The 58,956-nt window shown below is 39.8% G+C and overlaps 2 long non-coding RNA genes across 3 annotated transcripts; both read right to left on the bottom strand.

Annotated features, from left to right (window-relative positions):
• Positions 1–18,256: 18,256 nt before the first annotated feature.
• On the bottom strand, positions 18,257–40,475 carry LOC112842762 (uncharacterized). The gene is made up of 2 exons (XR_003214780.1): positions 40,210–40,475; positions 18,257–19,247 (listed from the first exon to the last, which is right to left on the bottom strand). It is a non-coding gene; the product is annotated as an uncharacterized LOC112842762 (long non-coding RNA).
• A 794-nt stretch (positions 40,476–41,269) lies between these two features.
• LOC109196358 (uncharacterized) lies at positions 41,270–42,865 on the bottom strand. 2 transcript variants are annotated; one of them, XR_002057864.2, is made up of 4 exons: positions 42,757–42,865; positions 41,840–42,039; positions 41,579–41,728; positions 41,270–41,410 (listed from the first exon to the last, which is right to left on the bottom strand). It is a non-coding gene; the product is annotated as an uncharacterized LOC109196358 (long non-coding RNA). The 2 variants fall into 2 exon arrangements; XR_003214770.1 differs by lacking the exon at positions 42,757–42,865 and adding an exon at positions 42,268–42,395.
• Between the last annotated feature and the right edge of the window lie 16,091 nt (positions 42,866–58,956).

Below are 58,956 nucleotides of genomic sequence, written 5' to 3'. Positions count from 1 at the left end.
CCTACCACGATCAATAATTAATTAGCTTGGAAAAGCTATTAAAAGGATGAATAGTTTAAAGGGAACAGAAACAGTTTTCAGCAGAACAGAATACAGAAGCCTGAGTTTTGCACAAAAAGTTCAAACATAAAAATTCACATGTTCTTCTCATGTGATCCTCTGCATGTTTCCGAACTGTGTCTGAATGACAGCAGCAACTAGTGATCATGATGTTATGACTGTTTGATTTCATTGAAGTTAAAGACAGTAGAATACACATTGATTTACCTGTAATTTATCCAACGTGTTGCCCTTTTCCTCCTCCTGGACTTTTCTGGAGGTGTTTCGCACATCACATCCTTCTATATCTTCTGTGCTCTATAATAAATGAAAACACTTTACCATTTAAATATTGTTTAATATGTGTGGTGTGCTAGTATATTATAATTCACTGTTTTAAAGTGTAATTTTTGCCTTGCATTCCATATTTTCCTATTGATATCAATCAAAACTAAATTACCATAATTCAAACATTAATATGACAAAAACAATGATCAGCTGACTTATGGAAGTTGGATCCTCATTCTGATTTCCTCGTCCTTCACTGTTTGGAAATGGGTCCCTCAACAGTTCTTTGCATTTTTTTCCTCCTTGTCCACAAGATTTATTGTAAATAAAAACCTTTAAATAACAAAATAAATATAGAATTCATAACATTATAAAAAATGTAAGAAAGATAAATACAGTGATTGTAATATACATATTATTCAAGGTCCAGCATAGCTCAACAACAATATGTTTAAAATTAGATTAGGCTAAACTACTACAGATGCCATCTCTTCTTTGTATTAGCTGCTGTATTACAAAGCATGAACTAGTGCTATTAGATCCAAATTTTCATTGTTCTCACATAATAACATTAAAATTTAAAAACACACACTCACATATTTATCTCTCTCTCTCTCTCTCTATGTATATCTATCAATCTATCGATCGATAGATATTAAAATGTCTTTTTTTTAAACAGTATTGAGCAATCACTCCAACAGTTTAAATGCCTTTCATGACCGGACTTTTTCACTCATTTTTACTCGAATACTACCGACTGACATTATTCTGAGGAAATGAAGTGACTTCTTGACGACCCAATTAACTCGAACTTTTTAGTTGCTCTAAGAACAAAGGAACCTACGAACATAAGTCCTGATATGAACCAGTATGATGGCCGGCCTTCAAGATTATCGGATCAAAAATAGGAACGACTGCCAAGAAGTAATAATCAATGAAGCGAAATATGGCTCACTGACTGTGATATGCAAAATTAAAAACATCAGTGGCCACAGTTTTTAATGGGTGATGAATCGTAAAATTACATTTTTTCATTCATATCATCATCTGTAGGTTATGAGAATATGAGTACAGAGATACAATATTAATATCTACAGCTAATGATTAAAAACAAAATATATTGTCACTGTTCAGGGATGTAATTTGGCCATTGGTGGTGTTGTTCTCAAGGCTTCTTCGAGGAGCATCCGGGAGAACTACTTTCAAAGTATTTAAATAAAAAGAAAGCTTGTTTTTCTTTTAGAAGGTTCCCTTAATAAATATTTACTAGCAACCTCTTTAAAATGATAATTAAGGGTTTGTGTATGTATGTATATCTCAAACCTGTGTAGTGACAGCTTCAGTCGGCTCTGTGGGAACATCTGAGTGTGGTGGTTCTTCTTGATGAGCCTTATAAAAATAATAAAATTACAACTTTACATGGAAGAACACAGAATACTTACAGAACACACATGAACATGTTTGTCTTTAGCAGAACTTAAATTATTCTCCATCTATAATACAAACATAGGTTTAGACAATATACAGTCTGTGTTTATATGTTACTGCATTTACAGAACAAAATGTTAAGTGATATAAATGGTCTTCTACAACAGCAATAACTAACAATAATGCTCATTATTTCACTAACATCAAGTATTTTATGGGCAGCTGTTGCCATGTGTGGAGTGTACAATATCATGATTTTCATGACCAAAGTTTTCCTAAAAGCTGTGAAAGACTAATGATGTTTTAATTCTAAAATGTATTATGGCACATAACATGGTTATCTGATGTATACAACACAGTTTTAACACATAGATGAGTTATAATTACTGTACAGTTATGTATAGTTAACATCGTTATTTACTTTCATAAACATGCATAAAATGAATTAAATCACAGGAGCATAAAGAGAATTACAGTAAGATTACAGTATTTTTTACATGCCTAATTGAACAATTGTAAAAAAAGCAAAGTATACATTTAAATTTGATTACAACACACAAGCTTTCAAATAGAAAATGTTTGAGCTGCTGAAGCTGGACTTCCTCCAACTCTTCAGCCTCCTTGGTCAGTTGCAGGTGAGTGCTTTTATCTCCGGGCCCACCCCCACCTGCGGCAGAGGGATAGGCCGTTTCAGCCGGCTGCTCAGCCTTAACACCTGGCTCTCCTCCGCCTGTGTCTCCCACAGTGTGGGTTTTATTAACAATTTTGATGCCTTCTGGGAGAGGAGACATCTTTTTGGGGCAGATGGACTCCACCTCAACGCCTGGGGACGCCGTTTGCTGTCCGCCAATTTGGTATTTGGCATACAGCACTCCCGCACACGGCCCTGTCATTACCCCAAACCGACACTACCCGCTGATCTGTCCGCCACTGACTGATGTCCCCGTGGTCCCAGCTCCTACATTTGTTCCACTTTTAACAGTAATACACAAAACTCTGGACTCGGACCTCTCTCTCCCACAGTCAACACAATACCCGTCATAATCACAAACAGAGAGCAACACAATTATCATAAATCCAGTAACTCCAAAAACATTAATAACCTCCGGCCTCTTCAAAAATCTCAGACTTCATTGAACTCTACTGTCAAAAATCCACCAGTCTCAATTAGTATGGCACTTTTAAATGTCCGCTCTCTGTTGAACAAGTCTTTTATTATTAATGATTTAATTTTAGATAATAAACTTGACTGTTTATTTTTAACTGAAACATGGCTGGGTTCGGATGCACCAGTTGTTCTCACTGAGGCCTCCCCACCAAATTTTAATTTCTCTTTTTCTATTAGAAGTGGTAAGAGAGGTGGTGGGACTGCATCTTTAACCAACAACACACTCACCACCAAACAAATTTTATTTGATCATTTTACCACTTTCGAATTCCACGCTATTGTTTTTAGCAGCCCTCCAGTTTTATCTGTCACAATTTATAGACCACCTAAAGACAGTGCTGCTTTTATCAAGGAATTCTCAGAATTTTTAACAAACATACATTCAAAATGTATGTTTGGAGGTCATTGGAGGTTTGGAGGTTTGGAGGTCAGCCTGGAGGTCATTGCAAACTCTCGGTACCTCAGCAGAGCTGGCAATATCATCAAGGACCATTCTCACCCCAGCAATCAACTGTTTGAACTATTACCGTCAGGCAGACGGTACAGGTCACATAAAACCAGAACAAACAGATTCAGGGATAGCTTCTTTCCCAGAGCTGTCACCATTGCAAATAAGCACAAAAACAATTGAACCTGCTTAGCCATACCATACTGTCACTGTCATTATATTATGCTGCTATTCATACTGTCATTATATTAATGCTGCTATCCTGTAAATATCATACTTACTTTTGTTTGAGTACTTATGTTTGTTTTATTGTACCTTTTATATCTTACTATTTTTTATTTATTATATTTATTATTGCATTTGCACCAAGGGAGTAACACTCCAATTTCGTTGTACCCTGTACAATGACAATAAAGGCTATTCTATTCTATTCTAATATAACATGATAATTCTAACCGGTGATTTTAACCTGCACATAGATAATCCTTCTGACTGCATCAAAAGAATTCTTAAACATTCTTCACTGTATGGATTTTACCCAGCACGTCACGCAGCCGACTCACAACAGAGGACACACTCTGGACCTGGTCATCACCCATGGGCTGTCCACCAGTGTGTCCTCTGTTGTTGACTTAGCTGTCTCTGACCACTACTGTGTGTTTTTTAACATCACCGGTTTTATTCAGCGGGAGACCTCGGTGCGAACTGTGAGGAGGCGCTATCTAACCTCTGAAGTGGCTGCAAATTTTACCAGGGTTTTAGACCAATGCCCCCCTGTGATTCTACCTGCACCCTGTGATTTTATTTTTAATCATTTTAACCTCAAACTGAAGAAAAGCCTTGACTCCGTTGCTCCACTCACCACCAAAAAGATTAACGTAAAACGTGTATCACCCTGGAGAAACGAAGAAGTCAAAAAACTCAAAAGAAATTGCAGGGCAGCAGAAAGGAGATGGAGGAAAAATAAAAATGAAATCAACTATCAAATACTTTGCGAGCAACTTAAAATTTACAATAATACACTCAGGAATTCAAGAAATTCATACTTCGCCAAAATAATCAGTAATAACAAAAATAATCCCAAGGTCCTCTTCTCCACCATAGATCACTTATTTAACCCTGATTTTAACAGCTCCCAAAGAACCCCACAGACTCACTCTGTGAGCAGTTTGCAGACCACTTCAGGGCAAAAATCAACACCATCAGATGTGATATTTTATCTTCTCGTGATATGATTTTAAACACATCTGAGGGCTCGATTGTACCTGAGGAGACACTGGACAGCTTTGTCCTGGTTAATGCTGAGAACCTTAAGAAAGTTTTCTCCACAGTGAGACCCACCACATGTCTTTTAGATCCAATCCCCTCTCCACTTTTTAAAACACTTTATGGATGTTTTGAAGCTGAGCTTTTATACATGATGAATTGCTCTCTTCAGTTGGGTGTGTTAGAGTGAATTGTTAATGTTTGTCATTTTTATGCTTACCATCCATTCCTACATTGTTTAACTGTGGGATGAAAGCAGTTCCACAGTCCCCCTCCCCAGATTCTTGAGTTTTTGGGTGAGGGGCTGTAGTCTTTTATTGTAGATACATCCTATCTGAAAGATCTGTTTGATGTAAGCTTCCTGCCCAGCAGGAGGTCTCTCTGACACACACACACACACACACACACACACACACACACACACACATATACATACAGTGCCTCGTCTTTGTAACCAAGGGGGGTTAAGAGGGGAGGTACGTGTTGTAAACGATTGTGTGAACTGTAACAGTTTGTCAATAAATAGCTGCGAGGGAAGCTGCTGTTTGAAGGACTTTGGGCTGGAGACAGGTTAGGAGCGTGAGCTCCAAGAGCTGGTTCTTGACCAAAGGCCTCCCTTGCGCAAGTAATCGATCGAACACTGTTGCCTTGTTTTTCTTTCATGGGAATAAGTCCTGGATACAGCGGGGTCTGAGTTTAGACCCAACAGGGTGTCTTCCCTGCTGCCTTTAAAACGGCGGTGGTGAGGCCCCTTCTGAAGAAGAGCAATTTGGATTGCAATAATTTTAATAACTACAGACTTGTATCCAACTTACCATTTTTAAGTAACATTTTAGAAAAACTTGTTTTTATTCAGATTAATGATTTTCTGAATGATAGACAGATCCTGGAAATATTTCAGTCTGGATTTCGGGTGAACCACAGCACAGAGACCGCTCTCCTAAAGGTTTTAAATGATATTAGATGTAACTGGGACTCCCAAAAGCTCTCAGTCCTGGTGCTACTGGATCTAAGCGCAGCCTTTGATACAGTAGACCACGCTATACTTTTAAACAGACTGAAACACATGGTGGGCCTCTCTGGTGCTGTACACAACTGGTTCACTTCCTATCTCTCAGACAGAACTTTTATGGTGAGTATGGATACATGCTCCTCTAAGATCCATAAAATGACATGTGGTGTGCCTCAAGGGTCGGTTTTAGGCCCTGTACTTTTTAATTTGTATATGCTCCCTCTTGGCGGCGTCATCAGGAGGCATGGAGTGAACTTCCACAGTTACGCTGATGACACTCAGCTGTATATCTCCGTGTCTCCTGATGACACCAGACCAATGGATGCCCTTTTTAACTGTATTCTAGATATAAAATCTTGGATGGCAGAAAACTTTTTACAGCTTAACCAGGACAAAACTGAAGTTTTAATCATCGGTCCTGAGGCTCAGAGAGAGAAACTCTTGTCTAAATTACAGGCATTTTCACTATGTCCTTCACTACAAGTGAAAAACTTGGGTGTTATTTTTGACACTGAGCTTGGTTTTATCCCACATATTAAACACGTAACCAAAATTGGATTTTATCATCTAAAAAATATAGCCAGAGTCCGCCCTATTCTCTCTCGGGCCAACACGGAGATGCTGATGCATGCTTTTATTACCAGTCGCATTGATTACTGTAATGCCCTGCTCTCTGGTCTCCACAAAAAGAATATTTCACCTTTGCAACTTTTGCAAAACTCTGCAGCTCGTGTGCTGACGAAGACCAGAGGGCGGGCCCACATTACACCGGTGTTAGAATCGCTGCATTGGCTCCCCGTGTGTTTCAGGATCGATTTTAAAGTTCTTTTATTGGTTTTTAAATGTCTTAATGGTCTTGGGCCTTCTTATCTCTCAGATTTGCTTTTACCATATGAACCCTCGCGGACCCTGAGGTCCTCTGGTACTGGCCTTTTGATTGTCCCTAAAGTCAGGACACATACTCATGGAGAGGCAGCTTTTCAGTGGTTCGGATGTGTGTATCCATGACCGTTTCTGTTAATGACAGTGCGGAGAATGAGTGGGAGGGTGGGGTGGGCTGCTTTTAACCATGTAAAGCACTTTGTGCTACAGTTTTTGTATGAAAAGTGCTTTATAAATAAAGATTGATTGATTGATTGATTGAGGTGTGATCATCACAGCAGAGGCCTTTGTGTCAAAGTCACTGAGGATCAAACAGAAACACATGAAGCAGCATGTTTCCGAACTGTGTCTGAATGACAGCAGCAACTAGTGATCATGATGTTATGACTGTTTGATTTCATTGAAGTTAAAGACAGTAGAATACACATTGATTTACCTGTAATTTATCCAACGTGTTGCCCTTTTCCTCCTCCTGGACTTTTCTGGAGGTGTTTCGCACATCACATCCTTCTATATCTTCTGTGCTCTATAATAAATGAAAACACTTTACCATTTAAATATTGTTTAATATGTGTGGTGTGCTAGTATATTATAATTCACTGTTTTAAAGTGTAATTTTTGCCTTGCATTCCATATTTTCCTATTGATATCAATCAAAACTAAATTACCATAATTCAAACATTAATATGACAAAAACAATGATCAGCTGACTTATGGAAGTTGGATCCTCATTCTGATTTCCTCGTCCTTCACTGTTTGGAAATGGGTCCCTCAACAGTTCTTTGCATTTTTTTCCTCCTTGTCCACAAGATTTATTGTAAATAAAAACCTTTAAATAACAAAATAAATATAGAATTCATAACATTATAAAAAATGTAAGAAAGATAAATACAGTGATTGTAATATACATATTATTCAAGGTCCAGCATAGCTCAACAACAATATGTTTAAAATTAGATTAGGCTAAACTACTACAGATGCCATCTCTTCTTTGTATTAGCTGCTGTATTACAAAGCATGAACTAGTGCTATTAGATCCAAATTTTCATTGTTCTCACATAATAACATTAAAATTTAAAAACACACACTCACATATTTATCTCTCTCTCTCTCTCTCTATGTATATCTATCAATCTATCGATCGATAGATATTAAAATGTCTTTTTTTTAAACAGTATTGAGCAATCACTCCAACAGTTTAAATGCCTTTCATGACCGGACTTTTTCACTCATTTTTACTCGAATACTACCGACTGACATTATTCTGAGGAAATGAAGTGACTTCTTGACGACCCAATTAACTCGAACTTTTTAGTTGCTCTAAGAACAAAGGAACCTACGAACATAAGTCCTGATATGAACCAGTATGATGGCCGGCCTTCAAGATTATCGGATCAAAAATAGGAACGACTGCCAAGAAGTAATAATCAATGAAGCGAAATATGGCTCACTGACTGTGATATGCAAAATTAAAAACATCAGTGGCCACAGTTTTTAATGGGTGATGAATCGTAAAATTACATTTTTTCATTCATATCATCATCTGTAGGTTATGAGAATATGAGTACAGAGATACAATATTAATATCTACAGCTAATGATTAAAAACAAAATATATTGTCACTGTTCAGGGATGTAATTTGGCCATTGGTGGTGTTGTTCTCAAGGCTTCTTCGAGGAGCATCCGGGAGAACTACTTTCAAAGTATTTAAATAAAAAGAAAGCTTGTTTTTCTTTTAGAAGGTTCCCTTAATAAATATTTACTAGCAACCTCTTTAAAATGATAATTAAGGGTTTGTGTATGTATGTATATCTCAAACCTGTGTAGTGACAGCTTCAGTCGGCTCTGTGGGAACATCTGAGTGTGGTGGTTCTTCTTGATGAGCCTTATAAAAATAATAAAATTACAACTTTACATGGAAGAACACAGAATACTTACAGAACACACATGAACATGTTTGTCTTTAGCAGAACTTAAATTATTCTCCATCTATAATACAAACATAGGTTTAGACAATATACAGTCTGTGTTTATATGTTACTGCATTTACAGAACAAAATGTTAAGTGATATAAATGGTCTTCTACAACAGCAATAACTAACAATAATGCTCATTATTTCACTAACATCAAGTATTTTATGGGCAGCTGTTGCCATGTGTGGAGTGTACAATATCATGATTTTCATGACCAAAGTTTTCCTAAAAGCTGTGAAAGACTAATGATGTTTTAATTCTAAAATGTATTATGGCACATAACATGGTTATCTGATGTATACAACACAGTTTTAACACATAGATGAGTTATAATTACTGTACAGTTATGTATAGTTAACATCGTTATTTACTTTCATAAACATGCATAAAATGAATTAAATCACAGGAGCATAAAGAGAATTACAGTAAGATTACAGTATTTTTTACATGCCTAATTGAACAATTGTAAAAAAAGCAAAGTATACATTTAAATTTGATTACAACACACAAGCTTTCAAATAGAAAATGTTTGAGCTGCTGAAGCTGGACTTCCTCCAACTCTTCAGCCTCCTTGGTCAGTTGCAGGTGAGTGCTTTTATCTCCGGGCCCACCCCCACCTGCGGCAGAGGGATAGGCCGTTTCAGCCGGCTGCTCAGCCTTAACACCTGGCTCTCCTCCGCCTGTGTCTCCCACAGTGTGGGTTTTATTAACAATTTTGATGCCTTCTGGGAGAGGAGACATCTTTTTGGGGCAGATGGACTCCACCTCAACGCCTGGGGACGCCGTTTGCTGTCCGCCAATTTGGTATTTGGCATACAGCACTCCCGCACACGGCCCTGTCATTACCCCAAACCGACACTACCCGCTGATCTGTCCGCCACTGACTGATGTCCCCGTGGTCCCAGCTCCTACATTTGTTCCACTTTTAACAGTAATACACAAAACTCTGGACTCGGACCTCTCTCTCCCACAGTCAACACAATACCCGTCATAATCACAAACAGAGAGCAACACAATTATCATAAATCCAGTAACTCCAAAAACATTAATAACCTCCGGCCTCTTCAAAAATCTCAGACTTCATTGAACTCTACTGTCAAAAATCCACCAGTCTCAATTAGTATGGCACTTTTAAATGTCCGCTCTCTGTTGAACAAGTCTTTTATTATTAATGATTTAATTTTAGATAATAAACTTGACTGTTTATTTTTAACTGAAACATGGCTGGGTTCGGATGCACCAGTTGTTCTCACTGAGGCCTCCCCACCAAATTTTAATTTCTCTTTTTCTATTAGAAGTGGTAAGAGAGGTGGTGGGACTGCATCTTTAACCAACAACACACTCACCACCAAACAAATTTTATTTGATCATTTTACCACTTTCGAATTCCACGCTATTGTTTTTAGCAGCCCTCCAGTTTTATCTGTCACAATTTATAGACCACCTAAAGACAGTGCTGCTTTTATCAAGGAATTCTCAGAATTTTTAACAAACATACATTCAAAATGTATGTTTGGAGGTCATTGGAGGTTTGGAGGTTTGGAGGTCAGCCTGGAGGTCATTGCAAACTCTCGGTACCTCAGCAGAGCTGGCAATATCATCAAGGACCATTCTCACCCCAGCAATCAACTGTTTGAACTATTACCGTCAGGCAGACGGTACAGGTCACATAAAACCAGAACAAACAGATTCAGGGATAGCTTCTTTCCCAGAGCTGTCACCATTGCAAATAAGCACAAAAACAATTGAACCTGCTTAGCCATACCATACTGTCACTGTCATTATATTATGCTGCTATTCATACTGTCATTATATTAATGCTGCTATCCTGTAAATATCATACTTACTTTTGTTTGAGTACTTATGTTTGTTTTATTGTACCTTTTATATCTTACTATTTTTTATTTATTATATTTATTATTGCATTTTGCACCAAGGGAGTAACACTCCAATTTCGTTGTACCCTGTACAATGACAATAAAGGCTATTCTATTCTATTCTAATATAACATGATAATTCTAACCGGTGATTTTAACCTGCACATAGATAATCCTTCTGACTGCATCAAAAGAATTCTTAAACATTCTTCACTGTATGGATTTTACCCAGCACGTCACGCAGCCGACTCACAACAGAGGACACACTCTGGACCTGGTCATCACCCATGGGCTGTCCACCAGTGTGTCCTCTGTTGTTGACTTAGCTGTCTCTGACCACTACTGTGTGTTTTTTAACATCACCGGTTTTATTCAGCGGGAGACCTCGGTGCGAACTGTGAGGAGGCGCTATCTAACCTCTGAAGTGGCTGCAAATTTTACCAGGGTTTTAGACCAATGCCCCCCTGTGATTCTACCTGCACCCTGTGATTTTATTTTTAATCATTTTAACCTCAAACTGAAGAAAAGCCTTGACTCCGTTGCTCCACTCACCACCAAAAAGATTAACGTAAAACGTGTATCACCCTGGAGAAACGAAGAAGTCAAAAAACTCAAAAGAAATTGCAGGGCAGCAGAAAGGAGATGGAGGAAAAATAAAAATGAAATCAACTATCAAATACTTTGCGAGCAACTTAAAATTTACAATAATACACTCAGGAATTCAAGAAATTCATACTTCGCCAAAATAATCAGTAATAACAAAAATAATCCCAAGGTCCTCTTCTCCACCATAGATCACTTATTTAACCCTGATTTTAACAGCTCCCAAAGAACCCCACAGACTCACTCTGTGAGCAGTTTGCAGACCACTTCAGGGCAAAAATCAACACCATCAGATGTGATATTTTATCTTCTCGTGATATGATTTTAAACACATCTGAGGGCTCGATTGTACCTGAGGAGACACTGGACAGCTTTGTCCTGGTTAATGCTGAGAACCTTAAGAAAGTTTTCTCCACAGTGAGACCCACCACATGTCTTTTAGATCCAATCCCCTCTCCACTTTTTAAAACACTTTATGGATGTTTTGAAGCTGAGCTTTTATACATGATGAATTGCTCTCTTCAGTTGGGTGTGTTAGAGTGAATTGTTAATGTTTGTCATTTTTATGCTTACCATCCATTCCTACATTGTTTAACTGTGGGATGAAAGCAGTTCCACAGTCCCCCTCCCCAGATTCTTGAGTTTTTGGGTGAGGGGCTGTAGTCTTTTATTGTAGATACATCCTATCTGAAAGATCTGTTTGATGTAAGCTTCCTGCCCAGCAGGAGGTCTCTCTGACACACACACACACACACACACACACACACACACACACACACACATATACATACAGTGCCTCGTCTTTGTAACCAAGGGGGGTTAAGAGGGGAGGTACGTGTTGTAAACGATTGTGTGAACTGTAACAGTTTGTCAATAAATAGCTGCGAGGGAAGCTGCTGTTTGAAGGACTTTGGGCTGGAGACAGGTTAGGAGCGTGAGCTCCAAGAGCTGGTTCTTGACCAAAGGCCTCCCTTGCGCAAGTAATCGATCGAACACTGTTGCCTTGTTTTTCTTTCATGGGAATAAGTCCTGGATACAGCGGGGTCTGAGTTTAGACCCAACAGGGTGTCTTCCCTGCTGCCTTTAAAACGGCGGTGGTGAGGCCCCTTCTGAAGAAGAGCAATTTGGATTGCAATAATTTTAATAACTACAGACTTGTATCCAACTTACCATTTTTAAGTAACATTTTAGAAAAACTTGTTTTTATTCAGATTAATGATTTTCTGAATGATAGACAGATCCTGGAAATATTTCAGTCTGGATTTCGGGTGAACCACAGCACAGAGACCGCTCTCCTAAAGGTTTTAAATGATATTAGATGTAACTGGGACTCCCAAAAGCTCTCAGTCCTGGTGCTACTGGATCTAAGCGCAGCCTTTGATACAGTAGACCACGCTATACTTTTAAACAGACTGAAACACATGGTGGGCCTCTCTGGTGCTGTACACAACTGGTTCACTTCCTATCTCTCAGACAGAACTTTTATGGTGAGTATGGATACATGCTCCTCTAAGATCCATAAAATGACATGTGGTGTGCCTCAAGGGTCGGTTTTAGGCCCTGTACTTTTTAATTTGTATATGCTCCCTCTTGGCGGCGTCATCAGGAGGCATGGAGTGAACTTCCACAGTTACGCTGATGACACTCAGCTGTATATCTCCGTGTCTCCTGATGACACCAGACCAATGGATGCCCTTTTTAACTGTATTCTAGATATAAAATCTTGGATGGCAGAAAACTTTTTACAGCTTAACCAGGACAAAACTGAAGTTTTAATCATCGGTCCTGAGGCTCAGAGAGAGAAACTCTTGTCTAAATTACAGGCATTTTCACTATGTCCTTCACTACAAGTGAAAAACTTGGGTGTTATTTTTGACACTGAGCTTGGTTTTATCCCACATATTAAACACGTAACCAAAATTGGATTTTATCATCTAAAAAATATAGCCAGAGTCCGCCCTATTCTCTCTCGGGCCAACACGGAGATGCTGATGCATGCTTTTATTACCAGTCGCATTGATTACTGTAATGCCCTGCTCTCTGGTCTCCACAAAAAGAATATTTCACCTTTGCAACTTTTGCAAAACTCTGCAGCTCGTGTGCTGACGAAGACCAGAGGGCGGGCCCACATTACACCGGTGTTAGAATCGCTGCATTGGCTCCCCGTGTGTTTCAGGATCGATTTTAAAGTTCTTTTATTGGTTTTTAAATGTCTTAATGGTCTTGGGCCTTCTTATCTCTCAGATTTGCTTTTACCATATGAACCCTCGCGGACCCTGAGGTCCTCTGGTACTGGCCTTTTGATTGTCCCTAAAGTCAGGACACATACTCATGGAGAGGCAGCTTTTCAGTGGTTCGGTCCTCGACTGTGGAAGAGCCTGCCGGAGGAGCTCAGGGCCGCAGAGAACGTTCATGTTTTTAAGAACAGGCTCAAGACCCACCTTTTTAATTTAGCTTTTACCTAACGTTTATTTATTTTATGCTTATTTATTCTATCCTGTTATTCTATTTATATTATTAATTTAGGTTTTATCTAATATTTATTGATTGTATTCTTATTCATTTTTTATCTTCTTACTCTGTTTATACTTATATTTATATTATATCCCACTCTTATTTATTTTATCTCTTTATCCTGTTTATATTCTTATTGGGTCATATCTCCAGTGTTTCCTCGGAGGGGGCTCTCTGCACCGGGGCTGTGATCGACCGTGGCTGCTGGGGCCCTGTGGGTCCTCTGAGCCTGGCTGGGGGGCTTCTCTGCCTCCCTCCTGCTGTGTGCCCAGCCTGGAGGCTGTGGTCTGTGACCGGCTCCCTGTGCAGACGGCTCCCTGTGATAGTGTTTCCTCACTTGGCTAATACGTACCCAGCCCAATTTTACTCTTAGAGTGCGTGTGTGTGTGTGTGTGTGTGTGGGGGGGGGGGGGGGGGGGGGGGGGGGGGGGGGGATGTGTGTATCCATGACCGTTTCTGTTAATGACAGTGCGGAGAATGAGTGGGAGGGTGGGGTGGGCTGCTTTTAACCATGTAAAGCACTTTGTGCTACAGTTTTTGTATGAAAAGTGCTTTATAAATAAAGATTGATTGATTGATTGATTGAGGTGTGATCATCACAGCAGAGGCCTTTGTGTCAAAGTCACTGAGGATCAAACAGAAACACATGAAGCAGATTTTCCTCTTCTGGCTTTTTATAGCAGATAACCTTCAAAATATTCTGCAGTCGATCAAAAACTGAAGCAAACCATGAATCAACATGTGAACATGAGCTGATGCTGCTGAAGTGAAGCAAAGTTACAGAGGTTTGATTACAGACACAGCTGAGAGTTTGTAATCTGTCATCATTTTAAAAGGTTTCAATTTCTTCAGTATTGAACAGCAGAAATGAGGCTTTGTTTTCGGAGGCCGACAGCAGTGAACACAACAGCAGACTGGTGCGTAATAAGCAGTGAATAATGCAGAAAACAGATTTTTGAAGGTAAACTGTTCTTGAAGTACACTGAGAGAGAGAGAGCTGTGCAGGAAGTAAAGGTCAAAGTCAGAGAGAATTCATGACCATGTTCATCAAACGTAAAGCGTAGTTTGGATCTTCTTTTGCTGCTGGTTCACTCAGTTTTGGTTGGAGACAGATGAAACCTGCAGCTTCAGGATCTGTGAGCTGTCCACTTTCAGCCCCGACGGCGTGTCCGTGTACGTGCCGTCGAGTGAACGATCCACGCTCTGTGTTTCCATCTTTGTGTGTTTAGCTGCTCTCATTTACTGTTTTATCTGTTTGCTCGTTGTTGAAATACTTTTGGGAGCTTTAACCTGAGATTCTGGCAAAATACATTTATATTAAAAATGCATTCAGGATTGAATGAATCAACATCGCTTTATTCAAATTAAAACCATTTAAATAGGAAAATCCATTTTTTTTACAGCCGCCTCTAATGCTGGGTAATGTCAGCTGGTCCATGTGCAGCTGGCTGTGAGGCTCAGGGAGCGTCTACAAAGTGCAACACTGAAAGAACATCATCCATAAATATTGAGTAATAACTGGACTCTCATACAGCGAGACTCAAATGCCTTTAAACATCAGCTTATCCTGCTGATCCAAGTCCAACACTGAGTTTGTAAAAACATGTTTGTCAATCATTTTGTTTGGTTTCTGAGGAAAATGATTCAATAACTTGCTGCTAATACACAACATTTCATCATATTTCCTCATAACCCTCTTTTGTCTGACCATTTGATCCCATTTGAATTTGCAATAAAGGATCCACAGAGTTTGGTGACAATAATGACAGTAGATGTTTGTGTGAAAGTGCTGGAAGCAAATGAGTGTGTGATGTTCTTTCAGTGTTGCACTTTGTAGACGCTCCCTGAGCACTGGTCTCACAGCCAGCTGCACATAGAGACCAGTGTTGTTAGTCCAGGTCAGAAGATGACTTGTTGGAATGAAAATGAGCTTGTAGTTTGTCTGCTTTAATCATGTGACTGGAAAAAGGTGTTGGATTTCAAATATGTCCATTTCTTTCACACTTCACCTTTAAAAGTGAAGCCTTGTGGTTCCTGGAAGGAAAAACACGACTTTTTCAAGTCTCTGTCCTCTTTTTATGATAAATGTACGACTTTAATGTGAAACATTCAGAGTTTTTTCTCTTGTTGTGTTTGTTTGAAGCTGCTTCCTGTTGGCTTCAGCTGTTTGGAGTTTTCATTTTCTAAACTTCTACATTCTGAACCTTCTTCAGCTCTGAACAGATGATGAAACACTGAATGATTTCAAGCTCACACTTTGTCTAATAAACTTACATCTTTCATTCTTTATACAGATTGAGGAGCTGTGATTTGTCGAAGATCAGCTGTGATTATCTGGCAGCAGCACTGAAGTCCAACCCCTCCCATCTGAGAGAGCTGGTCCATTGGGGAAACAACCTAAAGGATCTAGATGTGAAGCAGCTGTCTGATATTTAGCAGAGTCCAGACTACAGACTGGAGACTCTGAGGTCAGTAGAGTGATGGAGTGAGTGGGTGGTGCTGTCAGCAGTATTGTACTAAACACAGTCAGTATGAAACAAAGATCCAGTGTTTCCTGTAAAGCTGCAGCTTCTCAGTGAAGCTGTGAGAGGAGAATGGTGACAGGCTTCAGGATTGGACACAAACACTTCCTGTTTCTGACCTTTATGGTCACCATAGTAACGGCTGACACGCTCTGATCAAACACTGTCAACAGCCAATCAGCTCTCTGAACAAAGCAGCACGCAGACCAATGACTGCATTCATTTCCAAGTTTAAAGCAGTGAAGAACACAGTCTGTAGGTGAGGAAGACTTTAGTGAGAGCAGATGTTTGGATGGAATTCCTCCAGTTAACAGCTGGAACATCTGGATTGTTGGGCTTGTTGTTGGGGTTCCTACAGAGCTCAGAGTGGACACACCAAGGTTCTTCTAATGAATGAAAGTCCAAACTCAAACTAGGAGGGAAAAACATTTTCATCAACTTCAATAAAAATCCAAAGATTAGAAAAAGTGAAGCAACAATGAGTCCTAGTACAGTCCCAGCACTGAAGTCCCTGCTGCTCTTTATACTGGATGTGCTGCATCACTGACTGACAGCTGATGAAGAGTCTCTGGAAACACTCGTTTATCTCCTCTGCTCTTCCTTCTTCTCTCTGCAGGTGGTGATGATGGTAAACAGGATGGTGTGTGTGCTGAGAGAGGAGCAGCTGTGTCCTGATGATCCAGAGAGGGTGAAGCAGCAGCAGCTTGTGTGTAGAGACGCTCTGACTGGGCCATGTTACTGGGAGGTGGAGAGGAGAGCTTCATCCAGCAGTGACTGACAGAGGAATGAAGTGCAGATGACTGTCAGTGCTGCAGAGTGAACTGCTCTGAGAACAGCTCCACTGTCAGACACAATGTAGAGTCCAGCATCATCCCTGTGTGTCCCTCTGGATCTGACAGAGGATCATCAGTGTATCTGGACTGCTCTGCTGCTGCTCTGTCCTTCTACAGTCTCTGCACAGTCTCTGTCTGACTCTGGCTTCAGACCCTCCTGGATCAAACTCACCTGGAAAGACTTTCAAACATCACTCAATAGATTTGAATACAGAATAGATTTGATATATACTGTAGATGTACTGTAGAGTTGCAGTTTGTCACTTGTAAATACAGTCTGTGAGCAGCTATGAGCTGAAAGATCTTTCTAGAAACACCAAATGTTTTCACTCTTCTGTTGCTTTTTCATATATTTCCACAACATTAATATTGATCCCACCTGTCTCACCTGTTTCATGCTTTTATACATAAGAACAGGACACGTGTGATCTGAGCGCTGCTGTGGTTGCTGTGCTGCACGTCTTCATTTAGATAACAGAGACATCTAGTGGTTCAGAGGGAGAACTGCAGGAGGTGGAGCTGTGTTTTAGCATGGAAAACTTTTTATCTTTTAGGCGCAGATACAAATATGACAAGTATCAGTGTGAGATACAAAAGGTCACATCAGTCAGCAGAGGGAACAGTGATCACACAGCAATGTAAGAATAGAACATAACAGTGAATCTGGACATGTGTACAGATGGAAGCAAACAAACAGGATGTAACACTACATTAAAGCCACAAATGGGAAGAAAACAAAGCCAAAGGAAAATATATTTGATCTCAGGAATCCAAATCAGATGCTTTAGAGCAGGGGTCGGCAACCCTGGAGGAGCAGAGACCCGAGGCGGCCGCCGGTCCGAGTGTCAGGTGAACTGAACTTCAGGTGAGAAGTTATGACCTGCAGTCTATCTGGGTCAGATATAAACCAAGTTTAGGTGGAGTTTATTTTCCTTGTGCTGACTTTTTACAGTCAGTTACAATAACTCGTACTGCGTACTAGCTAGCATGACGGAGTTTCTATACAGCTGGGTGGTGCTGTGATGTTACTGATAGTGAACTTTACAGTGGCTGCAAAAGTATTCGACCCCTTGAACTTTCCCACATTTTGTCACATTACAGCCACAAACATGAATCAATTTTATTGGAATTCCAGGTGAAAGACCAACACAAAGTGGTGAACACGTGAGAAGTGGAACGAAAATCATACATGATTCCAACATTTTTTACAAATAAATAACTGCAAAGTGGGGTGTGCGTAATTATTCTGTCATGGAAAAACACACTGCCATCAACTTCTGTTTTGTTTTTGTCAAAATCACTGTAATATAATCTCTGTACCTTTATATACATGTGACTTATATTAATGCTGCTGCCCTCTTGTGGCTAAAGTGTAATTATGTTATTGTTATTAGGGAAAACATTTGAGAGTAACATGCCAAATGAGTCAGCACTTTGGCTTTAGCTTAAGAAATCCTCATTTTTATGTCATCAGTTATAGTTGCATGTATTCATTATCATAATTTAACCTTTAATATTGATGTCTTAAATTTATTTTGAATAAATTTGCTATTTTATGGTATTTTATGGTTGTCTTAAATAAAGACATCACTAATGAATTAATTATTTCAGTAATTAATTTAAAAATGTTCATAATCAATTAAAGAAATATATTAATAATGAATTATCCATTAATTTCATTTAAAATGTTTCATTATTTGTTTATGTACAATTCAAATTAGTTAATTACATATTTAATCAATTATTGGTTTGTTTTCTATTTTAATTATTTTACTGACACATTTAATGAATTATTTAATGATGTATTTATTTCATTCACGTTGCTACTCCTGGCCCTGCATCGATGTTCATAAATACATTTTATTTGTCAGCTTCACCCATCAAAGTCAGGGGGCGGGGTTAATGCTGATCAAGTCAAAACCATTGCTTTGGTCTGGTGGGCGTTCTTTTAGTGGGCTTTTCTGTCACGGCCTGTGTGGCAGACTATGATGAGGGGAAGGAGGACCCAAATGCTGGACTCTGTGATGAGGTCAGTGCATTTATTTACAGTGATGCAAAATAATCCAAACAACAATAAATCCCCAGTGCGTTCCCGACTCTGACGTGTCCTCTTGCCAGTGTTAGTGTTCTTTGTCTCCTCAGTGTCTGAGCACCCCGTGCTCGCTGCCCTCTCGTCTCCACACTCCTCCTGGGGAATAACAAAGAGGCAGCCGTCAGCAGCACCACAATGCGGCAGACTAACCTTAACTAACTCGCCAAGAGACTAACGTGAAGTTACGCAATGATCCAGCATCGGAGAGAGCTCCACCACACTCCTAAGTAGCTCCTCTGACGAGGCTTGATCAGCTGCAGGTGTGAGTAATTCTCCTCCGCAGGTGTGGTCAGGCTCCTGACTGACACCCCCCCCCCACACACACACACGCACACACACACCTAGATATACAAACATGGAAACAGGAGACAGCAGCACCAACAACACACATGTCCATAACTTCTTACAGGCCCTGGGTCACCCAGACCCCGGTCCCATGACAATTTCTCAAAACTAAGTAGGCCCACACACCAGGGTTTGGACATGTGTGGACCCAGACTATACTTAAACTATTTTTTTGTGTGTCAACAAATACACTTTAATATATTCTAGACAAGAATGTAGTGGCATCATCTTTAAATATCTGCTCACTTTGTCAAAATGAACCTAATCATCTCTGATGAATTCAGTGATGTCTGCCAGCTCACCTTGCAAGTGGTCGAGTTTATACCGCCAACAACGCGGCACACAACTTGTAAACCCCCTGCTGACTATCACCTCTCGAGTTATTTATGTTAGTTTCAACTGTTCCTGCAAAAAGTGAGCACGTGTTACTGATAAAAAGTCTAAACTTTGAAAACAAAAAACAAAAACCTGTCTGATTCAGATCTGATGTTTGGGGGGTTTCAATAAGCAGTGTGACCCGTGTATATGCATCAGGGGTGGGTTTTGATTATCAATTTATCGATTAAAATCAATTCTCACTTGGATAACGTGATATCGATTCATTTAAATCCTGAATCGATTTTTTAATATAAATTTATTTTGCCTGAAACGCCAGAATCTCAGGTTAAACCTCCCAAAGTTTCAACAACCACCAAACAGCTAAAATGAGAGCAGGAACACGGATTCTGCACAAAGACGTAAACACAAAGCGCGGAGCCGCTGACGCATCAGAATCACTGAGATGTGACTTTCTCACCCGACGGCGCGGACACGAGCTGAAAGCCGACAGCTCGCAGCAGAGTGAAGCTGACCCCCACCCACTTGAAACGTAAAGGAAACAGGCGGAGCGGTTGGTGCTACGTTTGTGGAGATTTGTGCAGGTAAAAGTAGCGTTTGTGCTGCTATGGTTTTTGAGATATAAAACTTTATTTTATAGACTTGTTTATATACACTTGTTCAATAAAGTTCTGTTAAAAAAACTCTTATTGTATTTAATCAGCTAAATTTGTAATGAGTGTATTTTTTTAACTTCAATTTCTTTACTTCAATCACTTTTCGTTGATAAAACTACGATGCAAATGCTTGAGTATTTATTTTTTTGGAGTGGATTAAAAACTTTATTGAAAACTACATTTGAACATTTTACACTCCCATGAACACTTTTGAGAAACCAACAAGCTAGCAGTCTTTTGCATCAAATACACATTTTCTATTTGTCATAAAGTGTCTGAAGGATTCTTAGAACAGCTGTTACATCTGGTTTCTGAACAAGGTCAGCTTACATTTAAAATACTGCGCTTTTAGTTACTGAGTTAATACATGCTATAGCTAACTGTCTGGATCAAAGGGATTTTGTTTCAATGTTAAACATTTTCAAAAATACAACAATTGCAAATTTGCAAATCCAGGAAAAAGTTTCTAAAGCACTTTAAAAACATTTAGTACACTGGACTAAAGTGCTGTACAGTACATGTTAGTGGGTTAAACACTCAGACTCAATTTAATAAACTCACAAATTCAATAGCTCCATCTTAAAAACAATAAGTCCACAAAATATGAAAGTGTAGATTGGTGGAGAACTTGGGGGAGGGGTTGCTCCTGGCTGAATATATAGGGCAGAAATCATGTTTTGCTCCATTATAATCATAGTGTGGTTTTTTATTTAGATGCCTCGAAAGCCATCTGTAGACAAGGTTTCCCTTTTTGCAATTCTTTGCAATTCAAAAGAGGCCATAGTCCAAAATGGCAAAATAGCCCCTCCAGCTGCACCAGTCTGGAAAGAGCTGAGTCAGCAGCTAGAAGACATGATGTCAGCAAAGGCCCTGTACACCTTTGTGAAGCTAAATAGACACAACATCTGGTCAGCTTTGGAAATCAGTGATCAGGAAAGTAACATTGAAGGAGAGTTAGAGTCAGGTTGCATTTCTCCTGGACAAGAAAACCTTAGAGGACTGGGTTAAATTTATTCCTGAAAAGGTTGAATACAATGACAAGTTTTCTCCTTCTTAAAAAAGGGAATACACAATTTTGAAGCCTGGCACTTGGACTCATATCATCAACAATCTTATCTGGAAGAAGATCAAAAATACATGTACACTTGTGTTCTGAAGAGCAAAGGTCCATCCAACTGTCACCAATAATTATCTGGACATCAGAGGCGACTGTAAGGAGTGTCATGTGACAGACAGCCAGCAATCAATAGTCCAGTGGTGCTCCAGTGTTTCATGAGAAATACAGATCTCTCCCTGCACACTGGCCACTCCAAGTGGTTCATGTCTGGAAACCTGCGTGAACAGATGGCTAAAGAGCTGTGTGAGGGCAGAATGGAACCGGCTGTATGGAGCTCAGCGAAGGAAGCAGATCTGATGGATGTTGGAGATCCTGAGCCAAGCCACCTTCCAAATTTGGCCACTCTGCGAAAAGCCAAACAAGAGAGAAAAGACTTGGAATTAGGAGATAAGGACCCCATTGCATCCCTGCAATTGTTAAAATATAGTGTTCCTCACAGTGGTAGCATCGAGATATTGGCCTGGACAGGTTTTTCTGTCACTGCTGGAGTCAAACACAGATGCATGTTTACAAGACATTGTCAAAAAAATCTCCCCCAACTGTGTGTTTTGATGCAACCGGTTCAGTTGGGAAAAAACTGCTGAGTCCAAATCTGGCAAATTTGGCCATATCTTCCTTTATCAAGGTACTCTGACAGAAAACAATTGCCCCAGTGTCCCAGTGGTGCAAATGCTGTCAGAGAAACATGATTGTTTCTGTTTGTTTGACATGATTGTTTGATGCATTAAAATATGCTACAGCTTTTCCCCAGAACATAAGAATATAATGTTTAGATCCCCTGAGTATTCATTTGCACCACCAGCAGTTTAAAGCTTTTATGAAGCATCAACTGAAAGCATCCAACTGATATGCCAGTGGGACTAATATTCACTTTCTCCCTGAGATTATTCCTCATATAATAAGACTCACAAGTTACTTGCCCCTCTGGACAGGAATAATGGTCCCTCTCTTCCAAAGCACCAGCATCACAGCAAGTTCAGCCACTGTTGAAGCCGAGTTCAAAAACATAAAACACGGCCTTTTCAAACATGAAAACTTGCCTGTTCGAGTCGATCGCTTCATTGCTCGTCATCTTTCCTTCATCGAGGGAAATATGCGGATTTGTTCTGCCAAAGAAAAGATCAAAGATGAGGCAACAGTGGGATCACTGAAAGTCACAGATGCCAATTCTGGATCCATGACGACTCACAGTGCAGAAGACAAAATAAAAATGGATGCTCACCCGTTTGTGGGATCTGATGCTGCCACAAAAATTCCTCCGGCTGATGAAGATGCAGTTGAGAACTGGAGGGGCCTGGCTGTTCCACCCAAAAAGAGGAAGAGGACTTCCTCCCTCTCTCCATGTACCGAATGGCTCCATGCAGATGAATCTTTTGAGGCCAAAAGAGTGAAGGTGGGATTATTAAAAAATGGAAACCTCCATCAGCCTATTAGATTAGGGGAATCAACAATCTCTGTGCTCAATACCTGTGCATTTGATGCATTTTTTCAGTGCTTATGTTGTGCCTTCTGTGACAGCGTTTCCACGCAAACGACATGTCAAAGATCCATATTTAGAATAGATGAACCTGAATAACCCAGACACACTAATACAGCAACCTGAGGGTGACCTTTTTTCAAAACAATGCATGTTTAACATTTTGAGTCTGTCAGTGTGCATGTGTGTATCTGCTGGATTATAACATATACCCGGCCGTAAGCATATTAGGTGATGTGCATCTCTGTAATGAGAAGGGGTGTGGTCTAATGACATCAACACCCTATATCAGGTGTGCATAATTATTAGGCAACTTCCTTTCCTTTGGCAAAATGGGTCAAAAGAAGGACTTGACAGGCTCAGAAAAGTCAAAAATAGTGAGATATCTTGCAGAGGGATGCAGCAGTCTTAAAATTGCAAAGCTTCTGAAGCGTGATCATCGAACAATCAAGCGTTTCATTCAAAATAGTCAACAGGGTCGCAAGAAGCGTGTGGAAAAACCAAGGTGCAAAATAACTGCCCATGAACTGAGAAAAGTCAAGCGTGCAGCTGCCACGATGCCACTTGCCACCAGTTTGGCCATATTTCAGAGCTGCAACATCACTGGAGTGCCCAAAAGCACAAGGTGTGCAATACTCAGAGACATGGCCAAGGTAAGAAAGGCTGAAAGACGACCACCACTGAACAAGACACACAAGCTGAAACGTCAAGACTGGGCCAAGAAATATCTCAAGACTGATTTTTCTAAGGTTTTATGGACTGATGAAATGAGAGTGAGTCTTGATGGGCCAGATGGATGGGCCCACCTTTTCGGGTTGAGGATGGAGTCAAGCTCAACTCCCAGTCCTACTGCCAGTTTCTGGAAGACACCTTCTTCAAGCAGTGGTACAGGAAGAAGTCTGCATCCTTCAAGAAAAACATGATTTTCATGCAGGACAATGCTCCATCACACGCGTCCAAGTACTCCACAGCGTGGCTGGCAAGAAAGGGTATAAAAGAAGAAAAACTAATGACATGGCCTCCTTGTTCACCTGATCTGAACCCCATTGAGAACCTGTGGTCCATCATCAAATGTGAGATTTACAAGGAGGGAAAACAGTACACCTCTCTGAACAGTGTCTGGGAGGCTGTGGTTGCTGCTGCACGCAATGTTGATGGTGAACAGATCAAAACACTGACAGAATCCATGGATGGCAGGCTTTTGAGTGTCCTTGCAAAGAAAGGTGGCTATATTGGTCGCTGATTTTTTTTTGTTTTGTTTTTGAATGTCAGAAATGTATATTTGTGAATGTGGAGATGTTATATTGGTTTCACTGGTGAAAATAAATAATTGAAATGGGTATATATTTGTTTTTTGTTAAGTTGCCTAATAATTATGCACAGTAATAGTCACCTGCACACACAGATATCCCCCTAAAATAGCTAAAACTAAAAACAAACTAAAAACTACATCCAAAAACATTCAGCTTTGATATTAATGAGTTTTTTGGGTTCATTGAGAACATGGTTGTTGTTCAATAATAAAATTATTCCTCAAAAATACAACTTGCCTAATAATTCTGCACTCCCTGTACAGTAATTAAACTTGTGTATGTGTAAGTGCTGGCTAATGTTTTTGATACAACACAGTATGAATCAGGGGCGATTTTAGCCCATTTTGGGGGTGATGAAGCATTTTGGGGGAAGCACCCCCAAAATGCTTCAGCACCCCCAAAGATTTCTTACTTTTTTTGACAATATTTGCTGTTTGTGGGACACACTACTAAAAATATAAAAAGCATACAGTACGTAATTGAGATGGAACATTTTAACAACAAAAGTATAGATAACCCCTCCCCCCTCCCAAAATGGTTTGTTCCAGCTTGCCTCTCTCTCAGGTGCCCTTTGTGCCAGAGCGATGGGGTTTTTTGTTGTTTTTTTTATTAGTAAAATTAACATACAACCAAAATGCACCATATATTACACATTCAGAGAATAAACATTCCTTACATATTAGCAACTTTCATACATAGGAAAAAGAAAATATAAAGGCGGGCTCACATACATTAATAGATTATTAACTCACTAAATCAAACTCTAAATCAAAAGCAGCCTTTTTCTTTTTAACTAAAGTCAAAGATTTAACCAACAGGTTTAATTCGTTTTTCCAGTAAGCTAGTGTTGGTTTGGTCTTAAAAAAACGACATTTATGTATAAATTGCTTGCACAAGATTAGCCAGAGCGATGGTGTCTGAGACGCAGCGGAGCGGAGGTGGAAGCGCCTGCCTTAAAACAGGACATATTAGCTGCATTTAACCTTCAGTCTTTATATAGTTAGGTAGGAGTCAGGCCATGTTTCCTTTTAGCTGAAAAACATTACACCAGGTAACCTGCTGTGTTGAAAACATGTTTTCCGACGATGTTTGCTACCCTACAATCCGTCCTGCTCTGTAGTAAATTCAGCGACATTTGACCGTCCTGTTGCTCCCATTGAAATGTATACAGCCTATTTAAAGTCTAAAACTTAACATTGTCCATAGCTTCTGTTGTTACCACTGTCCTGTTTGAAATGGAATGAGAGAAGCTGGTTATTTTGCGATATGTGCTGATATTAAACCCAAAGTACTCACTAGCTAACTGACTGGATGCCCATTAACCTTATAACTCCTGTTGTGTGTGTGTGTGTGTGTGTGTGTGTGTGTGTGTGTGTGTGTGTGCAGAGAGACAGCCAGGTTCATATAAGATCAGATCAAATGATCCATCAATAAAGGATAATGTTGGATCAGTGTTTCAATATTTATATCTTTTATTAGATGTACATGTGGTTTGGTTATTTGCCTTTTGGTTGAAAGTACACTGAGAGAGGACTTTTTTTATTAGTGATCTTAATAGTATTTTTTTAACCTCCTAGGACCTGCCGTCCACATATGTGGACATCACATTTTGGGTTATTTAGACCAAAATACTGAATTTTGCTTTACAAGGGCCTGATACCCACTTACGGGGACATTATCCTGCTACTGTTCTATCAAAATTTTAAATGAATATCCTCATATGTGGCTCTTATTTTTCTTAAAATCAAAAATAAGGTAAAAAAAAAAAAAATCTGGTAATTCTTTGTTTTTACATTCATCAGGCCCCAATGTGACCAAATATCAAAGAGAAATTAAAATTGCATGCTGTGGAAGAGTTCGGGTCTTAGGAGGTGTCAAGGGATTTCAGGATTTTGGGATTTTTATTATGTTATGCTTAAAAGTACATTTCATTATCTAAATGTGTTTGCTCTTTCAGTATTCAGCTTAAATGGGGAAGTTACACTCTGTGCAGACTCAACAGGAAGCCTGCACGCAGCACAGTTCTATTTTATCTCTTCCTGTACGTGCTATGAATAAAGCTATGAATAAAGGCTTCTTTTATTGCAGGGTGCGAGTCTCCGTGAGTCTCACCCGTGTACACGTTAACCTGTCTGAGCGTTTTTATTCTGACCTGAGTTGCAATACAGGAAAACTCCTGACAGGAGGTTAATCTAATTGAATAAAATCTATTTGTGTATGATTGTCAGTCCAAAGAGGGAGAGAGGAAAGAGGGGAAAGTACAAGTTCAGGAAGAACCAGGTAAGAAAACAGGCAGGAAATACTAACAGGCACAACACAAACTGTTAAACTGGCAAAGAAAAAAAACAACTAATTTTACTCGTACAATCTGGAAGTTGTGTTGTCCCTATATTAAAGCTGCTGTACAGAGTCTGCAAAACAAACTGGGTTGTCGGCCCTGGCACTGCATTACCATACTGAGCTTCAGTCAGAGGAAGTCACGGTTGCCAAAAACTTTTTGGCCATGGGTCAAAGCAGACTCCAGCACCTGGCTGTGATGTCAGCTGAGAAAGAGATGCTTGAGAGACTTAGGTTAGGATATCTTCTTTTTATTCCCTTTTTTAAATTCCTTTTTTTTAAATTCCAATCCATTCTTCTTTGGCAGTAGTAGTCTTTTGCAGCATTGAAATAACCTTTATCAGATTTGATGGAAAGCAAAACACTTTTCAAAAATCCCCACAAATGTGGGATTAAATTGTGTTAAAATGTTCAAAACAGTGATGTCATGTTTTGTGACGAGGACCCAGGCACAGAGAGACTTGATGCATTTAAGAATCTTATGATTTAATAAAGAAATTTGCCGACTTACACAGAGATGGTAAAATTATGATGACTGATAATGGAGATGAAGACAACAGACGATGAGGACAGGGAGGAACAGGGGGAACTGGAGACAACTGGAGACATTTAAGGATGCAGGGACTGACAGAGACGGGAAGAAGTCTCATCGTGACGAGTAAAGTTTACCTTGCCTGGATGGGCAGCTCTCTGGGTGCTCAGCACCCCCAAAGCTCTCATCCTAGAATCGCCCCTGGTATGAATGTTTGATCATTTTTTACATGGAGGAAAGTAAATGTGCTTTATGTGTATGAAATATGAATCTCCAAAAATCTCCCAAAGAATAAACTGTAAACTGTAAAATAAACTGTTTTCTGCAGCACAGGGCTCGTGCATTAACTGGTTATGAGCAGAATAGAAACATTGAATTTATTACAGTGATATAGAAGAAATGCACATAAAACCGAAGACTTGTCTTCGGTTAAAAATAAAGACATTTATTGTTAGCTGAAGGTGAAAATGATTTTGTTATTCAGGTACATTTGTGCCATTATAAAGCATAAAAACTTAAGAAAACTTGATGGTGGAGAGAAAAGGAAGCCAATTTTTTCCTGCTCTTCCATCAGCTGTTGAACCAGAAAGCCAACCATACAAGCAGCATGCAGATACAGATTATGAAGTAAATATCATGTTGCTGTGCGTCAGACTGGCAGCCCGTCCTGGATGTACCCCACCTCTCACACGATGACAGCTGGGAGAGGCTCCAGCCTCCCGGCGACCCTGAATTGAATAAGCAGAAGAAAATGGATGGATATAATATTGGAGCGTATACAATGAACTTGGAACAGAGCGCTCTGGCTCTTGCTGCTGTGGCATTCTGGGATATGACTATCAGATAATCAGCGAAAAGTAAACACAAAGCAATTTCCACAACCTCATCTCCAGCTAGAGGAGTTTTCAGCCTCTGACAAGGACAAGGACTTTTATTTTTGGTCACTGGAAATGACAACTAAAAACAACAACTGCCAATAAAAGTAAATGATTCACAGCAAAATGTCATCAGATGGCAGCATGAGCTGATTATTATGGACCAAAATGCTGATTAGTGGTAAACACTGGAACAAACAGGTGCTTGGATTTAAAGGGAAACTGGAAGCAGGAAGTTACAGAGCTCAGGGTTCACATAGTTATGAGGATGATCCGACCATCAACAGGGGTAAACAGAGACAATATATGCACAGGTGGGCCTGCAGCTGGAGAGAGCAGACAAAATGAGACAGGGGGCGTAAACTTAACATTAAACAAAAAACATTTTTATATCTTTTCCCAGGATCTGCAGCTATGGGAAATCAATTTCTCATAAATAATACATTTGAGTCATGGCCCTTTTATACTCTGTTAAGGTTCAAAAATATTGAGAGAGGGATCTAAAAATAACCACAGATCCAGCCGGGTGGTGCAATTAGACGGCATTTTAATGAACACATGTGTGAGTTCAACAACCCAATCAGTATTGAACTGTCTTACCAAAAGTCAAAACAAAGACTTTATAGAGGTGAGAATTGTACCGCCCCCTCTTCTGTTGCTAGGCAGATTTAAACAAAGCATACGTCAGCCTAAACCACAAATGTTCTGTCAACAACCTTTAACATAGTTTTAAAAGAACATAGTCTTCGGGTCGGTGCTTCCCCTCAGCTCGTCTTCGCTGTCGCTCCATGAGCGCCTCCTTATCTCCCCGAACATCAGTACGCTTCCTGTAAGCGTCTGACAGTACGCCAGCCCAATTCTGCACTTGCAGCAAAAAACACATCTTAACTTTTTACCTACTAAAGTGAATCTACTATGGTGTGTATGTGTGTGCGTGAGTGTGTGTGTGTGCTATGTATGTGTCATGACCCCTCCTGCACCCCAGCTTCACCTCACACCTCTATCATAGTCAGACATAAGGCCTGAGCTTTTACCCAGCTACACTATGAGTGACTCCTAGACTAAAGGTCACACTCGAATAATACTCAAACCATGAAGGAAACTTACTTAAAATGAACCTAAATGAACCTTAAAACTTACATAAAAGGATATAAGTGATAAATGATACAAACTTAAATCTTAGCTCTAAAGGATATAAGGATATAAGAATATAAGGATATAACTCCAGGCATATGTCATGTAAGCAGGTGTATTGCAATTCCTTTCAGAGCTCCTGTTCTTCTCACCTTGTATTGGCTGATCATTAACGCCCGCCAAGAGTTTCTGACCTTCACTTGACCAGGAGCCACAGCTCTTTAATATGCTCAAATGCAATCATGTATAAAAGATTAAAATCATTTTCATAACACAGGTTTTCCTTCTCAGATCTGCCAATATGTTTGCTCCTCCTAATATAGTCTAAAAGCAACCCTAAGCAAAACAATTTGAACTTTCCCCTATCAGTGATCCCTCTAACTAAGTGTGTGTGTGGTTACGTGTATGTCCGAACCAAAACTATGTATGTGTACTCTACTGAATACAGTTTCCTGTCCCACTCATAGTACTTGCATTCAGAGTCTGCTTTCAGTTTCACTTCTGCGAAAGCCTGCAACTTCAAACACATGTAACTTCCTGTCCCTGCAGTCTACACAGAAACATTTAAGATTATCGAAGCATTAGAAAAGCATTTAAAATTATAGATTCAACTCAACAATTTAAAATGGTTCTAACTGGACCTGTAATAAAGACTGATATAATACCAATATATTTGAACATCTGAATGCACCTGGGAAAGCAACATCACTATTAACATGAAACGGTAATGATGATTATCAAAATAGCAGCAAATAATAGCAGTAAAATATTTCTATTCTTCACACTCCCACTCTCGACCTCTGGACCACCAGAGGTCGCAATACATTATGTTGGGTCACTCCTTGGCCCATTCAGCTGCTTCCCTGTCCACCCCTGACGTCATAAACTTTAGGATCACTTCTCCCACTCTAACCCTCTCTTGTTCTCTTCATTCAAACCTGATTCAAGCTAATATTACTCAAAACATGAACCTAATTTTGTATTTGGTTTTTGACTTATATTTTTATATCTCATTCAACCGTACTCAGCATTTGTAAAACTCTTAAAAGTACTGCTTGCACGTCTCTGCAGGCTTCCTGTTGGTTCCTTATCTGATCACCAACATCCTATACACAAAACTGTCGCTGCTGCAGGTGCCTCTCATCTAAAGTCACCTATTACAAGAAAATGTATCAAGAAAATCATTATACCTGCTTATTCTACTAAAAGGATAAAAAACACAACCACTTTAATCACTACGTGTAAGCACATTATCAATAGCTCCTAAATAAATTTCATCATAGCTAAAAGCTCCCTAGGAACAACTTCTGTGTATATCATTTTATTTCATTTTGCTGCTCTTAATGTAATGATACATTCTAATTTATACTTTATCAGACTTAAGCAAACTATATAAGCTTTCTCCCTTTGCTTCTGTTCTAAACAAAAACTTGGTCACTTCAACAAGCATTTGTTATTCTGTAACTGCATATTATATAAGAGGACTAATTTAGAGCTGCATGTGTTATCTCAATATTTTACATGTCACCCCATTTAGTTACAAGCAAACTCCTATTCAGTTAGAAGCTAAATGCACTTTTGAGGCCTTTGGCCTGGAATCAATACTGTCCTGTGTCTTGATGAGCTCTATATGTCTGTAAGCGTGCGCAGCCTTCAATGCTCAGGTCATCTTGCACAATAAATTGCTTGGACATCGCGCCAAACAAAGCTTCTGACCTTCAGTTATTGACTTGAGCAACATTTCTTTAATAAGCACAAAATGCAATGTGTATGAAATCATTCCTGTGTATGTAATCTTCAATACTATTCATTTGGGTCAGTAACACTTCTAACATCCTCATCAAAAGCTCTCCTCTACCCTAGGAATAAATCTATTTACTATCTGTTTCTAAAGCCTACAATATAACAGCTTATCCTAAAAATCAAAAGAAATCACACATTTTCTACTCAAAGGCTTCACTAATCTTCCCCAAAGCATATCCTTTATTCCCACAGTTTCCCTTTAAGTTTTATATGCAGCAGCGTATGAACACCAGCATTTTATCTTCTAAACAGGATTCAGTTCATTTTAATCCTTTCTTTAGAATTAACAATCTCTGCCCCAGTTTTACCATATCTAAATTCTCAAACAACCCCAATAGGTATAAAATCATACTAAAACCCATTTTAAATTAAACAAATTAAATCTTAAATCCCTCTCTTTTTTGACACATCTCATGTGGCAAAAAACTCAACATGCTTCACCCAAGCTTAGAAAATTAAAAGGAAAAAAGGTTAGTCATATCATTTCTCCAAACACTTCAGCCATCTTCCTCTCCGGTATTTTGCTCCAGCCCTGAAAACCTGTGTTTAAGGAACAAAATTAATTTAATCATCCTGTCAAATCTTCTCAAACTCGTTGCTCCATCGAACTCTGGATCCTTGGAATTTCCTGAAAACAAAACCTGTAGTTTACATTTCATACTCAACTCTCCCTTTTCGATCCCGTCTATGTCATAACAAAAATAAACTTAAACAGAACAGTTATTAATCATGTGTTACCTCAGTTAATGGTAACTTGAATTTCATTAAACAATGTTTCCCTTTTGGCATTTAGCATTCTCCCAACAATATAATGTAATCCCATAACCTAACCCCAGTAAAAAAGAAATCTTCTCAAAACAAACATCACTATCCCAAAATCAGCATCCCCAGATTTAAGTCTCCCACTTGTCCTGCTTATGGCAAAAGCAAAACAACGCATCCCCTTTCTTTTCCTCACCTGGTAAATTTGTCCACATTTATTCATCCCCACCTTAGTCCAGTCACTCACATTCACTCACATTCACTCACACATGATATTTTTTGCTGATCTGCAGCCCTCTGCGCACATCATCAGATGCTCCACATCAGCAAAATGAGCTCAATCATTTGTTTTATTTCATTTTCCTTTTTAGGAAAATAGTTCTCTATACTTTTGACTGGATTGACTCGATACAATCCGTTTTTAGACAGAGACTCGCCGCCAATCAGTCTCTGATTGTAATCAATTATAATCTGTAAAGCCCACCTGATTTTCGTACTTGTTAATTTTGTCAGCGCCGTCCGTTCACTCTCTTCCAGGCCTGCTTAGAACAAAAATGAAAAAGAGAGCTGATTATTAGCTCATCAAAGTACAAAACAAAATCACCTGACAGGTTTTTCCTAAGTGCACTGTTACAAAAACTATGGGCCCTTTTAGACATGTCCATGTTTATCAAAACTCCCTCTATTAAAATGAAAAACAACAGCCCCAAAAAATCTTAAACCATCTTAAATTTCACCCTTTCAACGCACTGAACACCTCGTCAAAAGATCAAAGACCGTTTGCACAATGTCACCCTTCCTTACTCTCCCATGTTTTCATTCAGCATCAAATATAAACCGATTTCAACAATGTACCATCACTAAATTATAAATTTCCTGTCCAAATCTGCACCTCTGAACAGACCTGACCACCGTAATCAAATATCCTGATACTTTACCATTATATATTTCGCCAAATAATCTTCAACAGCCACCGCTCTCTCTTGAACTGAAAGCCTCCGAGACACACGCACACAGGAAGTGTCTTTGTCACTCACTCACTCCAGCTAATTTGCATAGACTCACAGCTCAACAGCCAACTTGATAAGAGAAAAACATGTTTAAACCTTATCACATTATTGAATTATTTTCATTTTCTTTCTATACTAATCACTTGCTTTGATCACCCAGTGCGAGAGCACTCCTAAGTCACTCTTATAAAAACTGCTTTAAGTCTATTTTATTAACCATTCACACCATTCTCTCACTCATACAAGCAGCAAGCTGATCTTCCTTGCATATGTTTGTGTTCTTAGCCAGGTTTTCAATCAGTGTCTCTATGCATTACTTCATGAGCTTGTCTTTGTAAAGTCAGCGCATTTTCTGTTTGTATGTGTGATTTTTATAAATGTTTCTTTGTGATCTTTGTGATCTTGTAAATGTTTCTTTTGCAGTGTTTCAAACTCCTTTTGACAGGGTGTGTTTTCTCTCTTTGGCTCATCACTGGTCATTGTTAATGACATTTCCCCTTCGTCTGTGCCCAGTGGCCTTACCTGTTAAATCCCGTCTCCTCCAGTGACTCCAAGGTCACTCCGGGACTTAGGTTCAAGCAATCGTGACTGCGCCTTGCCTTAGGTTGTCCCAGGGTTTCGAGGTGGGATCTTACCCGTCATGGGCTGTCCAGCCTTCCATGCCCGCCTACTACAGGGGCCAACTGGGCAAGGGTGTTATCAGGTCTAGGGGACACACTGGTTCTGGAAATTAAAGGAGTGTAAACTGCTTTCTTTATTTCATGTGTGTATTAACTTTCCAACAATAATTTCACATGTAACAATTCGTGTACGTGCGTTTTCAATTCATTGATGTAATTGTTAGTTCATGTATTTATTTCTCTCGGTCTGTCTCTTTTCTAAAACCTGTAATTAATATAATTTTATTACTTTATTACTTTTTCTTAAAACATGCATTCGCTTCATCTTCTTAGAATTTAACTCGTCTGTCTATTTCTCTGGGTGCTCCCCTGACATCATCAATCACTCACACAGCAGCACAGTATTTCCTGTTTCTCTTTCCTGTTTCTACAGATTAATCAAACACTTGTTTTTTCATATTTACAATCTACAAACCCTCTTTAGTTTTACTAAGTCTTGGTCTAAAAACAATACACCCTCATTTCACTCACACACATTTAAACAGAGCTCTTTCACACATCCAAACAATTAACCAAGTGTATATACTTATGTGTTTTTTGAACTGAGAGAAAAGAAACTCAACCTCTCATACCATCACTCATGCATTTTTTGAATTAAAAGCACTTTCAAACTTTAGAACATCATACTTTACATCACAAAAGAAATATATTTCACACTCCTTTCTTTCATACACACTTTTAAAGGTTCTAACCTCTTACAGACGCCATGAATCGTCTCACACACTGCCTTTTCTCTCAAACTTCCATTTTCCACTCACTCAGACAGATCACACAGAGTCACTCAAATCAAATACTAACAGCATTCACTCGGTTGAAATCACACCAAATACACTTTCATACGAGTATTTTGAGCATGCCTTCCATAATCAGAAAGAGCAAGTAAAGAAAAAACTGAAACCTCTCATCATCCTCACGGCTTCTCACCACACACATAACTGAAAAATAAAACACACCACCATTTATTGCTCAACATATATACATCTATCAAAATTCAGTCAATTACTATACATCCACAGTGATATATTCAAACTGTATTTATACTCTCGAAACTGAAACCACCCTCTCTGCGCGTCACCGCTGCTCATTTGCATTTACACACACCATCAGTGCACATCCAGCTGTGCATTGCTGACACAGAGACTAATCTTACTCATAGATCTCATATTTTATATTACAGACGTCTTATTATTTACAACTGCACAGATTTCTTAGGCCTTTAAAACCTATATAATTTTGATAAATTTACCATAACGGCTCCAACCGATAAGTCCCTGACTTTTTGTGCTCAATTCACCGGACCAGCTCCAACCGTTCCGTCCAGATTTCTAGTCCTAAATTAATTTAAAAGCGTGAACCAACCCAAACTCTGCCTGAAGCTCTATTTTTGGGCATTTCACATCCCAGGCTTCCCCGAAGTTTTAAGTTAAAGTTACATGCCCGAAGTCCAACTTCTGCTGGCCAAAAAAGCGCAAGTACCGTTTCAAACGGTCAAGTGGTCCAACCACTGGCTTTTCTCAGGATGCCCTGTACCCCACGGTCAAGCCAAACCGAGCTAAGCCTATTCGCCGATAGGTCAACGATGTGCGTCCACATCGAGGAGGGATCGCAACGTCCGGGCTATGCGCTTCTTAACAGACGCCGCTGTCGTTCTAGAAAAATTTAGAATAATTTGAACTAACCCTCTACACTCCCAAACAGGAGTAAGAATCAGGCAGACCTATCCTTGTGGACATAGGGGCTCCAACCCACAAAATGACCATCACAAAATAGAGTCCATAACCAATAGGGCTCCAACCCACAAAATGACCAAATTCCCTACCACACTAAATTAGCAGCTCCAACTGCTTTAATTCTCTCAACGGCTCCAACCGCTTTTAACTTTCTCAGTACTGTACTTTATTACTTTCATTATCACCAAAAACAGACATTCACCAGTAATTTTCAGTGAGTAGACTTCAATTTTGTCATATCCAATCTAGCACATTTTGGAAAATTCAACAGGTATGTGCCTTACCTTTGTTTAAGCCGGCTTGTCTCTCACTTCAGACCACTGACTCGTATCTGCCCATCCAATCACCACGGACCCTGGATCTCTCCATCTACCCCAAAATTCCCTCTCTCTCACCGGAACGAGCCCCCAAATGTTAAGGTTCAAAAATATTGAGAGAGGGATCTAAAAATAACCACAGATCCAGCCGGGTGGTGCAATTAGACGGCATTTTAATGAACACATGTGTGAGTTCAACAACCCAATCAGTATTGAACTGTCTTACCAAAAGTCAAAACAAAGACTTTATAGAGGTGAGAATTGTACCGCCCCCTCTTCTGTTGCTAGGCAGATTTAAACAAAGCATACGTCAGCCTAAACCACAAATGTTCTGTCAACAACCTTTAACATAGTTTTAAAAGAACATAGTCTTCGGGTCGGTGCTTCCCCTCAGCTCGTCTTCGCTGTCGCTCCATGAGCGCCTCCTTATCTCCCCGAACATCAGTACGCTTCCTGTAAGCGTCTGACAGTACGCCAGCCCAATTCTGCACTTGCAGCAAAAAACACATCTTAACTTTTTACCTACTAAAGTGAATCTACTATGGTGTGTATGTGTGTGCGTGAGTGTGTGTGTGTGCTATGTATGTGTCATGACCCCTCCTGCACCCCAGCTTCACCTCACACCTCTATCATAGTCAGACATAAGGCCTGAGCTTTTACCCAGCTACACTATGAGTGACTCCTAGACTAAAGGTCACACTCGAATAATACTCAAACCATGAAGGAAACTTACTTAAAATGAACCTAAATGAACCTTAAAACTTACATAAAAGGATATAAGTGATAAATGATACAAACTTAAATCTTAGCTCTAAAGGATATAAGGATATAAGAATATAAGGATATAACTCCAGGCATATGTCATGTAAGCAGGTGTATTGCAATTCCTTTCAGAGCTCCTGTTCTTCTCACCTTGTATTGGCTGATCATTAACGCCCGCCAAGAGTTTCTGACCTTCACTTGACCAGGAGCCACAGCTCTTTAATATGCTCAAATGCAATCATGTATAAAAGATTAAAATCATTTTCATAACACAGGTTTTCCTTCTCAGATCTGCCAATATGTTTGCTCCTCCTAATATAGTCTAAAAGCAACCCTAAGCAAAACAATTTGAACTTTCCCCTATCAGTGATCCCTCTAAGTGTGTGTGTGTGGTTACGTGTATGTCCGAACCAAAACTATGTATGTGTACTCTACTGAATACAGTTTCCTGTCCCACTCACAGTACTTGCATTCAGAGTCTGCTTTCAGTTTCACTTCTGCGAAAGCCTGCAACTTCAAACACATGTAACTTCCTGTCCCTGCAGTCTACACAGAAACATTTAAGATTATCGAAGCATTAGAAAAGCATTTAAAATTATAGATTCAACTCAACAATTTAAAATGGTTCTAACTGGACCTGTAATAAAGACTGATATAATACCAATATATTTGAACATCTGAATGCACCTGGGAAAGCAACATCACTATTAACATGAAACGGTAATGATGATTATCAAAATAGCAGCAAATAATAGCAGTAAAATATTTCTATTCTTCACAACTCTTTGTTTTCAGCTCTGCAAGTTATTTCCCCCATTTCTGATATTCTATTTGAAGGCTTCTTTCCACTTTCCACTTCCTGATTATGAGCTTCAGTTCTGGTGTTTAAGCATTTGAAAGGCACTGGTCTGTTTCCTGCTTTAACTCACCAAACTGCTTGTTGCCTCCTGTAACTCAGACTAAAAATCCAAACAGCTCAGACAGTAAAAATGTAGTTTGCCTTTGTGTCACCGTGCCACTATATTCATTTCTGCATCAACATTTAAAAACATAACATTTTAAATGTAAAATCAGAGGCTTAAAATTTTAACAACATGGTCATTTGAACAGTTCTGTGCAAAAGGTGATTCCCAACATGGGACTAACTGAAAACTCCAAAAATCCCAGCACAGTGTGCGTCCTTGTCCACCTTTGCAGGACTAAAGAAGATGAACAATTTCTAAAAGTCATGTCCTTAAGAAATAAGAAAACATCCAGCAAAGACCTGGCACGGGACCAGAGAGATGCAGCTGCCCCATCAGCTGATCCATCCACTCTTTACTGAATGATCATCAGAAAAGGATTCAGTGATCCCACTGAATCCTTTTCCTAGAGATGGCTGGCCGTTCTCTAGGAATGGAAACAGAAAAGAAAGTCTGGAGATGCCAAATTACACAAGAACAGAACGTCAAACAAGGGAAAATGCAACTTATGTGGAGTAATGAATCCAACTGTGGAATTTGGGGTGCAAATAATCATCAATATGCGTCATCCAACAGTATTTCCATCTCTTTTTGCACATTGCGTAGGGGCGTGGTCTGCAGTGCCGCTGCAGGGGAGGCGGACGCACCTGAGCGGCATGCGCAATTACGCCTCGCCGGTGGGCTTAAGGTCTGTGGTGGGTTCTGCTGTAGTTATTGTTGTTGGTGCGTGTGTGTGTGTGTGTGTGTGTGTGTGTGTGTGGGGTGGGGGGTGGGGTTGGGGGGGGTTGCAAAGCTGCAGCCAGTGTGTGAAAACGGCAACCGCAATAATAAAGAATGCTGGAAAGCATGAATGTGTGGATGTGTCCTGTCGTGGGTCTGTTACACGCATGTCAGTAAATCACTGCACCCATAGGAAACTCTAAATTGGCTGTCTCAAGCGCCTTAGTCTAATGTTGGTGTTTAAAGACTTCTGGTAGGAAACAGGTGGTGTTGTCTGAATTTGCTGCCAAAAGTCTGAGAGCAAAATAAAAGCGCAGCTTCACGGAGATGTCCCGACACCTGCTGGTGACACTGCACATTTATTATTACCAACACTTTTATATTCAAAACGATGAGCATTAACTGTGATGCTAAATGTGAACAAGAGCATATCAGATGGGCCCAGTTTCCAAAGCAACAACACAGATATACTGCGCAGTAAAGGTCAAATGTAGCCTTGTAATTCTAATTCATGAGTACATTTATGTTAGGAGACATAACAACATGCACACAAAGGCAACAATAAATGATTCCCTGAAGCAACATTGACAGAGCTGACATGTTTATTGGGGCTGATGTAGCTGCGCAGCTGGAAAAGCCCAGCCTGAGCTCTTCTTCTCCCTTCACGTTATATTCAGTCTGTGAAACAAGCTTCACAGTAATGCTGATGTTCTCTTTTAGCATGTATAGCATGTGTGTGTGTTGCAGAAATGACACATATTAAAATTCAATATGGCAATATCAATATCTTTTTAACCAGAAATGACCCAAACGCACAACTTATTTTATTTAACTTGTTTTATTGTTTTTTGATAGTTTTCATTGCTGGTTACAGCGGGTGTTTCAAAATGCTGTTTATCTTACATAAAAACATACATTACATTTCATGTTTCCATGCACTATATCCTCCATAAGTGGCCAAAGTTTAAGATTTCTTTGGCCTGAAAACATTTCACCCTGTCTTAAAACAACAGATAGATGTAATATCTACTGTGTATTGTGTATGCAAACCCCCGCCCCACTAATTCCCTTAAGTAATGCAAAAAAGGACCTTGGTGTCCTTTACAGCTGTGATCCTGCGTCCATTAATAATTTATATGTCAGCTCAAAATTTCAGGAGGAAAAACCAAAGATCACTCAGTACCAGCCCCGGTTCTTTGTCTGAGCTGTATTTTGTTACTACAACAGCTCTCTACAATAGGTGTTGAATATATACAATATTTACCTTTGGATTTTGGTATCTTTCACCACTCCTGGAATGAAATCTGACTGCTCAGAGTGTTTCTTTATACCAAATGCAAAGAACGTCAGAGAATCTCGTTCAGGTGGTTTCATATTGTTTGTGTGGAGATAAGAAGAGATTTCATACAAAATAATTCCTGTGGAAATCCAGATTTTTCTGCTTTATCGCATCCCTTTCTGCCTAGTTTAAGTCTCTGAGTCAATATCGCAGTAGACTGTGTAGTGTCGATGTAATCTCTGTGTGTATCTGTGTGTGTGTGTCTGTGTGTGGTTAACTGTGGGAGTTGTAGTCCTGTCAGACAAGAGAAAAGCCCCGATTACTTTGTAGATAAAACCTGATCCAGGGGGCGAGAACGATAGAGAGATGGCCAAAGACAGGGGAGAGAAATAACCCTCTAATCCCTGCTGCCTGCCAATGGAAGCCCATCACACGCTCACTTTGATCATCATAATGATCGTCATTGGTTGTAAGTGCTGCACAAGCGTTATAATTTCTTTATTGATCCTGCTGCCGGGAATTCCCTCAAAGCCGAAACACAATTCGTAGACTCGAGAGCTTGAAGAGAAGGCAACCGGGTTTCTTTTTGGTTTGTGAAGATGTTTCCTCTCATGCAAAAACCTTCTTCGGTTTGAAAACATCCCACAGAGGGTCCCAGGTTTTTAACCCTTCGAGGTGGTATTCCTGATTGTCATTGGCCCAGTATTGATCACGTGAGTGTGAAACCAGTGTAAGATATCGCCATCATCGTGTGAACTATTGAGAGTGGGTGTTTAAACGCCTGGGAAGGGATCTCAAGACTGCATTGTAGATGGCTGATAACTGGTGTCGTAAACCTCAACCTCTGTTCAACGTCGGTCATTCCCAGTGGATTCCCAGCTGTTGAGGTGGCTCTCCTGTGTTGTGGGCTGATTGGTTTTTCCTGGGTAAAAGCTCCAAGCACTCATCACTGCACTGCATAACATACATGTTGGTCTTTAGTTTGTGTTTGGGTGTTTTGTCCTTGGGATGAACGAGTTTCTGCCCGAGGTGCAAAAACTCAAGGAAGCTGTGAGTAACTTTACTCTGGGAGCTCTGGTCAAGGCTTTCACTCCTCATCCTGATCTGAAGTCCTACCTTAATGAATGCTTTCATGTCCTTCTTGGAACCCAGTCTGCCAAACTCCCCCCCTGTTTTATCAGGGTTGATGTTGCGCTCTGCATCAAGATGATATGCCAGTGGGACTGCCTGAAGATGAAAACACACCGTGTTAAAGATTTCTTTGTCAGGTCATTAGCAAAACTTCTTCAGTCACAATGTTTGGACCATGCAAAACAGCTCCTACGTGCTATCACTGTTGTGGCCCTCAGTGAGGCAGAGGGTGATGACAGTTCTGGAGCCCCCCTTCCTTCAGAAAGGTGCAAGAAATACCTGAAAGGACAAGTTGCTCAAGACTCCATCATCATTCCAGATGAACAGACAGAGGAAAGTGAGAGAGTTGATTCAGTGGATGAGATCCAGACTGACCTACGACACTGGGTAACAGAAATATGTGAGGAGAGCAGGTCACCTGCTACAGCAAACGGGGACAGAGATAATATTCACTTTCTCCCTGAGATTATTCCTCATATAATAAGACTCACAAGTTACTCTGGACAGGAATAATGGTCCCTCTCTTCCAAAGCACCAGCATCACAGCAAGTTCAGCCACTGTTGAAGCTGAGTTCAAAAACATAAAACACGGCCTTTTCAAACATGAAAACTTGCCTGTTCGAGTCGATCACTTCATTGCTCGTCATCTTTCCTTCATCGAGGGAAATATGCGGATTTGTTCTGCAAAAGAAAAGATCACAGATGAGGCAACAGTGGGATCACTGAAAGTCACAGATGCCAATTCTGGATCCATGACGACTCACAGTGCAGAAGACAAAATAAAAATGGATGCTCACCCGTTTGTGGGATCTGATGCTGCCACAAAAATTCCTCCGGCTGATGAAGATGCAGTTGAGAACTGGAGGGGCCTGGCTGTTCCACCCAAAAAAAGGAAGAGGACTTCCTCCCTCTCTCCATGTACCGAATGGCTCCATGCAGATGAATCTTTTGAGGCCAAAAGAGTGAAGGTGGGATTATTAAAAAATGGAAACCTTCATCAGCCTATTAGATTAGGGGAATCAACAATCTCTGTGCTCAATACCGGTGCATGTGATGCATTTTTTCAGTGCTTATGTTGTGCCTTCTGTGACAGCTCCACATTTCAAATTGCTGTTCTGAAGGACAGTGAAAACCCAGTCCTGCAGCTGGTGAAAGCCATTGCCACAGATGGTGTGACCCAACAAACCTACAGGAGGAGAGCAGAGCTGCTTAGTGTAATGTTTGAAGCTGTCTCGTTGAGGTCTGCTGCGATCCAAATCCATGCTCAGTGCAATGTCTCTGCTGTAATTGCTAAGACAATGAGGAACATCTCAAGTGTTTATTTTACCAAACACTGCTCTTCTAGCACTGCTACCTCAGCAAAGGGATGACAAGGGAAGTGCCATTTGTTTCTCCTGCCATCTCTGTCCTCAGAGAGTCTGGTATGGCTCATCCTGGCACTGCTGTGGAAGCAGGACTTGGCCTACCTGAGTCTACCTGCCTCAGGCCACTCTCCAATCCATCTCTGTGTCCATCAGAAGTCCAAGCAGAAGACAGCACCACAGGAAATGAGCTCTGTGCAGGGACAGTTACTCACAGCTACAACATTGGAGATATCGTGTGGGTTGATACTGACCTTGCAAACCAAACAGAATTTCCACTGAATGAATTTCCCTCCAACCTGGTTCTCCAAGGAAAGTCGTTCACTTTGAGGGCATTAATTGCTCTCCATGGAAAGATGACCAGTGATGGTTTGGGCCATTACACTGCATACTGCAGGAGAGCTCCATGTGTGGGAGTTCTGTGATGACCTGGGAAATGGAGTGACAGGAGCATCTGAAAAGAAAGAAATACAACCCCATGCTGTGTTATACACAGTATAATGAGTGCTGCCTGCATGTTTCTGTTTTATTTGGTTCATTACAGTTACATGTGTTCAAATGGCTGCTGTGTGTTATCAGTAAGTTCAGTTTTTCATATAAAGTTAAAGTTCTAAATTAAAAATCTTTTAACACTCTTTTCTTTGTCAGTCTGATGCATATTTGCTTTTACACAAATATTCACCTTCACCTGTAGCCTTGAAAGTAACCGTTCCATTTTTCTGTCAATAATTGTTCTGTATTTGTTTTGTGTTGACCTCGTGGCTTAGGTCAGGGGTCAGCATCCTTTTCAGTTCAAAGGGCCCCTTTTTGCCCTGCTGCTACAAAACCTGTCCAGAGCCTAAAAAAGAAAGCTTATAAATATGTAGAAAATGAGTTCTTGTATCGTGTAAGCTATGGAAATGTAAATAAAAATGTTTATTTTTATTTTATAAGAAAATGAATCATCAAAGCTTTATAACAGAAAAAAGTATTTGTTAAAATGAGTCCTTTCCATAATAACTGAAAATTAGGAAAGATGGGCAACAAACTTGAAAATTACAGTAAACAGATTTGAAGCTGAGAAACATTAAATCACTTTTAAAAGCCTGTGAGTAGATAATGCAGATATTTCATAAAAACAAACTGTTAACAGAACCCTTTCTTGTTGTCTTTATAATAAAATACAACTTACTTGGTCTCATAAGAGCCACAGTGGAGGGGCCGGAGAGCCACATGTGGCTTTAGAGCCGCAGGTTGAACATCCCCGGCCGAGGTGCTGTGGGATATTCATTTTACTACACGTAGGTAACAACCTATGAAAGCAAACACTTTATTTTTTCTGAGACAGCTACATTAACAATAATGAACATATATAATTAAAAACAAAATCATTGAGGCCAACTGGGTATGTAAAAAATAATAATAATTTAGGTATACGTGAATCACTTCACATGAAACCAGGGGCGATTTTAGCCCATTTTTGGGGGTGCTTCAGCACCCCCAAAATGAATCAAAGCACCCCCAAAGATTTCTTACTTTTTTTGGACAATATTTGCTGTCTGTGTGACACACTGCTAAAAATATAAAAACCATACAGTACTTGGTTGAAACATAACATTTTAACAACAAAAGTATAGATAACACCCCCCCTCCCAAAATGGTTTGTTCCAGCTCGGCTCTCCCTTACTCTGGCTCTAGCTCTGTTGCTGCCAGAGCGGCAGCAGACGCAGCGGAGCGGAGGTGTAAGTGCCTGGCTTAAAACAGGACATATTAGCTGCATTTAACCTTCAGTTACTCTTTATATAGTTAGGTAGCAGTCAGGCCATGTTTCTTTTTAGCTGAAAAACATTACACCAGGTAACCTGCAGTGTTGAAAACATGTTTTCCGACAATGTTTGCTACCCTACAATCCGTCCTACTCTGTAGTAAAATCAGCGACATTTGACCGTCCTGTTGCTCCCATTGAAATTTATATAGCATATTTAAAATCTAAAACTAAAAATTGTCCGTAGCCTACTGTTGTTACCACTGTCCTGTTTGAAATGGATACTAACTAGCTAACTGACTGGATGCCCATTAACCTTAAAACTACGGTTGTGTGTGTGTGTGTGTGTGTGTGTGTGTGTGTAGAGAGAGACAGTCAGGTTCATAAGGGATATAAGGAAGTTTTTTCAAAAAAAGGAGCAACATTCAGGTAAAAGTGTAAGAACAAATGATCCATCAATAAAGGATAATGTTGGATCAGTGTTTCAATATTTATATCTTTTATTAGATGTTCATGTGGTTTGGTTATTTGCCTTTTGGTTGAAAGTACACTGAGAGAGGACTTTTCATTAGTGATCTTAATAGTATTTTTTCATATTAATGTAATTTTTCATCTAATTGAATCCAATCTATTTGTGTATGATTGTCAGTCCAAAGAGGGAGAGAGGAAAGAGGGAACGTCAGGAGAAAGTACAAGGTCAGGAAGAAGCAGGTAAGAAAACAGACAGGGAACAGTGACAGGCACAACAGAAACTATTAAACTGACGAAGAGAAAAAACCTGATTTTACTCACACAATCAGGAAGTTGTGTTCTCCCTATATAAAAGCTGCTATACAGAAGCTGCAAAACAAACTGGGTTGAAACATTTTTGACCCTCTTTAACAACATTCCAACATAACATTATCATTGATTGGGGAGATTAAAATTAATGATCTATTTTTATGTGGTTCAGCCACAACTCTACTAAAACTTCAGCCAGTAATAGGTGGGCCAACTTTTGGACTGTCCAGTTGTCTGTATGACTGTCGCAGTACAGTATCAGAAAGTGCCAAACAGCCCTGGTGGAGTGAGGAGCTGTAAAGAGAAGCAGATGCTCTGTTTATATTCTAAAAGTGTTTTAAGCTTGTTTCAAAGATTCTGTACAGCAGCTTTAAATGTTTTCCAAAAGCACACATACACTTATCAGTGTTTCTCATACTTTTTACAGTGTGTACCACCTGAGAAAAATGTCAAGCTCTCCCAAGTACCACTATGAAAGCATGAAACTCATAAATCTTACAACACAAAATTAGTATTATTAAATTAGTAAAATTAGTATCTGCAGTAAAGATTTTTATTTGTAATAATTTATTCTGTTTTGGGAGTGTTTTTTATGTATCTGTATTATATTATACACACACGTTAAAAGTGAATCTCTGTCCAAATGCACTCAGTTTACTTCTTACTCACTATGAGCATCATTCATTATTCTCCCCCAGTAATTAATGTTAGGATATGTATTTTTTTTTATCCCAATCCATTCTTCTTTTGCAGCATTTAAATAACCTTTATCAGATTTGATGGTTTTGTTACAGACTTTTCAAAAGAAGTGTTTTGCTTTTCTTTCTCAAATGTGGGATTAAATTGTGTTAAAATGTACAAAACAGTGATGTCATGTTTTGTGACGAGGACCCAGGCACAGAGAGACTTGTTGAATTTAAGAATCTTATGATTTAAGAAAGAAATTTGCAGACTTGCACAGAGATGGTAAATTATGATGACTGATAACGGAGATGAAGACAACAGACGATGAGGACAGGGAGGAACAGGGGTTTAAATGCACCAAGGAGACAGTCAGAGAGAACTCGGGACAACTGGAGACATTTAAGGATGCAGGGACTGACAGAGACAGGGAAGAAGTCTCATCGTGACGTGTAAAGTTTATCTTGCCTGGCTGGGCAGCTCTCTGGGTGCTCAGCACCCCCAAAGCTCTAATCCTAGAATCGCCCCTGCATGAAACTCAGTTTTCCACAGAAAAAAATAAAAACTTTAGCCTAACTTGTGTAGGTTTCTGCACTGGTAACAAAAGAAATATCGACCTTTCCACTGAATAAATTATGTTACTAAAGTGTAAACTAATGAACCTCAATATGCAGCAAGCCTAAGAAAAGCGGACTGCTAGGTTTATATAGTGGATTGTCATTTATGCTTAGAAATATCTACCCATATATGCTTAGAGTTTTATAATCAGTTGTAGATTGGTAGAGGTTTGATCCTTAATAGTCTGCAAACTTTGTGTGCATGCCAGAGCTCTCTGGCATGCACACACAACTTAAGGTCAGGAGAGAGGTTATATCTGCTCTCACTGATTTATGGTACAGGAGGACACCTACTCTGTATCTGGTTAAGCATAAGAGCCTTTTGTTTAGATGTACCGCTGGACTCCTGGCACCAGCTTTGGGGAGTCTTCACAGGTTCACATTCTGACACACACACACACACACACACACACACACACAACGCACAGGCAAGGTACTCTTTGTGTGTATGTATACGTCATATGTTAATGACCCTATGCATATTCATGTAACCTCAATAAAAGAGCAGTGTTACGGGAGAGCAGACGAGAGCAACTGGGGTCAAGCGAAGGAACGGCGTTTGTTCAGTTCTCTCCCGTGCACGGAAACATAAAGAACTTTGCCTACTTTGTGTCTTGCTTGCTGTGTAATTACATTGTCTTCAACGTTCCAGCGAATAGGTTCAAGCTACAAACCTATCATGGACAGTCTTCTATAAAAGTGCAAAACTCCACAGCTGCTGAAACTCACTGCCACAGACACTGGTGTTATACAGCGTAGGCCGGAAGAATTAAAATCGTTATATCTCAGAAACCATAGAAACTAAAAAAGTCGACCATTTTGGTCCGTTTTGGAGCAGTCTGGGGGGATGGTGACCTTTGAATGACCTATAAAATAAAGTTTAATATCTCAAAAACCGTAGCAGCACAAACGCTAATTTTACCTGCACAAATGTGCACAAACGTAGCACTTACCACTCCGCCTGTTTGCCTTTACGTTTCAAGTGGGTGGGGGGTCAGCTTCACTCTTCTACAGCTCGCTGATTCTGATGTTTCGCTCCGCGCTTTGTGTTTCCGCCCTTTTTGCGCTGATTCTGAAGCTGCAGGTTTGATCTCTCTCCAAACAATATTGAGTAAACCAGCAGCAAAAGAAGATCCAAACTAGGCTTCACATAAACATCGTCATGAATTCCCTCTGATTGTTTTGCTGCCACCACTTCATGCACAGCTCTCTCTCTCTCTCTCTCTCTCTCCCTCGGACTACAAGATTCTTGCAAAATGTCTTTCTAACAGGTTGAAGACCTGTATTGACATGATTGTTGATGTGGATCAAGCATACTGTGTCCCTGAAAGAACTATTATGGACAACTTCTTTTTAATTCGAGACATTATTGATCTGGCCAAGCTCAAGGACTTGGATGTGGGGTTTTTATCTCTGGATCAAGAAAAGGCTTTTGATAGAGTTGATCACCACTATTTGTTTAAAACCTTAGAAGCTTTTGGGTTTGGGGACGTTTTCATTTCTTGGATCAAATTGTTGTATTCAAATGCTGGTGTCATGTTAAAGGTAGGGGGAGGGTTAAGTCGGCCTGTTCCAGCTCAGAGGGGCATCAGGCAGGGATGCCCTCTTTCTGGTGTGTTGTATACACTGGCCATTGAACCCCTCTTACACCGTCTTAGACAGGGACTCTTAGGTTTTATCTTTGATGAAGCAGGAAGTCCTTTTCAGGGGAAGAACTGGGAGGGTGTTGTTGAAAAAATTGCTGCCCGGTTGTCTCGATGGACTTGGGTCCTGCCACAGTTGTCTTACAGGGGACGGACTTTGGTTGTTAACAGCCTGGCCGCTTCTGTACTCGGGCACCGTGCCACTGTCGTTGAACCTCCAGCCTCTCTTCTCAAGGAGATACAGAAACGACTGGTTAATTTCTTTTGGGGAGGGTTTCACTGGATCAGGTCTGCTGTGCTGTCTCTACCTGTGTCTGAGGGGGGTCAGAGTCTGATTGACCTTCGCAGCCGCATCACAGCGTTCCGTCTTCAGACAGCACAGCGTTATCTTTATCAAGGACAACAACCACCCTGGTTCAAGACTGCATCTACGCTGCTTCACAGGATAAAGGACCTTACATATGACAAGCACCTGTTTCTCATAGTCCTGACTGGCATGGATCTTTCGCAGACTTCTGTTTTTTACCAGTCTGTTTTGACTGCTTGGAAGACTGTTTTTAAAGTAGAGAGAGACTGTTCTCAATTTTATGGTGATGTTGGTGAGGAGCCTCTGTTTTACAATCCCTTGGTGCCAAGCAGGATGCTCGGAACTGCTAGTGTGCAGAGGTTCCTGGTAAATGCTGGTCTTACCAAGCTGGCGGGCCTGAAGACGGCAGGGCAGTGGAAAATGGCTGCCAAGTTGGCTCAGGAGACTGGGATCAGGTCTCTGCACTTTCTGGAGAAGCTGGTGGAAGAAGTCATGGGTGTTCTTCCTGGACTCGTAAGGGCTGCGCTGGGGACTCGCTCTGCGGGTGGTCAACCAAGTTCAGCTGATTTTCCTTTGTTGTCTGTTTGTGCCGCAGCTGGGGAGCAGGATGAGGAGGGAGGCTCTCTTCTTTCCTTTCGAACACCTGTTCTGGGTGACCTGTCCAGGATTTCGAAGAAGGCTATATATGAGGTGGCTGTCAAGGTGCTGAACAGGGGATTGTTGGCTGGTGTTCTGGAGTCGAAGTGGTCAGGTGTGTTGGCTCCGGGGTCATCTCCGAGGGGCAGCTGGAGGTCCCTGTACAAACCTCCCATAGAGAAACGCAGTGCGGATCTCCAGTAGAGAGTAGTGCATGGGGCCGTGGCTACGAACAGACACGTGGCACATATGGATCCATGAACAGGGACCCACTGTCTTTTCTGTCTGACTGAGGAAACACTGCAGCACCTGTGGCTTGGCTGTCCCAGGCTAGCTGGGTTTTTTTCATTGTGTTGTTGTTTTGGAGGAGGGTCTCTTTATCCTGGGTCCGAGGTACTCTGCAGCGCAGCGTAGGGAGGTTTGCTTGATTAATTTTTTGATAGGTCAGGCGAAGATGAGTATATGGCTCACAAGGAGGAACAAAATGAAGGGAACAGGATCTGTTAATTTAGAACTTATGTTTAAAGGGTTAGTGGGTGCACGTTTGAAAGTAGAGTTTGTTTATTACAAGATGGTGTCCAACATTGAAGAGTTTGTCTCTATTTGGGGTGTTAATGGAGTTTTGTGTAAAATAACTGATGATAATTTAGTTTTGAATTTTTGAAGAAAGCCGAATGGGGAGTTTTCTGGTTTCTTTTTTGTGTTTATTGTATTTGGGTGGGGTTGATGGTGGGAGGGGAGGGTTGTTCATATGTTGATTTGGCATTCATTTTCAGTTATGGTTGTGAGTTGAAGTATTGATGTAATAAAGGTGTGTTAAAGGTCAAGGTCTCTCTGTCTCTCTTTCTCTCTCCCCCCCCCTCTCTCTCTCTCTCTCTCTCTCTCTGTACTTCAAGAACAGTTTCACGTCTAAAAATCTGTTTTCTGCATTATTTGCTTGCTTGTTATGCACAAGTCTACCGTTCTTACAGCCTGCCGGACGCTGTTATTTTTCTTTTACTTACTTCTGAAAACAAAGCCTCATTTCTGCCGTTGAACACTGAACAAATTTAAACTTTTTAAAATGATGCAAAATTGCAAAACGCTCAGCTGTGTCTCTAAAACCTCTGTAACTTTGCTCTGCTTCACGTCAGCAGCATCAGGTAATGTTCATATGTTCATTAATGGTTTTCTTTCATTTTTGATCTACTGCAGAATATTTTTATAAAATCCCAGAACAGGAAATCCTTCATGTTGTTCTGTGTTTTATCCTCAGCTACTTTGACACAAGTGCCCCCCCCCCCCCACACACACACACCCTCTAGCAGATCATTACATGAAGGAACCTTTTAAAAACAAGCGCGCTCACGGGTGCTCACACACACAAACTACACCCTTTTTGGCTCCTACCTCAAAGCACACTGTGCGCTGTCGATCTTACGTGCTGCACAATAATGTTTAACATTTAATATTTACTGTCATATTCTTATTATGTTGCTCTTTTTTTTCTTCTGCTTGTTTTCGTTTTTCTTTCTCAACAGGTGATCCAGGTGATTGATAGATTTATTTTGACTTATTTTGTTGGTTTTTGTTTTTTGCCCTTTATCCCCGTCCCTCTCCTCTGCTGTTTTTCTTTCCCTCTTTCTTTCTCCCTTTTCTTTTCCCCAGTCAAGTCTGTCCCGTATTTAACGAGTGAAAATAAACTAAACTAAAATAAACAATAAAAGGTGAATCAAATAGACCATTACAGCAAGGCTGGGGTGGTCCATTTGCTAAAGTAAATCTGTTGGGCATCTTTCTTCGCCTTTGGACAATAATTCTGATGGCAAAAGAGCCAAACGGGACAGGCAGAAAAAAAAAAAAGGTTCAACTGTACAAGGCTTGTTAGACATAATGAAACACATCGTGCAGATTTCTGGATGTTAGACTATAATTTTTATCATGATTATTAATCTTGAGTCTAAAAAGTCAGTCAAGTATATCCAGGATATCTTTCTGTTAACTGGAGTCACTGACACTAACACTGGGACCAGGATAAGCATGAAGCTGGTTATCAGCTGACAATCTTATTATTTAATTAATTTCATTAAGTTTTTTAATTTTTCTCATTTTTCCTCTACATTTCCCCTGAAATGAAGGGATTGTGTTAAACATGCTTTAGTTCCTCACATTTTTCTGCAATCTCTTTGTTCAACCCCCTGAATTAAAGCTGAAAGTCTGCACTTAAAACACATCTGAGTTGTTTCATTTCAAATTGATTTTAGTGTCTGTACAGAACCAAAATTAGAAATTAAGTTCTCTCTGTCCAGATATTTATGGACCTAACTGTATAATCTATACAGCACGTAAAAATGCTATAAATAAAGAAGTCTGTGAAAATGTGGCGCTTCCAGGTCAATTTAAACTGAAGTGATATAATCTTCTCCCCACAGTTTGAGTTTGTATTGTCTCAGCTGCAGACAGACTCTGATATAAATTTGGAGGTGCCAACCACTATTAATATTATTAGTTATAAAGGACACCTTCCTGCCTTTAGTCTTATTCATGATGATTATTAGTTGTCTTCTAATGTCCACAAGTCTGTATGATGTGTTTCATAGTTTCTAACAAGCCTTTTAAACTTAAGTTACTGCATTGCTGAAACACCAACATCTGCTTATTGAACAACAACAACCAAAAGACCACACATCTGATTTTATTTTAATTTTAATAGACTTCCAAACATTATACCAGATAGACCACAGACATAACTGAATGATTTTTCAAGTAGTGGTATAAGCTGTTCTGTAAAGGTTTTATACCACTCGGACGGTAAACCGTCACTGCCGGGAGATTTATTTGACCAATTTTCCCCTTATAACTGCTTTAAGAGCATCCCATAAAATGACTGGGGGAACCTCTCCATTATCATTCTCATTTTGATAGGTTATAAAGTCCTTCTTTAGTTCCTCCACGTTAGACTTATTATTTAATATTCCCACATTTAGCCTCCATGACGTATTTTTCTCCTGGACTTTTAAATTAACTATAAGGTGAATTGCACAGCGGTCAGATACATCTGCTTGTTGAATTTCACACTCTTTAACCCTATTTAAATCATTATTATTCATGAAAAAATAGTAGATTCTAGCATAACTGTTGTGGAGGGGGATAGGATGTATAGTCTTTTTTTACAGGGGTGAAACTCCCTCCATGTATCAACTATCCCGTATTCTTTAAATATTCTCTTGACCGTTCTCATAACCTGGTTGGTTTGCTTATTCTTATTAGTTGTATCCAGGTTACTGTTCACCACAATATTAAAATCACCCCCACGTATTAGTATTCCATCCGTTTGTAAAATAATGGTATCGAATAATGTTTTAAAAAATTGTTTTGTACTATCAGGTGGAGCGTACACATTAACTAGTGTAACCATTTCATTTTCCAGTTTTCCTCTCACAATAATAAATCTCCCTTCTTTATCACACATTTTTTAAATACATTCAAATTTCACTGAAACGGGGAGAAGTATAATCACACCCCTTCTACGTCCATGATGATATGAACTGTAAAACGCATTAGCATATCCAAACCTCTTAAGTTTCTCACTTTCCAGATTAGATAGATGCGTTTCTTGTAAAAAAACAATCTGTGACTTATCTTTTTTTAATTTGGTCATTATTGGATTATTTAGACCCTTAATATTCAACGTCAGTATTTTAATATTATGATCTATCATTTCTAATGAGTTCAAGCTGCAGTCCAACTCCAAACATAAAAAACAGAAACAAAAAATAACAACTGTACACTGAACACTGTGACTTCAAAAAAAGGGGATGTACTTATCCATCCCGTACAGTCCCTGTTGGTGGGAGGAGGGGTGTGTCCTCACTACAGTGGGGGCCTCCCTAGCTGTGAGAATAAACCCACAAAAACTAGAAATGTCCAACATTTGGTGGTTACAACAAGACACTTATCGGTTTTACTGACCTATTAAACTTAAGTCGTGAGTCACTATAACTGGTTTGACCCAGATTGGTATATTAGGCGAATACTCTACAATACAAAAGTAAATCTCCTTTAAAGTAAGAAAATAGTAATAATGTTTAAATTCACCCTGCAACGTAGCCTATATCCTTTCATCCATTGCAGTTCTGTTGGTCTGTGTCTGTCTGAATTCCGACAGCCTCTCCCTCGCACGTTGAGCTGCGCTATCTAAAGTGGCAGCGGTACGTTTCCATGATAGCGCTGCATTCAGTCGCTCCTCTGCAGCCACTACGAAGTTCGCTTTTGTCGTCACTTTCACCCTGAATCCACATCAATTCAGGTGTCGTGCTGCCTCCTCTGCTGTGCTGTAAATCACCAGACCGGTATCCTAATACACCCGCATCTTGGTATAAGGTGTCTGGTATCGGATCCCCTTTTCCTTCAGAGCTGCTTTAATGGGCCCATATGCCTTACGCTTCTCCATGACATCTGTTGCGTAATCGTTAAAGAAGTAAAGTCTTTTGCCGTTAATCTCAATCTTCTGTTGCCATGATTTCCTTAAGACCAATTCTTTAACTTGAAACTCCAGAAAGTTAACAATTACTGATCTCGGGTAAGAGACAGCAGGCAACTTTGGCATCGGTGCTCTATGTGCCCGCTGAATACGGAGCTCGAGTCCCTCTGGCAGGGTCAGGTGGCGTTTAAAGAGCTTGTTAACAAATTCAGTGACAGATCTTCCTCCTTTTCCCTCCGGCATCCCGTAAATCCACATATTATTTCTTCTTGAGCGGCTCTCAAGATCAATAACCTTATCCCGCATCTGCGAGTTTTCTTTCACAACCGCCAGCAGCGTTTCTTTCATCGCCAAGCAGGCCAACTCCATGTCAGCTATGTGGGTTTGTGCCTCTGCTATGTTGGTTTTTGACTCTGGAGTTCCTGCATAACTTCATCTTTAAACTCCATAAAAGTCTTCTTTCAAAACTTTCTTGACATCATTTTTAAATTCGTCCAAATCGCGTCTCATTTCTTGTTTAAAATCTTTTAACTCTGTACGGAGCATTGTCAGAGCTTGTAACAGAGCATGGTTTCTCTGCTGTCGTCTTTTTCCTCATGTCCAGTGGACTTGGTCACTTCTGCGATTTCTTGTGTATCGGTCGGTTTTTTAGTCATCATCTGACTGCTTAGCTTTTGTTAGGGTTCAATGTTGAGAGAGGAATCCATAAATAACCACAGATCCAGGCGTGTGCAATTTAGACGGCATTTTAATAAACACATGTGTGAGTTCAACAACCCAATCAGTGTTGAACACTCTTTCTCATATTCAGACAACTGTTTTATGGGGTTAAGGTAGTACAGCCCCCTTTTCTGTTACTAGGCAGAAATACGTCACACCAAAACCACAATGACTTTTAACATAGAACATCATCTTCGTGTCTACGGCTGATGCTTCCTGTCAGCCCGCCTTCGCTGTCGCTTATCTCCCTGGAACATCAGGTGCACTTCCTGTAGAAAATGTCACTCATACAGGCACAACTTTGCAGTCTAAAACTCATTTAGTAGGTAAGAGTTTATATCTGTGTGTGTGTGCACGTGCAGGGGCGCGTGCATGCTGTGTACTGCGTACGTGTCTCACTATTGGTGTCTGTATGTATATGTCTCGCCCTTAAATGCTCTCACATCTCACCCGTTACACTTCTGACCTTCACGTGACCAGAGGCTCCCCTTTACATATAATAACCTAACTGGAACTATATATGTAATCTACTGAATAAACACCCTACTCTTTCAGCTTACGCTCACTCTGCTTTCGGTTTCACTTCTACAAAAGCTGCAACTTCAAAGACATAACTTCCTGTCTCATTTTGGCACAAAATGTATTTTCCTGTCTCTGCCCTCTACACAGAGATCATAAAAGCATTAATAACATTTAAATTATAGATTCAACTCAACCATTTAAAATGGTTCTTCTTTGGACCTGTAATAAAGGCTAATATAATACCAATATGTTTGAACATCTGAATGCATCTAGGAAAGCAACATCACTATTAACACTGAAATGTTAATGATGATTATAAAAATAGCAGCAACTAATAGCAGGACAATATTCCTATTCCTGACACTCCCTCTCTTGGTGACCCTTAAAAAGGGTCACCATACACTTATAACATTACTCTGACCCTCTCTAGAAATGCCAGCTCCCCCTAAGAACACTCCATGGGTAAAGTCAGGTTCGTCCTTGGTCCCTCTCTCGTGGAAATCTCCTCCTGTAAAGGATAGAAAACACTTTCTCCCTACTTTATTCAAACCTGATTCCAGCTAATATTACTCAAAACATGAACCTAATTTTGTATTTGGTTTTTGACTTTTATTTTTATATCTCATTCAACCGTACTCAGCATTTGTAAAACTCTCACAGCACTGCCTTTAAGAGAATCGAAGGAAGCACGTCTCTGCATGTGCTTCCTCTTTGCTCCTTATCTGATCATCAACATCCTGTGCACAAACTGTCGCTGCTGCTGCAAGTGCCTCTCATCTAAAGTCACCTATCACAAGCAAAATCATCATAAAATCATTATAAGGGCTTATTCTACTAAAAGGATCCAAGAAAAACAATCACTTTAATCACTCAGTGTAAGCACATAGTTAATTGCTCCTAGATAAACTTCATCATAGCTAAAAGCTGAACTCTAACTGTATTTTGAACTCCCATTTCCTGGGTGATAACCTGTTTGAATATATCATTTTATTTCATTTTGCTGCTTTTAATGTAATGACTCCTTCTAACTTAAACTTTATCAGACTTAACCAACATATATAAGCTTTCTCCCTTTGCTTCTGTTTTCTGTATTTCTGTATTCTGTAACTGCTTTTTATATAAGAGGACTAAGTTAGAGCTGCATGTGTTATCTCAATATTTTATATGTCACTCAGTTTAGTTACAAGCAAAACTCCTATTCAGTTCCTCTTTTCTGTCACTTGTTACAGGGCCAACTCAAATTCAGTTAAAAGCTAAAGGAATTTCAGGCCCTAGGCCTCACCTATGTTTAAACCATATGTGTTTGTAAGCGTGAATGCTGTTTATCCTTCTGTTGCTCCAAGTCCCCTACAATATATCGACTGAGACATAACGCTCATCGAAGCTTATGACCTTCAAATGGACCGAACCTCAACTCTGTTAATGAGCACGATTGCAATGTGTAAGAAAAAATCATTTCTACATATATAATCTCCAATATTATTCATTTGAGTCCATAACACTTTTAACATCCTCATAAAAAGCTCTCCTCTACCCTAGAAATAAATCTATTTACTCTCTGTTTCTAAAGCCTACATTATAACAACATTCTAGCATTATGTCACTGTTACAACTTATCCTAAAAATCAAAAAGAAATCACACATTTTCTACTCATAAAATCTTCACTATTTTCCCCAAAGCATATCCTTTATTCCCACAATTCCCCTTTAAGTTTTGTATACAACTTCTTATTAACCCCAGCAATTTATCTTCTAAACAGAATTCAATTCATTTTAATCCTTTCTTTTAACAAATCCTCAGTTTTACTATATCTAGATTATCAAACAACCCCAATCGTTATAAAATCATACTAAAACCCCTTTCAAATTAAACAAATTAAATCTTAAATCCCTCTCTTTTTTGACACATCTCATGTGGCAAAAACTCAACATGCTCCACCCAAGCTTAACAAATCAAAAGGAAAAAAGGTTAGTCATATCATTTCTCAGAACAGCTCAGCAATTCTCCTCTCCGGTGTTTTGCTCCAGCCCTGAAAACCTATGTTCAAGGAACAAAATCAATTTAATCATCATGTCAAATCTCCTCCAACTCGTTGCTCCATCGAACTCTGGATCCTTGGAACTTCCTGGAAACAAAACCTGTCCTTTACATTTCATATTCTCCCTCTATGATCCAGTCTGTGTTATAACACAAAATAAACTTAAACAGAACAGTTATTAATCATGTGTTACCTCAGTTAATGGTAACTTGAATCTCATCAATGTTTCCCTTTTAGCATTTTATAATGTATTAATATGGTCTAACCCAAATCAATAAAACAGAAATTCACTCAAAGGAACATCAGCATCCCCAGAATTAAGTCTCCCACTTGTCCTGCTTATGGCAAAAGCAAAACAAAGCATCCCCTTTCTTTTCCTCACATGATAAATCTGTCCACATTTATTCATTCCCACCTTAGTCCAGTCACTCACATTCACTCCCATGCATTCACACATGATATTTTTTGCTGATCTGCAGCCTCCTGCGCACGTCATCAGATGCTCCACATCAGCAAAATGAGCTCAATCATTTGTTTTATTTCGTTTTCCTTTTTAGGAAAATAGTTCGCTATACTTTTGACTGGATTGACTCGCTGCAATCATTTTTAGACAGGGACTCGCCGCCACTCAGTCTCTGATTGTAATCAATTATAATTCTGTAAAACCCACCTGATTTTCGTACTTGGTAATTTTGTCAGCGCCGTCCGTTCACTGTCTTCCAGGCCTGCTTAGAACAAAAATGAAAAAAGAGAGCTGATTATTAGCTCATCAAAGTACAAAACAAAATCACCTGACAGGTTTTTTCTCTAAGTGCACTGTTACAAAAACTATGGGCCCCTTTAGACATGTCCATGTTTATCAAAACTCCCTCTCTTGAAATAGAAACAACAGCCTCAAAAATCTAAAACAATCTTAAATTTCACCTCGCCAAAAGCTACACCGTTTCGTACACCACAATAACCCCGGTTAAGCACATCACCATACTCAGATTCAGCCTAACACCTTACAACAATGTGTCAACACTAATTTATAGACCTCCTAATCAAATTTGCACCTCTGAACAATCTACCCCTCCTTTAAGGCCTCAATCACACACACACACAGGAAGTGTTAAGAAAAAATGAAGAGAGGAAGTGTCTCTGCTCATAAACTCACAGCTCAACTGCCAACTTGACAAGAAAAATACATGTTTACACCTTATCACATTATTGAACGATTTTCATATTCTTTCTATACTAATCACTTACTTTGATCAATCAGTGCAAGAGCACTCCTGAGTCACTCTTATAGACACTTTTCTTTTGTTTTTCCATCTATTTTATGAACCATTCACACCATTCTCTCACTCATACAAGCAGCAAGCAGATCTTCATTGCATATGCTTATGTTCTTAGCCAGGTTTTTAATCAATATCTGTTCATTAAGCTTCAGGAGCTTGTCTTTATAAGGTTAATGCATTTTCTGTTTGTGTGTGTATGGGTATATGTTATTTTGCATCTATGACTTCACAGTCTCCCAGACTTCTTCCCAACTCTCCAGTTAAGCAGTCAGTTTTCTTTTTCCCCGAGTTACTAACCCACATTTTGATTTCCCACCTTAAATTACCGCCCTCCTGGTCTTCAGCCAGGAGCTGGGGCTTGCTTTTCAGGTTCCTGGACACATCATGCTGTGAACAATTCAACCAGAAACTTGCCTTAACTTATCCATAGATGTTAACCTCTAACTTTCTTCCGACTGCTGGATCTGGAGAGCCGGTCCAAGTCTGCTTTACTCCTGAAAATAACAAAACTAAGACATTTTCATTATTATCACCAGTGGTTAAATAACCCATTTCTCTATCTCCGATCAGAAACACCAATTATGCCAGGCATGTAAGCGTGTTCTTCCCTGCATTTTATGTTAATTGGGTGTAAACTGCTTCTTCATTAAATTAATTCATTGAGTTCTTCGTTGCCTTGCGATGTATTCATGTTAATGTACACTACGTGTAAGCTGTTTCTTCATTGCATCCTATATATTCATATTTAATTTATGCATTTCACCACTGAGCTTTAGATTCAAACTATCTCACTTCTGATTCATTTCAAAAATAATCTCACATGTAACAATTTGTATGTATGTTTTCTATTCATTAAGGTAATGACAATTATTTTCGTTCATTATTCTTACCTTTTCTAATGTTTACCTCTTTGTTATGCTGTAGTGGACATCCCTAAACAATTCATGAGTTCAGGCTTCAATTTTCAATCCAATTATATCCTATATTCTCGCAGTCCAACTCGTCCAGCTTCATCTCTCACTGGTCCTCTCTGCACAATGTCCTGTTCGGGCTTCAAAGCTCCAGCAAACACAGTCTCAACTCAGCTGTTGTCTTCTTCTCTGTTTCTTTACAGTCTTTCTTTCAGATTAAGTCCCAGCATGGCAAAATATCACTCAATGTCCAGTGCTCTTCCACAATTCTTTATCCCACTGTTCAACTGCTCAGCCTGTATTTTCACAGTACATGTTGCAGTACTCTTACATGCTGCTGCTGGTCGTCAGTCGTCATCAGTGTTAATGGATCAGTGGCACTGTCGTTTGCCTGCTGTATTCAAGTCCACGATGTTCTGTCGGTCTTCATCAGGCGATTGACTGTCCTTTGAACTTCTTCTCCGCTTCAGGGACAAAGTGAGAGATCCAGCCGCACAATTTCGAGCCAAAAACTGGCTTATTCTCCCAATTCTTTTAATCTACTTTTCTGCTGCTGAACTCAAGGTTGCAAAGTTGAGAGAGTCCACCTGTATTGACACACTAAAGCATACAATTAGTAATATATTCATTTTTCTTAAAGGCTTCATTTGCTCCATGGGCCTCGTCTGTCTCTCTGTGTTCTTTCTGTACACACTCAGTTCCCATATATGGGCATGCACAGTTCCTGTTCACTATTTCCTGTCGCTGCAGCCCCGGTACACAGAGCCATATTTCCTGTTCCTCAAACTAATCTAACTCCTTTGTTTTTTGTTTTCTTGAATTAAAAGCACTTTCAAACTTTAGCACATCCTACTTTTCAGCACACAAGAAATATATTTCACACTCCTTTATTCCATACACACCTTTTAAATGCTCTAACCTCTTTCAGACGCCATAAATCGTCTCACACGCACTGCCTTTCTCTCTCTCAAACTTCCCCTTTTCACTTACTCAGACAACTCACCCAGTCACTCAAATCAAATACTGACA

Source organism: Oreochromis niloticus, linkage group LG3 (genome assembly GCF_001858045.2).
Source record: "Oreochromis niloticus isolate F11D_XX linkage group LG3, O_niloticus_UMD_NMBU, whole genome shotgun sequence".
Classification (NCBI taxonomy): Eukaryota; Metazoa; Chordata; class Actinopteri; order Cichliformes; family Cichlidae; genus Oreochromis; species Oreochromis niloticus.
The sequence above is the reverse complement of the archived record's forward strand: the minus strand, read 5'-3'. Positions and strand labels throughout refer to the sequence as shown.